The 72,089-nt window shown below is 40.8% G+C and overlaps 1 protein-coding gene and 1 pseudogene across 10 annotated transcripts; both read left to right on the plus strand.

Moving 5' to 3' along the window:
* Nucleotides 1–5,151: 5,151 nt before the first annotated feature.
* Nucleotides 5,152–45,565, plus strand: ZNF721 (zinc finger protein 721). 9 transcript variants are annotated; one of them, XM_050791454.1, is made up of 4 exons: nt 5,152–5,373; nt 13,012–13,138; nt 38,310–41,406; nt 42,079–45,565. In XM_050791454.1, the coding sequence occupies exons 1-4, from the start codon at nt 5,329–5,331 to the stop codon at nt 43,565–43,567; spliced, it is 4,758 nt and encodes a 1,585-aa protein (XP_050647411.1). In that variant the 5' UTR covers nt 5,152–5,328; the 3' UTR covers nt 43,568–45,565. The 9 variants fall into 9 exon arrangements, with proteins under 9 accessions (XP_050647411.1, XP_050647415.1, XP_050647413.1 ...); XM_050791458.1 differs by having other exon boundaries at nt 43,003–45,565; XM_050791456.1 differs by having other exon boundaries at nt 38,310–40,660; nt 41,417–45,565.
* Nucleotides 45,566–52,356: 6,791 nt separating this feature from the next.
* Nucleotides 52,357–56,461, plus strand: LOC126955026 (ATP-binding cassette sub-family A member 10-like; annotated as a pseudogene). Its single transcript, XR_007725789.1, has one exon. The product of XR_007725789.1 is annotated as an ATP-binding cassette sub-family A member 10-like (transcript).
* The last annotated feature ends 15,628 nt before the right edge of the window (nt 56,462–72,089 follow it).

Raw genomic sequence — 72,089 nt, forward strand, 5'->3', positions numbered from 1 at the left:
ATCCCAGCACTTTGGGAGAGCGAGGCAGGCAGATCATGAAGTCAGGAGATCAAGACCATCCAGGCTAACACGGTGAAACCTGGTCACTACTAAAAATACAGAAAATTAGCCGGGAGTGGTGGTGGATGCTTGTAGTCCCAGCTACTCGGGAGGCTGAGGCAGGAGAATGGCGTGAACCTGGGAGGTGGAGCTTGCAGGGAGCCGAGATCGTGCCACTGCACTGCAGCCTGGTCGACAGAGTGAAAGTCTGTCTCAAAAAAAAGAAAAAAGAAATCACACGCAACCAATGCATTCTTCACCCTGAATCAATGCTTCTCACCCTTGGATGCATATTAGAATAGCCTGCTGTGCGTGTGGGTGGTGGCTCCTCACCCTGAATGCTTCTCCCCCTTGGATGCATATTAGAGTAGCCTGCTGTGCGTGTGGTGGTGGTATTTAAAGTTCTCAAATCTAAGTTGCAAGGGAATAATTAAGCCAGAATCTTTTTTTTTTTTTTTTTTTTTCCAGAGTCTTGCTCTGTTGCCAGGCTGGAGTGCAGTGGCACGATCTCAGCTCACTGCAACCTCCACCTGCCAGGTTGAAACGATTCCGCTGCCTCAGGTTCCCAAGTAGCTGGGACTACAGGCACGCACCACCATGCCCTGCTAGTTTTTGTATTTTTAGTAGAGACAGGGTTTCACCATGTTGGCCAGGATGGTCTCGATCTCTTGACCTCATTATTTGCCCGCCTCGGCCTCCCAAAGTGCTGGGACTACAGGCGTGAGCCACCGTGCCCAGCCAATTAAGCCAGAATCTTTAGAGTGAGACCCAGACAATGGTGACTTTAGGCTCTCCAGGTGATTACAATATGCAACCAAACTCCCAAATGTCTGCTGTAAACCAACATCTTTCAGAGGACCAGTCGAAAATATTTCTCAAATTAATGTAAAAAGTGTTTGCTGTTGAGTTGTGGCTTTTCAGTCCTACCTGTATTATCTACATTCTATCCTTTGCAAAACTCACTTCTACTACTTGTTTTGCTCCTGATTTAAACCAATTCCACACACACTAAGCCCACGGTGCTAGATGGCCTGGCTGTGGTGAGTATTATTGTGGAGGAAGGACTTTGCTGCAAGAAAATGCTTTCCCCAAAACTAAAACCATGCTACTTACACAAATGAGGTAAAAAATGAAAGGCTGGCCGGGCGCAGTGGCTCACGTCTGTAATACCAGCACTTTGGGAGGCCGAGGCAGGCGGATCACAAGTTCAGGAGATCGAGACCATCCTGGCTAACACAGTGGAACCCTGTCTCAACTGAAAAAATACAAAATGAAATGGAGCGAGACTCCATTTCAAAAACATTGCTATTATTCTGAAATATTAATTTAGGATTAAATATGTAATATTTCAATTTTTATTGATGTATAACATGCATACAGAAATACATCTGCAATAGAGTATTAATGTAATGCTCAATAAATTAGCTCAACAAAGCTAATACATTTATGTAACTATAGAACTACCCTTGTTTTTGCCCACAAACTACTTCCTCTTCTCTTTTCCTCCTCCCCAAATGTAACCACAATCTTAAGAGCTAATTTTTTTTTTTTTTTGAGATGGAGACTTGCACTGTCACCTGGGCTGGAGTGCAGTGGCGCAATCTTGGCTCACTGCAACCTCTGCCTCCCAGGTTCAAGCGATTCTCCTGCCTCAGCCTCCCAAGTAGCTGGGATTACAAGCACTCGCCACCCTGCCCAGCTAAATTTTTTTTTGTATTTTTAGTAGAGACGGGGTTTCACCATATTGGCCAGGCTAGTCATGAACTCCTGACCTCAGGTGATCCACCTGCCTCAGCCTCCCAAAGTGCTGGGATTACAGGTGTGAGCCACCACCCCCAGCCAAGAGCCAATGTTATAGATGGTTTGTCTTTTTATACAAGTGTTTTATTAGAGAATATTTTTAACTTATACACAGTAACCAAAATAGTATAATAGGCTGATGCGCCGCCTGAACATCTACTAATTATGTCTCATTTCTGTTTAGTTTCTACTTCAACTCCTTTCCCATCCCCACTTTATTATTGTTTTTATTTTCTGTAAGAGGTATAGGCATTGAAACATACAATCCTTACTGTACCTTTCTGACAAATCAATACATCCATATAAACTTTCCCTTTCAATTACAGAATTACTACCAGTTAACGATTATTAATGAACATGTGAATCACCTGGAAATATTTGAAATACAGATTTTGATACAATATGTTTGGGTTTTGCCTGAAAATGTGTATTTCTAACAAAGTACAGATCCATAGAACACATGGTAACTACAAGGTCTCTCTAAAGTGTGTAAAACTTGATGAATAAGGCCAAGCGCGGTGGCTCACGCCTGTAATCCCAGCACTTTGGGAGGCCAAGGCGGGTAGATCCTGAGGTCAAGAGATCGAGACCAGCCAGACCAACATGGTGAAACCCCGTATCTACTGAAAATACCAAAATTAGCTGGGCGTGGTGGCACATGCCTGTAATCCCACCTACTCGGGAGGCTGAGGCAGGAGAATCACATGAACCAGGGAGGCAGAGGTTGCAGTGAGCCGAGATCATGCCACTTTATTCCAGCCTGGGTAACAGAGTGAGATTCCATCTCAAAAAAAATCAAAAACAGAAACAAAAACAACTTGATGAATAAAATTAAGAAAAAGTGGGCCTGGCACGGTGGCTCATACCTGTAATCCCAGTACTTTGGGAGGCTAACCTGAAGGTGGGCGGATCACCTGAGGTCAGGAGTTTGAGACTAGCCTGACCTGCATGGAGAAACCTCGTCTCCACTAAAAATACAAAAAAATTAGCCAGGTGTGGTTGCGCACTCCTGTAATCCTAGCTGCTCCGGAGGTTGAGGGAGGATAATCGTTTGAACCTGGAAGGTGGAGGTTGCAGGGAGCCGAGATGGCGCCATTGCACTCCAGCCAGGGCAGCAAGACCAAACCTCCATCTCAAAAAAAAAAAAAAAAAAGAAAAAGAAAAATTGACCTCAGATAAAATAACAAATCAAAACTCATGTGCAATATGTGACCTGTAGGAGCATTACATCAACAATGTCTCACAGTCATATGTAACCTTTATTGAATCAGGCAAAGTTCAGTCATTTACACACCAAGTGCACATAAATTTCATGGTTTCCTATTAAAATTATATTTAATGCCTTTGCAAAATCTAACTCAGTTTTCTTACAAAATTAAGTAACAACATTTTATATGACATTTTAAGTTCCATTTATAATAAACTCAAACTTACATAATTTTGTTCAGCAGTATATGTGTGTCTACCACCGAATATTCTTTTGAGTTCCAGCATTTGCACAGGCACCACAGCTGAGAAGCACAGATTCTAGGTCTTCGTCTGTGAGACTGAGCCAAAAGTGGACGTTGTGTTCAACTGTTGAAAGGCATTTTTATTGCCTTCCTGACTTGACAATGATACATTTAAAAAGATAATGGAATGGATGTTAACTCTTGTCAAATAGATCACTGGCAATTTCTTCCTTATGCAGAGGTTGCAATGAGCCGAGATTGTGCCACTAGACTCCAGCCTTGGCGGCAGAGAGAGACTGTCTCAAAAGAAAAAAAAAAAAAAAAAAAAAAAAAGAAAAGAACAAGGATGTGTTTTCTGAAACACAACAGCCAAAAGTGAATAACTTGATTTTTAATAAATAGACCAAGGTCTTCTGTTGCAGGAAGTCAGGCACCCCAAAGGGAGGGACCGGCTGAAGCCCCGGCAGAAGAACATAAATTGTGAAGATTTCATGGACATTTATTAGTTCCCCAAATTTATATGAGCTATCTCAAGTAGTCAAACTTACAGAAACAGAAATTAGACTGATGTATTTCATAAGCTGGAGAGAGAGTAAAAGGGGCAGTTAATGCTTCAGGGGTATTGAGTTTCAGCTTTGGAAGATGTGAAAATTGTAGAGGTTTGTTGCAGAGCAATGTAAATAATTAGCACTACTAACCCGTACACATTAAAAAATAAAAGATGGTCAATGTTGTTTTTCTGACAATTAAAAATTTGTGAAAAAGTACTTAAGAGATTCAGCATAATAAAGTGCTCCTAAATTATCTTCAAATTACAAAAGTGTTTTGCTCCCACAAAATCACTTAGATTCTGTAATCCCGGCCAACATTTTATTTATTTATTTTTGGATATGGAGTCTCACTCTGTCGCCCAGGCTGAAGTTCAGTGGCGCGATTTCTGCTCACTGAAACCTCCACTCCCCCGGTTCAAGCAATTCTCCTGCCTCAGCCTCATGAGTAGCTGGGATTACAGGCGCCCGCCACCATGCCTGGCTAATTTTTATATTTTTAGTAGAGACAGGTTTCACCATCTTGGCCAGGCTGGTCTGGAACTCCTCACCCCATGATCCCCCCACCTCGGCCTCCCAAAGCTTTGGGATTACAGGCCTGCTAACATTTTATTTTTCAGAGGTTTGCTTTTCTCTTCAAATCTCAGGTGTCCTACTCAAAACACCACAGGCCAGAAAGGTTATGAAATGTAAAATATTAAAATAGTTGTCATTATATTGTTTCCATTTGTGAACAAGTGTGTGTCTGTGTGTGTGTGCGCGCGCACAATTTATAAACTGATGTAACCTTACACACCAGAAGGTTAAAATGAACCCCCGGCCGGGCGCGGTGGCTCAAGCCTGTAATCCCAGCACTTTGGGAGGCCGAGACGGGCGGATCACGAGGTCAGAAGATCGAGACCATCCTGGCTAACACGGTGAAACCCCGTCTCTACTAAAAATACAAAAAACTAGCCGGGCGAGGTGGCGGGCGCCTGTAGTCCCAGCTACTCAGGAGGCTGAGGCAGGAGAATGGCGTAAACCTGGGAGGTGGAGCTTGCAGTGAGCTGAGATCCGACCACTGCACTCCAACCTGGGCGACAGAGCGAGACTCCGTCTCAAAAAAAAAAAAAAAAAAAAAAAAAAAAAAAATTGAACCCCCAAGAAAGCCCGGCCTAGCACTGAGATTAGGCCCCGCCTGAAAGTGCCTGGAGGCACTAGTCTGTCACTCTTGCCTCATTCAGTGCACTGTATGGTCGCAATTTCTGTCATTCAAAGCCTGAGGGCGTGAAGCCTGGAGCCATATCCAATCAGAGCGCTGGAGTGAGAACTGCCCAATCAGGCGAGCAGCCAGAGAGGAGGGGCGGCATCCGGGAATCTAGCGCGGCCTTGGCCTCTTGTTTCAGCCAGAACCGGGTTAGGGCGTCAGGTCCTGCTTCCCCCTCTCAGGGAGGCCTTGGTGATTCCTCCACAGCCTCAGCCTCCATCGCTCTGTGACCAGCGGGTTTTGGATGATTCTAGCTAAGACTTCGCGACACCCTCGAAACCCTGAAATGGTGAGTGTGCTGGGCAGGGTGTCCCGAGGCTGGGGGGGCCTCGTCGGCAGCGGCGGGAAATGGCGGCGGCGGGACCGAGTCTGCGAACTGAGTCCCCGCTGCCGCGGCTGAGCCCTCCGTCTTCAGTCCCCTCCGGTGACAGACCCGGGCTCCTGTGCCTGCAGCCCTCCTCGTGCAGCTCTGCGCCCGCAGCCCCGCACCTTCCCCGGGCTGTGGGGTGAGGACCTCTCCGGAAGACGCCGGCGCGGCGTGCGCGGGCACGTGTGGGAGGAGCTGTGGTCCGGGGTCCTGCCCCTACTTTACCCTTTTCAGAATGAGATGGAGGCCCCGTCAAAACACAGAGTTCATGTGAGGAAACGGGGACTCATTAGTGGGACAGCGCCCCCGCGCTCGCGGTTTGGGGGCTGCCAGCGGGTCTTGAAGGAAAGGCTTTTGTGAGGTGTGTGAGGAAGGGAAGCCATTCACCCGCCCGCCCCAACTTTCCCACCAGTCCCCTTGCCCTGAGCGCCTCCTCCGCGTGGCTGTTCCTGAGCGGCATCTTTTAGAATACGCTGGTGTCGTGCGCACAGCGCTTCGCTGGGTTCTGTGAGTGGTTCTGCCACATTATGGAACTTGAGGAGGGTGTGGGCGCCCCTGGTTTGTTGCAGACGTTCAGAAATGAAGACGGGTGTCCAGAGGCAGGGACTGGCGTCTGCAGGGGGGCAGTTGAGGGAAGAGCGCGGAGCTTGTGGGTCTGCGCTGACTCTGGGTGGGGTCGTTAGTGAGTTGCTGGACACCCCGTTGGGGTTGGAGCATTGACGGGTGTTGAGGAAACTCCTTAGGTTTTCTGTCAGAAGAAAGACATGGCTGAGCCTGGGCTGGAGGGAGCCTGGTGTCTGCGGGAGGCGCGCCTGGGTTCTGGACATGCGCTGTCCCGCTGGGCACTGTCCTGTTCCTCCAGGTCTCCTCCTGGGGAGAGGGGACTGAGAACTCAGAGGAAAGGAGTTCTGACAAACATCCCTTCCCTGCACCCTGCTGCCAGCCCCCACCCAATGCTAACCCACTCCTGAGCGCGCCCACCGGGTATTCGCATGGCCTCACTCCTCCCAGTACAGGGTTCCACCCTCAGGAATTGTACCTATGGAAGCTTTGCTCCTAGGTTGTTCTGCCAAGAACCCACACAGTGCCCAGAAGACTCCTGGCTCATTTGAATCCCAGACACTGGATCTGTAGCAGGAACCTGTTTCCTTCCCCAATTCAGGCTTCTGGACCACCTAATCCTAATCTCTGCCTTTATAGACACAGCAGTCAGTCAGATGGTAACCCTGCCTCGGCCTGCACTTGTAGCACAAACCAGTCTTTTAGTGAGTCCTGCCCTGCCCCCTCCCATGACTCTTAATAGCACCTTTCTCTCTTCTGCTATTTTCTTTATTTTTGAGACGGAGTTTCGCTCTTGTTGCCCATGCTGGAGTTCAACTGCACGATCTTGGCTCACTGCAACCTCCGCTTCCCAGGTTCAAGCGATTCTTCTGCCTCAGGCTCCCGAGTAGCTGGAATTACAGGCATGTGCCACCACGCCTGGCTAATTTTGTATTTTTAGTAGAGACGGGTTTCCTACGTATTGATCATGCTGGTCTCGAAATCCCGACCTCAGGTAATACGCCTGCCTGGGCCTCCCAAAGTGCTGGGATTATAGGCGTGAACCATCGCGCCTGGCCCTCTGTTTTTTTTTTGAGACGAAGTCTCACTCTGTCACCCAGGCTGGAGTGGAGGGATGGACTTGGGCACACTATGTGCACAGGAAAGAGAATTTGAGGAAGAAAATAGCAGAAGAGGGGCCGGGCGCGGTGGCTCATGCTTGTAATCCCAGCACTTTGGGAGGCCAAGGCGGGCGGATCATGAGGTCAGGAGTTCGAGACCAGCCTGGCCAATACCAGCCTGGCCTACAAAGGGCTGCAGGCGCCTGTAGTCCCAGCTACTCAGGAGGCTGAGGCCGGAGAATGGCGTTAACCTGGGAGGCGGAGCTTGCAGTGACCTGAGATCACGCGGTTGCATTCCAGCCTGGGCAACAAGACGGAAACTCAGTCTCTAAATAAATAAATAAATAAAGAGGTAAGAATTTTTGCTCTTCTCCCTTTTCCTAAAGCTGTTTGAAAACTTTTTTTTTTTTTGAAACAGAGTCTGGCTCAGTCTCCTGGGCTGGAGTGCAGTGGCACGATCTCAGCTCACTGCAAGCGCTGCCTCCGGGGTTCACGCCATTCTCCTGCCTCAGCCTCCCGAGTAGCTGGGACTACAGGTGCCCGCCACTACGCCCAGCTAATTTTTTTTGTATTTTTAGTAGAGACGGGTTTTCACCATGTTGGCCAGGATGGTCTCGATCTCCTGATCTCGTGATCCGCCCGCCTCGGCCTCCCAGCGTGCTGGAATTACAGGTGTGAGCCACCGCGCCCGGCCTGTTTCTTTCTTTTTTTTTTTTTTGAGACGGAGTCTCTGTTGCCCCAGCTGGAGTGTAGTGCCCTTATCTTGGCTCACTGCAACCTCTGCCTCCTGGGTTCAAGCAATTCTCGTGCCTCAGGCTCCCAAGTAGCTGGGATTGCAGGCCCGCACCACCACGTCCAGCTAATTTTGGTATTTTTAGTAGAGACGGGGTTTCACCATGTTGGCCAGGGTGGTCTCGAACTCCTGACCTCAAGTGATCCCTCCACCTGGACCTCCCAAAGTGCTGGGATTTTAGGCGTGAGCCACTGTGCCCGTCTTGAAAACGTTTATATTTAAGTATTTTATCTGCTTCTTTAAAATATATATAAATAAATTTCATCAATTAAATAGGACATTTGTCTTTTTTGAGTCAAACTTGCCGTTAGGACCTGGAAACTATTGGTGTGAAATGTAAATAGCAAGAACATACACCCTATCCCACAGTCTCTGTAGGCACCTAGGAGGCTGCCTTCAGCAGGTATTTAGCTCCACACTAGAAATTTAACTCCTGTCATGAAGATGTTGGAAGTTTATTTTTCCTATGAATATTACCAATTAGAAAATCCAGATGACTTCTCAAATTACTAGGTGAAATTACAATAAGCTGTATATGACAAATGGTGCTGTCATGTCTTCTGCTTGAGAATTAATTATGGTGAGTTTCTGTGTTTGCAGTCTCTTAGATTGCCTGTGATGCACACCACATTTTGGTTTATTATGTACTAAAACATTTTCTTTTCTATTGTTGTGGACAGTTTTTTAGGATTGGAGATGATTTTGCTTTTAGTTATGTTTTCCACACACCGTCTGGAATCATCAGACATTATACACAAGTGCTATCTCTGCTTCACTTTAGAGAAAAACCTGTCTCAGGATTCCACTCACAACCCACAATTTGGTGGCAAAGTGCAGCAAAGTGCTCGCCAAATCTGGAAATAGAATGGTCTCTCCTATTTGAGATCTGCAGTCCCTTCTATAACAATTATACTAGATTTCTACAAAAATAACTTTTTAGTACTGCAATCAGTTATTCCTCCTTTGTCAGTGTGCCTGGCATCTTCAAATCTGACACTGATTCCGTGATCATGGGGCCCATAATCCCAATCAGGATCCCACATGTGCATTGATTAAACCTGAGAACTTCAACTGCCTTCTCCCTTTGCCCAAATGCCCACAAATGTGCATAGCTCACCAGCCCTCCACATCTTAAATGTGCAGTTCCAAATTCTGAATTTATGTCTTGGGGTTTGAGAGAAGGATAGAACTTTTATCTGAGAAATATAAGTTATTTTAATCAGATACAGTGATGTGTTAAAATGAGACCACAGTCATGTACTGTTCCCCTCTTTGAACTATTTGTCTTTTGAAATTGTGTTCTATTGCCACAAATGGCTGTAAATTAACCTAATAATGTCATAGTGGACACTATAACCCACACCTTATAAATTAACAATGTATATAGCCAGTCACTAACCACTTACTTCCATAAGGCAATAAGAATTTCTGATGACTTTCTATCCGTTCTCTCTCTACCTTCCTTTTTGCCTTTAAAAATATACTCATAACTTCTTCTAGTTGGAGTGTATATTCAGGGCAGCTTTATATTCCAGCATTGCTTCTTCAAGCTTTGGCCCAAATAAACTCTCTACTTATGGTTTACCCCAGGATTTTCCTTTTAGGTCAAAATATTCTTCAGAATGTGTTGGGCCTGGCATGGTGGCTCACGCCTGTAATCCCAGCACTTTGGGAGGCTGAGGCAGGCAGATCACAAGGTCAGGGGATTGAAACCATCCTGGGCAACATAGAGAAACCCTGTCTCTACTAAAATACAAAAAATTAGCCAGGTGTGGTGGTGCGCGCCTGTAATCCCAGCCACTTAGGAGGCTGAGGCAGGGGAATTGCTTGAACTTGGGAGGTGGGGGTTGCAGTGAGCTGAGATGGCACCATTGCACTCCAGCCTGGCGACAAAGCAAGACTCCATCTCAAAAAACAAACAAACAAACCAGAATGTGTTGAAGGTGCCTTTATGAACAATCTTTCCTCCGGTTGTACTCCACTTGCTGTAACCCCCAAGAATGCTGAGGCAAGACTCCATCTCAAAAAACAAACAAACCAACCAGAATGTGTTGAAGGTGCCTTTATGAACAATCTTTCCTCCGGTTGTACTCCACTTGCTGTAACCCCCAAGAATGCTGAGGCACATTGATCCTACCTAGAATCTGCACATAAAAGCTGACCTCTGCCTAGGATTCATAAGACAGGGCTAGACTTTGGGTTGAAGACATACAGAAAACTCAGAAGACGTTTTCTGCATCATGAGAGGTCAACGTAGACATCTTAATCCCCACTTTCAGAGTGGAGCCCTTTGAGTTTTCCAGATCTTGTCCAGTGACTTGCTGTAGTTGTGTGGGAGGCTTCTGGTATGAACACAATCCCGTGGCAGAATCTGTTAAGTGTAAACAATCACTTTAGCAGTGGGGGGTCAGGGCCACAAAATAACCAGAGCCATAGCCACAACTATGCCTCCCTGTAAACTGTGTTATTGGAGTAGAGTACTTTTGTCCTTCGCCTTGCCTCAGAGTTACCTGATCAGGGACAGGGGCTTTCACATCTGGATCTAGGATCTGCAGCTTCACCAGGGCTGTTCCATTTTCTGTTTGCATCCCACAAATTGAGCCTGAATCTCTCCTGCCTGGATCACTATGGGGACATCAGCCCAGGGTCACTGGGGACACTCACCAGCATCTGTATTTGAGACATCTGAGGATATCCTGTGCAGACTGGGTCAGTCTGATGGCAAGGTCTAATTCTGCTCCCATTTTAGAGGAAGAGAAATGACTCACCCAGGGTTTGTTCCTCCCTTCACAGAAAGAATCTCCTTGGTTTATACCCAGATAAGAGTTGCTCCAGTTCTCCAGTTTTTTGGTGAAAAATGAGATCTGGATTCTCAAACTGATTAATAAGCTAATTGTTTCTATTTCATGTGGTCATTAGAAAAAGAGATGAAGCAGTCATGGTCCCTACCCTCAAGCAACTTGCAGTCTGGAGCACATGAATAATGGTTGAATTCAGCATCATGTGTTCAGTACAAAGACGGACACTGTACAGGAGACTTAAACTTCATTTGGGTTACTTTCCTTTTATTGTTTTGTGAGTTTTAATGCCACCACCTGAAGAGAGTATTCACTGACAGAAGAGAAGTTGTTATTGTTAGTATTGTTTTTACCTTGCTAAGAGTAAGTGTTTGGCTTCTAACATAATTGGTCTAGAAAAACAAGGGTTTTGGTTAAATTCCTTGTTGTATGTTATGAAAGACACAGGGAAGTGGCTAAAATAGATTAAAATTTCACAAACTCTGGGAATCAAATTTCTCTAGGGCAGCCTTAGAAAAGACAGCTGAAAATACTTAGCGGCATAGAGAACAGAAGCCTGGGGCCCACTCTCTGTCCTAACCCTGCTCAGATCCACTCTCTGCTGAACCTTGTCCAGGTCTGGCCCCACACTGAAATCTCTCACAGAACTGCTTTGAGGAGATCAGTGTTTGGAGTGGCTGCTCCTACCACCTCTCCAGAGCTGGTGCTCCCAATTTCCTGAAACACAAAAGCAGATAAATTGGGAAAAGATACATACTTTTGGGCCTGAAATTCTTTTTTATAAAATTAAAACCAGTGTTTCTAGAGACATCTCATCCAGCAACCTGTTCTCCATGCCTGTAGTTTGTTTTTTTTTTTACAAGTCTTAAAGTAAATACACAAAAATTCCCCTGAATTTCACTTAAAACTTCCTTTCTGTTTCTTTGCCATCTATTTATATTGAGCTATTCTTCTATACATTTAAAAAAAAAAAAAATCAGTAGTACAAAAACAAAGGAAATGGAAATTCTGGGCCCTGCATTTAAATCCTGGGAAGTATTGGATACTTAGTACCCACCTCCCAGGATGTTACAAGAATTAACACATAATATGAATGTCCCAGCACAGTGCTCTGTGACATACTCCTGAGCACATAGTACATGCTCCATAAATATCACATTAATGCAGGTGCACATGTTTTTCTTTTCTTTCCTTTTTTTTTTTTTTTTTTTTTTTTTTTTTTTTTTTTTTTTTGAGATGGAGTCTTACTCTGTTTCGCAGGCCGGACTGCAGTGGCATGATCTCGGCTCACTGCAACCTCTACCTCCTGAGTTAAAGCGATTCTTCTGCCTCAGCCTCCTGAGTAGCTGAGATTACAGGCGCATGTCACCAAGTCTGGCTATTTTTTATATTTTTAGTAAAGACAGGGTTTCACCATATTGGCCAGGTTGGTCTCGAACTCCTGACCTTGTGATTCTCCGCCTCGGCCTCCCATAGTGCTGGGATAACTGCGTGAGCCACCACTCCCGGCCCACATGTTTTTCCAATGCAGAGTTAGACATTGACACCATCTCCAGCCTTTGTAACCATTAAAGGGCCTGCAGAGAATGCTATGCTTCAGGATGATTGGTGGTCTTGTCTTGGAATGAAAAGTATTCGTGTTGGGGTAAGGGACTCTGTGCTGTGCCTGCTTTCTCTAGCCGAGTAGTGCTATAATGGATCCAGGTGGAGGAACATCAGCATTAACAGGAGACTTGATAAAAGTCGCTAATTCATGGACTGTTTTCAAAGCTGCAAAATTTTGGTACAGTGAGGCCTAGGACATTAAATAATTTATATGCACATTGAAGCTTGAGAGACAGTGCTTAGCTAAGTGACTCTCAGCCCAGTCTTCCCCTAGGGTCACAATTTGAAGTTAAATCATCACGTATGCCCTCCCATCACATCCTGTCTATTGTTCTGGGTGGAAACGTTTCTGTTTTTTAAATTAAGTTACTCACATATTATAGCAAGGCCAAGGTCAAGCATGAGGACTTCCAGATACTTTCATGAGAGGTGAGTTCAACCTGTTTTCCAGGAGGTCACAGGGCCTACTCTGCTTGGTTTTGGTAGGGGCAGGTCAATGTAGCCCATTATTTTTATTGCAGCAACAGAAACTGTTGGAATGCCTTCCTTTTTCCTCAGAGCTATAGAATACTTTAGAGAATATTACTGTGTTGAAAGTTATTTTATCAGATAATCCCAGTCACATGTCAGAACTAGTTCTCTTAACACATTTCACCTGTAGTCAAATTAAGACCTCTCTCACTTGATACATATGTATTTTCAGGAACCCTTAACATTCAGGGATGTGGCCATAGAATTCTCTCCAGAAGAGTGGAAATGCCTAGACCCTGCCCAACAGAATCTGTATAGAGATGTGATGTTGGAGAACTACAGAAACCTGGTCTCCCTGGGTGAGGATAATTTTAATACATAATTCCTAATACTCCCTCAGTGTTTTATTTTCTATTTTTGTAGAATGTCTTTTGAGATATATCTGTATCTATATAAAAATGTGTGTGTCGCCGGGCGCGGTGGCTCAAGCCTGTAATCCCAGCACTTTGGGAGGCCGAGACGGGTGGATCACAAGGTCAGGAGATCGAGACCATCCTGGCTAATCCGGTGAAACCCCGTCTCTACTAAAAAATACAAAAAACTAGCCGGGCGAGGTGGCGGGCGCCTGTAGTCCCAGCTACTCCGGAGGCTGAGGCAGGAGAATGGCGTAAACCCGGGAGGCGGAGCTTGCAGTGAGCTGAGATCTGGCCACTGCACTCCAGCCTGGGCGACAGAGCGAGACTCCGTCTCAAAAAAAAAAAAAAATGTGTGTGTCTCACACACATATATAAGTTGTATATGTATATAGTAAATTCTTAACATTGGTGATAGAGTCTCAGAAACTGTAAGTGAAGCAACATATCATTTAAGAAAATGAATTTTAGGGCTGGGCACGGTGGCTTACGCCTGAAATCCCAGCACTTTGGGAGGCTGAGGTGGGTGGATCATGAGGTCAGGAGTTTGAGACCAGCCTGGCCAACATGACAAAACCCCGTCTCTACTAAAAATACAAAAAACTAGCTGGACGTGGTGGCAGGTGCTTGTAATCCAGCTACTCGGGAGGGTTAGTTGGGAGAATCACTTGAACCTGGGAGGTGGAGGATGCAGTGAGCCGAGATTGCACCATTGAACTTCTGTCTGGGTGATAAGAGCAAAACTCAGTCTCAAAAAAACCCAAAAAACAACAACAAAAAAAGAAAACTAATTTTAGCAAAGTTTAATTGATACAAACAAGAGTTATGTTTGGTATATAGCAACATTGCTTCCTTTAAAGTTGCAGTTTTCAAGAACCTGTTTTGAACATTAAGTGAGGACTTACTGTATAGCTGTGTTTGTGTGACATGGAGTTTTCTGATAAATAAAAATTGTTTGAGGCCGGGCGCGGTGGCTCAAGCCTGTAATCCCAGCACTTTGGGAGGCCGAGACGGGCGGATCACGAGGTCAGGAGATCGAGACCATCCTGGCTAACACAGTGAAACCCCGTCTCTACTAAAAATACAAAAACTTAGCCGGGCGAGGTGGCAGGCGCCTGTAGTCCCAGCTACTCGGGAGGCTGAGGCAGGAGAATGGCGTGAACCCGGGAGGCGGAGCTTGCAGTGAGCTGAGATCCGGCCACTGCACTCCAGCCTGGGTGACAGAGCGAGACTCCGTCTCAAAAAAAAAAAAAAAAAAAAAAAAAAAAATTGTTTGAGTATCTTTAATGTGTACAATGTAATGATTTGATAAGTATATATTTTGTGATATATGCATATTTTATTGCAAAAATATAGTCAAGTTGATCAACACATCTATTACCTCAGATAATGATTTTTTTTTGGTAATAAGAACACTTAAGGCCTAGTGTCGTAGCAAATTGTAAGCATACATTACAGTATTACTAATTATAAACAGAATACTATTATGCTAATCTAATGCTAATGTACATTAGGTTACTCAGACTTATTCAACTTATAACTAAAAATTTGTACTCTTTGAACAACATCTCCTCATGTTCCCACCCTTAGGCTCTAACAACCGCCATTCTACTTTCTGCTTCTATGAGTTTACATTTTTAAGATTTACCCATCTATGTGACAAGAAGCAGTTTCTTTGTCCCTCTGTGTTTGGCTAATTTCATTTAGCATCATGTCCTCCGGGTCTATCCATGTTGTAAATGGCTAGATTTCCTTTTCTCTTATGGCTGAGTAGTATTCTACTATGTATATATATACACTCCATATTTTGGCTATTATAAATATACAATGAATATGGGGCTGAAGATATTTCTTCAAGGTGTTAATTTAATTTCCTTTGGTAGTATGGCCAGAAATGGTATTGCTGGATTATATGATATGTCCATTTTTATTTTTTACTGGTTTTTATGATGACTTTTTCAATTTACATCTCACCAACAGAATACAGCATATATGTTGTATGTATGTCTTTGGGGAAAAAAATCTAACCTTTTGCCTGTTTTTGAATGGGTTATCGTTATTATTGTTTTGCTTTGAATTGCAGAAGTTTCTTAAATATTTTGAATGTGGATACTAACTTTTTTTTTTTTTTTTTGAGACAGTCTTCCTCTGTCACCAGGCTGGAGTGCAGTAGCACGATCTTGGCTCACTGTGATCTCTGCCTCCTGGGTTCAAGTGATTCTTCTGCCTTAGCCTCCCAAGTAGTTGGGATTACAGGCATGCGCCACCACTCTTGGCTTATTTTGTATTTTTAGTAGAGATGGGATTTCACCATGTTGGTCAGGCTGGTCTCAGTCTCCTGACCTCAAGTGATCCTCCCGCCTTGTTCTCCCAAAATTAACTTGTTATCAGATATATCACTTGCAAATATTTCTATCCCGTAGGGTTTTTAGAAATTTTGTTTTCCTTTGCTGTGAAGAAGCAGTTTACTTTGATACAATCCCACTTGTTTGTATTTTTGTTGTTGTTGCCGTGCTTTTGATGGCATATCAAAAAATTATTGCCAAGACCAGTATCAAGGTTTTTCCATGTTTTCTTCAGGAGTTCTAAGGTTTTTGGTCTTATATGTGTTTCATTTTGAGTTAATTTTGGGGTATGGTATAAGAAAATGGTCTACCTTTGCCAGGCGTGGAGGCTCACGCCTGTAATCCCAGCACTTTGAGAGGCCGAGGTCAGGAGATCGAGACCATCCCAGCTAACACAGTGAAACTCCGTCTCTACTAAAAATACAAAAAATTAGCTGGGCGTGGTGGTGGGTGCCTGTAGTCCCAGCTACTCGGAGGCTGAGGCAGGAGAATGGTGTGAACCTGGGAGGCAGAGCTTGCAGTGAGCCGAGATCGTGCCACTGCACTCCAGCCTGGGCAACAGAGTGAGACTCCGTCTCAAAAAAAAAAAAAAAAAAAAAAAAAGTACTTTTATTCTTTTGCTTGTGGCTCCTCAGTTTTTCTGACACCATGTATTGACAAGCCTATAATTTCTGTATTGTATATTCATGATCCCCATCCCAAAATTCGTGGACCTTGTATGCATGGATTTGTTTCTGGGCGCTATTCTGTTCATTGGTTTTTGTATGTGTATTTATGCACATGCCATATTCTTTTGCTTACAATAACCTTTAAATAAAGTTTAAAATTAAGAAGTATGATGCCCCAGCTTTGTTCTTTCTCACGATGGCTCAGGTTATTTAAAGTTGTTTAAGGTTACACTTAAATTTTACAATTGTGTTTTCTATTACTGTGAAAAATAACACTAAAATTTTGATAGGGATCCCATTTGAATCTACAGATCACTTTCGATAATATACTTCGACAATATTAGTGATCCTAATGAAATATGTGTTTGTGTCTGCTTCAATTTCTGTCATTATTGTATTTAGTATATACATTTATTGTTATACATTAGATTTTGTGGCTTATTGTATTTAGCGTATAAATTTTTTATTTCATTGGTTAAATTTATTTTGAATTTCTTATTTTTATAGTGTTGTAAATTGAATTTTTTTCTTGGAAATTTTGTTGTTACTTTATGGAAATGAAACAAATATTTGTATGTTGTGGCAGGTGTAGTGGTTCATTTTTGTAATCCCAGCACTTTCAGAAGCCAAGGCATGTGGATCACTTGAGCACAGGAGTTTGAGATGAGCCTTGGCCTCAGAGTGAGACTCTGTCTCAAAAACATGCACAAAAAAACCCCGCAAGTATTTACATGTTGATTATGTATCCTAATACCTTAATAAATGCATTTATTAGTTCAGTTTTTGTTATTCTACTCTAGGATTTCATATATATGCATGATCATATTATCTACAAACAGTAAAATTTTTTCTTATTTTGCAAGCAGGAGAGCTTTGTTCTTTTCCTTGGCTAATTGTTCTGATACAAACTTTCGGTAATATGTTAAGATAGAAGCTGTGGTCCTGGAGGCATGCTTGCAGATCTTGGCTTCAGCTGTGGTCCCTGAAGCAGCCCTGTGTCTATATATTTTAAGGAGTTAACAGTGATTTACAGTTTTCTATAATCTGTTTTTTGGCAGGTAAACATCTCCTTTTGTTGGGTCCCCAGGCTGATGAGATTACCTCTGGGGTTGCAGAGAAGAAGGGTTGTAGCTGGGTCACAAGGGTGATGCTGGGTCTGCTGTGGGGTCTGCTTTTGATGGTTGTGTTACCAGAGATTTGGACAGTCATAGATTCTTTCTGGGCCCTGGAAAGATTAGATTTCCTTGAGGACATTAATCTATATGGCAGGCAGTAGAATTGGGTTTTGAAGTTTGTCTGCATATTATAGCCCAAATACCAGGTATATAAATGGGTTTGGCTTTTACTGACTACCTGGGAACAGTTTTTTTTTTTTTTTTTTTTTTTTTGGTGTCGGAGTCCTATTTTGTCCCCCAGGCTGGAGTGCAGTGGCGTGAACTTGACTCACTGCAACCTCTGCCTCCTGGATTCAAGCGATTCTCCTGCCTCAGCCTCCTGAGTAGCTGGGACTACAGGTGCAAACCACCATGCCTGGCTAATTTTTTTTTTTCTTTTGAGATGGAGTCTCACTCTGTCACCCAGGCTGCAGTGCAGTGGCGCAGTATCAGCTCACTGCAAGCTCTGCCTCCCGGGTTCATGCCTTTCTGTCTCAGCCTCCGGGGTAGCTGGGACTACAGGCACCCGCCACCGCGCCGGGCTGCTTTTTTGTATTTTTAGTAGAGACAGGATTTCACTGTGGTCTCGATCTCCTGATCTCGTGATCCACCTGCCTTGACCTCCCAAAGTTCTGGGATTACAGGTGTGAGCCACTGCGCCTGGTACGCCTGGCTAATTTTTTGTATTTTTTGTAGAGACGGGGTTTCACCATGTTAGCCAGGCTGGTCTTGATCTCCTGACCTCCTGATCCACCCACCTCAGCCTCGCAAAGTGCTGGGATTACAGGCTTGAGCCACCGTACGCGGTCCCTGGAAACAGTTTTTGCAGGTCTCTGTGGGCCTCTGAGTGTGTATGAGTGGCCACGGACTGTGACTACAAATGACTTGAAGTGAGTCATAGGGCTGCTTCAAGCAGCACAACTGAGGCCAGGATCTGCAGGCCTGTCTCTAGGGCCATGACTGGGTGTGTCTTCCTGCAAGTCTCTTGACAGGAAGGACCACTTCTGGGCTATAGCTGAGATGGAATTTGAGAGAAGTTACGGAACTGCTTCATAATCCTCAGTAAGGCCAACCTCCATGCACCATTTTCTTGTCTGTAGCCATGTCTGTGGGCTGTGGAGTTGGCCACCTGGGTGAGGGCCTGCTTTTTCCAAATAACCCTTCCTTGGTCTTTAACTCCACTGAGGTCTCGCAACCCTAACTATAGGCAAGCACCATTGTACTTATGTTTTGTAGGAATTTACTACCTAAAATATCTTATGTAAGTGGAATCATACACTGTCACTTTGTTAGTGTCTTATTAAATAATGGTGTCTAATTAAATACTGTCTTATTAAAATAATGGCTTTAAGATCTATCCTTATTGTATGATCTGAAAAGATATTTTCATTTAAGTCTAAAGAAGTTTTCATTGTATGTGTAAGCCACGTAAGCCACATCCTTTTATTTTTTTTGAGACGGAATCTCGCTCTGTCGCCCAGGCTGGAGTGCAGTGGCTCGATCTCGGCTCACTGCAAGCTCCACCTCCTGGGTTCACGACATTCTCCTGCCTCAGGCTCCAGCTGGGACTACAGGCACCTGCCACCACACCTGGCTAATTTTTTTTTTTTTTTTTGTATTTTTAGTAGAGTCAGGGTTTCACCGTGTTAACGAGGAAGATCTCGATCTCCTGACCTCATGGTCCGCCCGCCTCGGCCTCCCAAAGTGCTGGGATTACAGGCATAAGCTACCATGCCCAGCCAAACCACATCCTTTTAAATTATTCGTCTCCTGAAGGATGTTTGAGGTTTTTCACTTTTTGGCTTTTGTAAGTAATATGGTTTGGATCTGTGGCCTCCTCATTCAAATCTCACATTAAATGGTAAGCCCTAATGTTGTAGGTGGGGCCTGGAGGGATGTGATTGGATTATATGGTTGGCTTCTCATGAATCGTTTCGCACCATCCCCTTTGGTACTGTCTTTGCCATAATGAGTGATTTCTCCTGAGATCTCATTTTCTTTCTTTCTTTTTTTTTTCTGATATTCATCGCAGTTTAATCTAAAAATGAAATTTCTACAGAAACAGGAATTATTTTAACAAAGAAAAAAAATCCCTCATTCAAACTTCTTTGTAGGGGTAATGGCTGCAGAAAACTACACTATCAACAAGCATTGCTTTATTAACTCAGATGTACAAAATCTAGAAAGCAGATGAAAGTGAATTATTTCTTCAACATTTTAGTAAAACTTCTGATAATGAGTTCAAAGCAAATACAGCACGTGACAACTCAAGCATAAATCAAGACGGAGAGCCTGGGGAGTTTGATGTCTTAAATTTTCCATAAAGGTATCATTGCAACATATAGGATTTCCCCCCATATTTTAACCTTCCCAGTTTCAAAGGAAAGTAAAGGGAGTGGATTACATGTAGACAGCATGTGTGCAAGTGCCCACACATGCAAGGTGGCAGGTAAAGTATCTAATTCCTTCTTCCCACCACCCAAGTCTCACTTCACAGAAATCATTAGGTAAAGGAAAACCAATGAGGAGTACTGCAGTTTTAATAACTGAGGCTGAGGCAGAAGAATTGCTTCAACCCTGGAGGCGGAGGTTGCAGTGAGCCAAGATCGTGCCACTGCATTCCAGCCTGAGCGACAGAGTGAGACTCCATCTCAAAAAAAAAAAAAAAAAAAAACAACAAAATAGATAAAAGAGAAATAACATATGACTACCATTTTGTTCATTGTTTTCTGAACATTTAGTAGTTTCCGTTTTTCTTTCATGCTGTCTTCGCTTGTGTAGTGTTTTTGTTTTGTTTTTATTGTTATATGCTTTGGTTCCCTGTTTTGTGTATCTACTACAGTTTTTTTTTTTTTTTTTTTTTTTTTTTGTAATTTCCAAGAGATATATAATATCTCATAAAAGTGTAGCTTGGCCAGGTGCGGTGGCTCATGCCTGTAATCCCAGCACTTTGGGAGGCTGATCACGAGGTCAGGAGATCAAGACCATCCTGGCTAACACGGTGAAACCCCGTCTCTACTAAAAATACAAAAAAATTAGCCGGGCGTGGTGGCGGGCCCTTGTAGTCCCAGCTACTTGGGAGGCTGGGGCAGGAGAATGGCGTGAACCTGGGAGGCAGAGCTTGCAGTAAGCTGAGATCGTGCCACTGCACTCCAGCCTGGGTTACAGAGCGAGACTCCGTCTCAAAAAAAAAAAAAATAAATTAAAAAAAAATTTAAAAGCCTAGCTTAACATTCTAACTTCTTTTTTATCCACATAGGGTCTTGCTTTGTTTCCCAGGCTCTAGTGCACTGGTGCATTCACAGCTCAGTTCAGCCTCAAACTCTCCAATATCAAACAATTTTCCCATCTCAGCCTGCCGAGTAGCTGGGATTACAAGTACATGCCACCAGATCCAGCTAATTTTTTTGGTATTTTTTTTGTAGAAACAGGGTTTTGCCTTGTTACTCAGGCTGGTCTTGAATTCCTGGGCTGAAGAAATCCACCTGCCTTGGCCTATGACTATATGGGCTATTTTTGGTTCCATATGATATATAAAGTAGTTTTCTCCAATTCTGTGAAGAGTCAATGGTAGCTTGATAGGAATAGCACTGAATCTATAAATTACTTTTTTTTTTTTGAGACGGAGTCTCACGCTGTTGCCCAGGCTGGAGTGCAGTGGCGCGATCTCGGCTCACTGCAAGCTCCGCCTCCTGGGTTCACGCCATTCTCCTGCCTCAGCCTCCTGAGTAGCTAGGACTACAGGCGCCCGCCACCGCGCCCGGCTAATTTTTTGTATTTTTAGTAGAGACGGGGTTTCACTGTGGTCTCGATCTCCTGACCTTGTGATCCGCCCGCCTCGGCCTCCCAAAGTGCTGGGATTACAGGCTTGAGCCACCGCGCCCGGCCTTTTTTTTTTTTTTTTTGAGACGGAGTCTCGCCGTGTCACCCAGGCTTGGAGTGCAGTGGCGCGATCGCGGCTCACTGCAAGCTCCGCCTCCCGGGTTTACGCCATTCTCTTGCCTCAGCCTCCGAGTAGCTGGGACTACAGGCGCCCGCCACCACACCCGGCTAGTTTTTTGTATTTTTAGTAGAGACGGGGTTTCACCATGTTAGCCAGGATGGTCTCGATCTCCTGACCTCGTGATCCACCCGCCTCGGCCTCCCAAAGTGCTGGGATTACAGGCTTGAGCCACTGCGCCCAGCCTGAATCTATAAATTACTTTGGGCATTATGGCCATTTCATGATAACCGATTCTTCCTATCCATGAGCATGGAATGTTTTTCCATTTGTTTGTGTCCTGTCTTATTTCCTTGAGCAGTGGTTTGTAGTTCTCCTTGAAGAGGTCTCTTACATCCCCTCTAAGTTGTATTCCTAGGTATTTTATTCTTTTTGTAGCAGCTGTGAATGGGAGTTCACTCATGATTTGGCTGTCTATTGTCTATTATTGGTATATAGGAATGCTGTGACTTTTACAAATTGATTTTGTATCCTAAGACTTTGCTGAAGTTGCATGTCAGATTAAGGAGATTTTGGGGTGAGACAACTGGGTTTTCTAAATATACAATCATGTCGTCTGCAGACAGAGACAACTTGACTTCCTCTCTTCCTATTTGAATACCCTTTATTTCTTTCTCTTGCCTGATTGTCCTGGCCAGAACTTCCAATACTATTTTGAATAGGAGTGGTAAGAGAGGGCATCCTTGTCTTATCGCGGTTTTCAAAGGGAATACTTCCAGGTTTTGCCTATTCAGTATATTGGCTGTGTTTGTCATAAATAGCTTATTATTTTGGGATACATTCCATCAATATCTAGTTGATTGAGAGTTTTTAGCTTGAAGGGGTGTTGAATTTTATCGAAGGCCTTTTCTGCATCTGTTGCGGTAATCATGTGGTTTTTGTCATTGGTTCTGTTTATGTGATGGATTATGTTTATTGATTGGCATATGTTGAACCAGTGTTTCATCCTAGGGATGAAGCCAAGTTGATCATGGCAGATAAGCTTTTTGATGTGCTGCTGGATTCATTCGGTTTGCCAGTATTTTATTGAGGATTTTCATATCGATGTTCATCAGAGATAATGGCCTGAATTTTTTTCTTTTGTTGTTTCTCTGCCAGGCTTTGTTATCAGGATGATGCTGGCTTCATAAAATGAGTTAAGGAGGAGTCCCTCTTTTTCTAATGTTTGGAATAGTTTCAGAAGGAATGGTACCAACTCCCCTTTTTTTGGTAGAGTTTGGCTGTGAATCCGTCTGGTCCTGGCTTTTTTTGGTTGGTAGGCTATTACTGCTTCAATTTCAGAACTTGTTACTGGTCTATTCAGGGATTCGACTTCTTCCTGGTTAAGTCTTGGGAGGGTGTGTGTGTCCAGGAATGTATCCATTTCTTCTAGATTTTCTAGTTTATTTGCGTAGAGGTGTTTATAGTATTCTCTGATGGTAGTTTGTTTCTGTGGGATCATTGTTGATATATCTCTTATCATTTTTTATTGTGTCTATTTGATTCTTCTCTCTTTTCTTCTTTATTAGTGTTTCTAGCGGTCTATTTTGTTGATCTTTAAAAAAAAAAACTAGCTCCTGGATTCACTAGATTTTTTAAAAATTTTCTCCAGTTCTGCTCTGATCATAGTTATTTCTTGTCTTCTGCTAGCTTTTGAATTTGTTTGCTTTTGCTTCTCTAGTTCTTTTAATTGTGATGATAGGGTGTCGATTTTAGGTCTTTCCTGCCTTCTCTTGTGGGCATTTAGTGGTATAAATTTCCCTCTAAAGGCTGCTTTGGCTGTGTCCCAGAGATTCTAGTAGGTTGTGTCTTTGTTCTCATTGGTTTCAAATAACTTATTTATTTCTACCTTAATTTCATTATTTACCCAGTAGTCATTCAGGAGCAGGTTGTTCAGTTTCCATATAGTTGTATGGTTTTGAGTTTCTTAATCCTGAGTCCTAATTTGATTGCACTGTTTTCTGAGAGACTGTTATAATTTTCGTTCTTTCGCATTTGCTGAAGTGTGTTTTACTTCAGTTATGTGTTCAACTTTAGAATAAGTGCAATGTGGTGCTGAGAATAACGTATATTCTGTTGATTTGGGGTGGAGAGTTCTGTTGATGTCTGTTAGGTCTGCTTGGTCCAGAGGTGAGTTGAAGTCCTGAATATCCTTGTTAATTTTCTGTCTTGTTGATCTAATATTGACAGTGGGGTGTTAAAGTCTCCCATTATTATTGTGCGAGAGTCATCTCTCTTTGTAGGTCTCTAAGAACTTGCTTTATGAATCTGGGTACTCCTGTATTGGGTGCATATATATTTAGGATAGTTATCTCTTCTTGTTGCATTGATCCCTTTACCATTATGTAATGCCCTTCTTCTTTTTCTTTTTTTTTTTTTTTGAGACGGAGTCTCACTGTGTCGCCCAGGCTAAAGTGTAGAGGCATGATCTCGGCTCACTGGAAGCTCTGCCTCCCGGGTTCACACCATTCTGCCTCAGCCTTCTGAGTAGCTGGGACTGCAGGCGCCCACCACCACGCCTGGCTAATTTTTTCTATTTTTGTAGAGATTGGGTTTCACTGTGTTAGCCACGATGGTCTTGATCTCCTGACCTCGTGATCCATCTGCCTCTGACTCTCAAAGTGCTGGGAGTTACAGGCATGAGCCACTGCGCCTGACCCCTTCTGTTTTTGATCTTTGTTCATTTGAAGTCTGTTTTATCAGAGACTAGGATTGCAACCCCGGCTTTTTTTTGCTTTCCATTTGCTTGGTAAATACTCCTCCTCCATCCCTTTATTTTGAGCCTGTGTTTGTCTCTGCACATGAGATGGATCTCCTCAGTATGGCACACTGATGGGTCTTGACTCTTTTTTTTTTTTTTTTTTTTTTTTGAGACAGAGTCTCGCTCTGCCGCCCAGGCTGGAGTGCAGTGGCCGGATCTCAGCTCACTGCAAGCTCCGCCTCCCGGGTTTACGCCATTCTCCTGCCTCAGCCTCCCGAGTAGCTGGGACTACAGGCGCCCGCCACCTCGCCCAGCTAGTTTTTTGTATTTTTTAGTAGAGACGGGGTTTCACTGTGTTAGCCAGGATGGTCTCGATCTCCTGACCTCATGATCCGCCCATCTCGGCCTCCCAAAGTGCTGGGATTACAGGCTTGAGCCACCGCGCCCGGCCTCTTGACTCTTTATCTAACTTTCCAGTCTGTGTCTTAATTGGGGCATTTAGCCCATTTACATTTAAGATTAATATTGTTATGTGTAAATTTGATCCTGTCATTACGATGCTAGCTGGTTATTTTGCCCATTAGCTGGTGCAGTTTCTTCATAGTGTCGATGGTCTTTACAGGTTGGTATGTTTTTGCAGTGGGTGGTACCGGTTTTTCTTTTTCATGTGTCCTTCAAGAGCTCTTCTAAGTCAGACCTGGTGGTGACAAAATTTCTCAGCATTTGCTTGTTTGTATTATTTTTCCTTCGCTTATGAAGCTTAGTTTGGCTGGATGTGAAATTCCGGGTTGAAAATTATTTTGTTTAAGAATGTTGAATATTGGCCCCCACTTTCTTCTGGTTTGTGGGGTTTCTGCAGAGAAATCTGCTGTTAGTCTGATGGGCATAACCTGACTTTTCTCTCTGGCTGCTCTGAACATTTTCTGTTAGCTATTTTTTAGTTTTTTTTTTTTTTTTTCTTGAGACAGAGTCTTGCTCTGTCACCCGAGGCTGGAGTGCAGTGGCACAATCTTGGCTCACTGCAGCCTCTGCCCCCTGGGTTCCAGCGATTCTCCTGCCTCAGCCTCCTGGGTGGCTGGGATTACAGGCACGTGCCACCATGCCCTGCTAATTTTTGTATTTTTAGTAGAGATGGGGTTTTGCCATGTTGGCCAGGTTGGTCTTGAACTCCTGACCTCAGGTGATACACCCGCCTTGGCTCCCCAGAGTGTTGGGATTACAGGCGTGAGCCACCACACCTGGCTTGGATCTGTGTTTTATTGTTAATGGTTCCTGGAGCATTTTTAGTTTCCTTTAGTGCTGTTATGTTTGCCTGATCTTTCATAATTTGTGAAGCCTTGTTTTGACGTCATTGCATCTGAAGGAGTAAATACACCATTCTGTCTTTATAGACTAGTTTTGGGAGGTAAATGTCTTCTCCTATTGGATTTCTGGACTGATGAGATTTCCACTGAGATTGCAATAAAGTGCTTCGGATTCAGGTCACACAACTACTACTGGGTCTGCAGTGAAATTCATGCTTGGCAGACCTGTTATCTGGGCATCAGACAGTTGTGGATTCTGTGTATTTTCTGAGAAGACTGAACTTTCTTCAAGATGTTGACCAGTATGACTGGCACTGAGGAAGAAAACCCTCCAGTTATATCTGCAGATTAAGGTGCTGATACAATCAATGGAGCAGGTGTGGCTCCTCCTGTGTCGCTCTTGAGAGGTGTTTGGAAATGTCTAACCTAGTCATTGGACAAGTTCCTAGATGAGCAGTACTGACCCTTGATCACAGCTGAGAGGGTGTGGAACGATTCACAAGGCTGCTTCAGGATACATAGCTGACAACAAAGTCTTCAGGTCTGTTTTGGGGTTCATGGCATTTCTCCCTCCAGATTTCTGGGTGGGCAGGACGTCTTTCAGACTCTAAGTGACAGAGACCAGAGCGTGGTTATGTGACTGCTTCACGATTCACAGTGGGAATGAAGTCAGCCAACATGCCTACAGGGGCACATATAGGTGTGCTTTTTGGCAGGTCCCAGGTTAGGAAAAACTTCTTCTGGACTTTGGTTGCGTGGACTTGGAGCCAGGTTATAGTGCCACGTGAAGACCCACTGTCAAATAAATACTGGCAAGCCTACATCCAGGGGCACAGATAGATGTTTCTCTCTGTGGGTGTCTGGGCAGGATTTCTTCCACACCATGACTGACATGTGCAAAGGGTGGATTTGGGGCTAATTCGGAGACCACAGATAGAACCAACTTCTAAAGGCCTTTCACCTGAGGCATAGGTGTCTTGGTTTAGGTGTCTTTGCAGATGGTTCTAGTGGCAGGAACAAAACCAAATGGTCTACAGCTAAGCCTACAATGAAAATTGGACATATTTTATTTTGTAGCTGTGACCGTGATGGGCAAGCATGCCACTCAAACAAGGGCATGTCTTTTCAATACGGCCCTCCTCAGTCTTGGGTTCACAACCCTTGACATGGATTCCAAGGCTCCCATAAAGTTCCCTTTTTCAGGACATAAGTGCTGCATTTTTGTAACTGTAGAAGTTGTGCATAGAGAACCTCCTGCCATCTTACTATGTTTTCAGTTTCTGATATATTCTATGTCAAATTTATCAGATTTCAAATTCACATTTCTGAAATAAAATGCTCACATTTACACATTGTAACAAATAAATGTACTGAAAAGGCTCATTCTTATTAGAGCATTTTTTAATTGAGATGCATCCTTTTTGTTTTTGAGACAGAGTCTCGCTCTGTCGCCCAGGCTGGAGTGCAGTGGCTCTGTCTTGGCTCACTGCAAGCTCCGCCTCCCGGGTCCACGCCATTCTCCTGCCTCAGCCTCCCAAGTAGCTAGGACTACAGGCGCCCACCACCACGCCCGGCTTGCGTTTTGTATTTTTAGTAGAGACAGGTTTTCACCGTGTTAGCCAGGATGGTCTCAATCTCCTGACCTTGTGATCTGCCCGCCTCGGCCTCCAAAAGTGCTGGGATTACAGGCGTGAGCCACTGTGCCTGGCCGAGATCCCTTTTTTTTTTTAACTGCTGTACACTGCATGTAAGGATTCAAAACACCAGATCTTCGTAAGTACACAGTCACAGTTGAAAACTGTAGTTATTTAAAGGATTGTTTTTATGGTACATCTATATTATATTCAGTCTTTTATAGGTCAGAATTTTTTATTTTTATTTTCAACTCTGTTTTACTGGGGAGTGTTTTTTCATGTAGGTTCTCCTTATTTATTTATGATGGAGTCTGGCTCTGTTGCTGGGCTGGAGTGCAGTGGCATGATCTTGGCTCACTGCAACCTTCGCCTCCCAGGTTCAAGCGATTCTTCTGCCTCAGGCTCCTGAGTAGCTGGGACTACAGGCGCCCACCACCATGCCTGGCTAATTTTTGTATTTTTAGTAGAGAGCTTTGTCTACATGTATGCTTAATATTTTAATTGCTGCCGAAGCAGGATTGTACCAGTGGCAGGGGAGAATACTGTAGTAGAATATCACCACCAGGGAGTCCAGCACATTTGTATGGTGAATGGAATTAATGGCCACCCCCAAGTGTATCTCTGTGTCCATTGTAGGGGCAGGTGTCACGACCCGTAGGATCCACATATCCAGAGGGCCCCCCAGGGGACTGCAATATAGTTACTGTAATCATAGTGTACTAATGTGTAAGTAGGAAAGAGATTGTGTTTCATTAGGGACAATATTGTTGATTTGGAGTATATATTGACAATTATCTGGTGGGAGAAACCCAGAGTAACATTAGAGGAGCCATTTACAGCCTCCAGACAAAGTGGGGGAGTGGGGTGCTATACAGAATCCAGCCTTCAGCACAGCGGGTTCCCAGTATATACCTTTCCAGGCATGTTGGTCAGGATACCAAGGCGTTTGATGCAAGGTGAAGGTGGAGTTCACTTTTCACCTGACTTGGGCATAAATCGATTGCTTGGTTTGGTCAGAGGAAGTCCAGGTTGGATTGCAGTTGTTGTTGTTGTGGCCCCATTGGCAGTGATAGAGCCATTCGGAAATGTTGGCAGGGACGATTCTCCAAGGTAGCTCATTCCTGGTGGCCTCTGGCAACTCTACTCATAGCCAACATTGATTGTGGTTGGCTTCTTCTACAGTGGTGGCTGCCCAGCTGATGAACTTATTCTTGGCCTCAGGCACAAAGACACAGGTGCTGACTGTTAGTAGATAGGTTATTACATTATAATGCCTCTCACCGCAAGGCTTGAACATGTTGTAATCCATTCATTCACATTCAAGTTTTCAGTTGTGGTGGAAATTTTGGCTGGTTGATCTGCCTGCTGATTAAATAGTCTGTCAAGAGAAAACAGAGACACGTGAGCATCAACATGGAAAACAGTGATAATGGTAGTGTACACCAGGATTCAGGTATCTTCCCAGTATTTTTTTCCCCAAACCTCTTTATTCACAATTAACCGTTTGTTTTGTTGCCATTGGTGCAACCAGGTAGTAAGACCATTTGCTCCTGACCAAGAGTTGGTATACAAGTGACAGATCCCTCTGGCCTCCTCCTAAATAACTCAGAGGACCACTACTGGTTCAACCAGCTAGCTGCTTCCACCTTTTCCTTCATCAGAAATGCTTATGTTTTCTAACAGGATTGTAAGCCACAGCCTTCTAGCATCAAGTGCTACCAGTGTATTTTGTGGGACCATTAGTAAACCAGGCATGTTTCTGGTCCTCTGGGCTTAGTTTTTTAAAGCATTTGCCCCATTGGATGGGGGAGGTTTTCTTATCTGAAGGGCTTTCTTGGTGGTTTTCTGAGCTGGCAAGTTTTGTACATCCTTATGCAAAAGCAGTATCCCCTTTCGTCCTGGCTTAGTCCTATCTTGTGTATACCATTTCCATTTTATAATGCTGCTTTCCTGAGTGTGCCCTATCTGGTGAGTTTTGGGGGAATTCATGACCCAAGTCATAATAGGAATTTCAGGCCTCATAAAGACCTCATGGTTGAAGCAAAGGTCCTCTGTTTCCAGCAAAGCCCAATAAAAAGCTAACAATTGCTTCTTGGAAGGGGTATAAGCTTTGCCAGCCTATGGCAGTTTCCGGGTCAAAAACCCCCAAGGTGTACCCTCTTCCCACCTTGTTTCTGCCTAAGGCTCTGATTAGCATGTTGATCTAGGACAGCTACTTGCAGTTCTCGTGGCCTATTTCGTATGGGCCGTAGGTCCAGGGTCAGCTGCAACGCTTGTTTAGCTTGTTCAAAAGCCACACTCTCTCTTTCTGTCCCCAGTGAAAGTCATAGCATTTTCTAGTGACTGCATTGCAGAGGTTGTAATATGTTACCTATGTGGGGCATATGATGTCTCCACAATCCCAGCAAACCAATAAATTTCTAGGCCTCCTTTTTAGTGGCAGGGGTTGAAAATTCTAGTATTTTAGCCTTAGCCTTTTGTAAAATGGACTATTACCGTGTATTTCATAGGATGCCAAGGAATTTTACAGTTTGTGCAGGTTCTTGAATTTTCCTAGGGTTGATTTCCCATCTTTGAGATAGGAGCTGGGTTTTTACCTGCTCCAAGCCCCAGCTGACTAGTTCTTCAGTTTTACCCTGACCGGGCCATTTGGACAGCTGCTTTTTTCAGCAATAGGCTGATAGCTTTGAGCCTGATCAGTCAAGACATAGGCCTGGCCAGGGCCAGTCAGGAAGTCAGATTAGCATTTTTTTTTTCAGCTTACATTTCTCGTGTAGCAACCAGTCCCTGTCTTGACACGTTAACTTATAAGCAGTAAGCAAGCACTATCCACGCCGGGCAATTCCCTCAGCATTCCCTTTATCAACTGGGATTCCCTGCAGCACCTCACGCACAGCCAACGGTTCAAAATGCACTAATTTAGATTCCCTATTTTCAAAAAGACCAGTTCCCTTGGATCACTCAATGGCCAAAGGAGAGAACTGCGGGAGTTCCCATCCCAGGATATGGGAAGCCCCCAAGCTCCCAGCCCATTCCTTGTGGCTGAAAAATGGCACGTTTTCGCTTTCGGATCCTGTTCCTGACACCCAAAACGATCTGTGCGGGAAATGTGTTAGGGGGAGAAAACACACAATACCTTTAAGGGTAAACAACCTTTATCTCACATAAATGGGAGTGCAGATATAATAAGCAAATGATGTAATAACCAAATTGCAATGGGAAGGGGAGAAGGGAAAAGAGGTATATATATTTACATTCACCAGACTGTGGAGGATTCACCACCAGACTGGGAAGCAACAGCCCGGGCTCCAGAGTCGGCCACCCATCCGTGCACAGACGAGGAGGGGTCTCATGAAGGTTCGTCATGCTATGGGACCCTAGCTGTTTTTTTTTTTTTTTTTTTTTTTTTTTTTTTTTTTTTGAGACGGAGTCTCGCTCTGTCTCCCAGGCTGGAGTGCAGTGGCGTGATCTCCACTCACTGCAAGCTCCGCCTCCCGGGTTCACGCCATTCTCCTGCCTCAGCCTCCTGTGGCTGGGACTACAGGCGCCCGCCACCGCGCCCGGCTAATTTTTGTATTTTTAGTAGAGACGGAGTTTCACCATGTTAGTCAGGATGGTCTCGATCTCCTGACCTCGTGATCCGCCCATCTCGGCCTCCCAAAGTGCTGGGATTACAGGCGTGAGCCACCGCGCCCGGCCCCTAGCTGTTTTTATAATGAGTTGTTTGGCATGAGGTCCTATCACTAGGGCCTTTCGTGAACTGGGCTCCAGGAACACAAAAAGGTCAACTTGTTTTTGTGATTGTCTATTCTTTTTCAATAACTAATATATAGGAATAGATTGAAATAGAGATTTCTTCATAATAGTGCTGGCTGAAGACCTCAAGGGACTCACAACCTGTTCTGGGACTTGGTGACCACTGTTTGTGTCCATGTTCAATTGAGTTCAAATTTAATATTTAACTTTTCCTCCACAAATATATGTCAGAATATCTTTGTTTTAAAATAAAATATTGTATGTATATGTCACATTTTAAAAATCTGATATTGATCTCTAAAGGGACATTTGTGTTTCCAGGAATTGTCTTTTGTAAATAATAATGAATGAATATGCATGTGTAAACATGTATTTAAAGCCCTGCCTTGAATATTTTTGGGATTATGTTATGTTATATTATGTTATGTTATTTTTTTGAGACAGAGTATCCCTCTGTTGCCCAGGCTGGAGTGCAGTGGTGCAATCTCGGCTCACTGCAAGCTCTGCCTCCCAGGTTCACGCCATTCTCCTTCCTCAGCCTCCCGAGTAGCTGGGACTACAGGCACCCGCCACCATGCCCGGCTAATTTTGTTGTATTTTTAGTAAAGAGGGGATTTCACTGTGTTAGCCAGGATGGTCTTGATCTCCTGAACTTGTGATCTGCCCACCTTGGCCTCCCAGAGTGCTGGGATTATAGGCATAAGACACCGTGCCCAGCTTTTTTGGGATATTTTAAATACATGTGTAAACCTTTGATGTTATATTCAAAAACTGATTGCCAAGGCTAGTTGCATATAGCCTTCATCATAAATGTTTATATTAGATTTCACATATGTGTAAGATCATGTGGTGTTTGTCTCAGTGTATCTGTTTTATTTCACTTAACGTAATGGCCTCCAGATTCATCTGTGTTGTGGCAAATACCAAAATTGAATTCTCTTTTGTAGATGAATAGTATTTTATTGTGTATATATACTACATTTTCTTTATTCATCCAAGTTTTGGACACTTGGATTGATTCCATATATCTTGGCCATTGTAAATAGTGCTGTAGTAAACACGAGAGTGTAGATTTCTCTTTGACATACTGGTTTTGTTTTCTGTAGCTACAATGAAAATAGAACTTACATATGTTCCAGCAATCCCATTTAATTAAAAAATTAAAAATAGAACGTGATCCAGCAATTTGAATTATTTTGTGTGTGTGTGTGTGTGTGTGTGTGTATCTGGTCATCCACAGTTTATTGTGTAGGCGAGGAGTCAAAGAAACAGTGTTAAAATACCATTTGTTGATGGTTTAAATATATGTTATCCTGTGATACTTATTTTTTTCTATAATGGCTCTACTAACTTATAATTTTTCCAACTGTATGTGTTTCCTTTTCTATTCATTCTCACCAACTTTTTTTTTGTCTTTCTAATTACAGTCATTCTAATTGAAGTGAAGTGGTATCTTGTTTTGATTTGCATTTCTCTGACAATTAGTGATGTTGAGCATCTTTGCATGTACTTTTTGGCTATTTGTATTTCTTTTGAAAAACGTCTCTTAAAGTCTCTTGCCTATGTTCAAATTGTGTTATTTTTGTTAAGTTTGTTATATATTCTGTAAATTTATCTTTTGTCATATGTCTATTTCGCAAATATTTTCTTTCATTCTGTAGGTTATCTCTTCACTCTGTTGTTGTCTTTGCTGTGCAAAGCATTTTTACTTTGTTGTAATCCCATTTGCATATTTTTGCTTCTTTTGCCTGTGCTTTTGAGATTCCTTGCTCTGTAATATGTGGCAAAGCATTCCTGTATGTTTACTTCAAATAGCTTTATTTGGGTTTCCCATTGAAATCTTTATTTGTGATTGAGTTTTTTTATATCATGAAAGGTAGGAGCCTAGTTTTATTTTTTTTATTATCTTGCAGATAATTTTCCTAGCACCATTTATTGAAAACACTGTCTTTTTCCAAATGTGTGTTATTGACATTTTTGTTTGAAAATCACTTGTTTCTAGGTTCAGGAATTTATTACTGGGCTCACTGGATAGTTTGATCTGTTTGTTTTTATGCCAGTATCGTGCTATTTTGCTTATTATAGCTTTGTAGTATATTTTGGAGTCAGGTAGTGTGATGCTTCCAGCTGTTTTTTTTTTTTTTTTGGCTCAGGATTACTTTTGCTATTTGGGGGGTCTTTGATGGTTCCGTATAAAGTTTAAGTTTGTTTTCTCCATTTCTGTGAAAAAAGTCATTGGTATTTTGATAGAGATTGCATTGATTTGATAGAGATTGAACTTTCATAATTTTTAATTTTATGAGCAATACTTTCAATTTTTCTTGACTTTTTTCAGTTTTTAATGATTTATAAATTTCAGTGTAGAGTGTTCACCTTTTAAATTACATTTGTTATTAGACAGCTTTATTTTTTATTGTGAATGCAGAAGCATTTGGCAAAACTGAACATGTCTTTGTGATTTAAGAAACTCAAATTAGGTATAGATCGTATACCTATACACAATAAAGACTATATATGACAGACTAATGGCCGAAATTATACTGAACAGGAAAGAGTAGAAAACCTGTTGTCTGAGACCTGGAACATGAGAAGGATGTTTTTATTTAATGTTGTTATTGTGTATGAAAGCACTCAGCTGTGTACACTGTCTACTTTAAGAGTCTCTGTGTTTATCTGTCTGCATACTCTTTCCCTATTGTTTGTAAGTTGTATACTTGTTTTATTTGTGCATACCATGGTGATTTTACCCTGCCTAGGTGAGTAGTCATTGAAATTCTCCTAATTTTACCCTCTATTTGTTTGTAAATCTTTATTTTTGTGTGTGTGTGAGAAACACTTTTGTGATTTGAAGATAATTTCCAAAAGTGGCATACCTCTCTTAGATATTATTTTTAATTGTTTTCAAAAATGCATAAACTTTACAATCATATATTTGTTAAATATTCGGCTTAGTCATATTAACATTGTTATGCATTCTATCTTTAGAATATGTTTATCTTGCAAAGCTAACACTCAATACACGTTAAACAACTACCTACTTTTTCTATTTTCTGGCCCTTTACAAACACAATTCTGTTGTTTTAAAGTCAAACTGCTTTAGATATCTGATGTAAGTTGATTTATACAGTTTCTCTTTGTGACTTATTTTATATTAATGTCATCAAGATTTATCTTTACTTGTTTGATTTTTGCTTTTTATAAACAGTAATATTTCATAATTTTAATATTTCCAATTTATCAGTTTGGTGAGAGAAATCTGTGTTGCATTTATTTGCTTTCAGTAACAATGCTGCAATAATTATGAATGTCTAAATTATTCTTGTGACTGTGTGTGTTTATATTTTTGCTAGATTTTATTTTATTGATCTAGCTGTTCAGCTTTATACCCATCCCAAATTGTTTTAATTCTTTAGCTTTTTATGTGTTTTGAAATCAGGAACTGTGAAGCCTCTGAGATTGCTTCTGTTTTTGACAACTGTTGGGTACTTCACTGTTTCTTAATTTCGTATAATATGGGGGTTGCTGTTTCTATTACTACAGTAATTTAATTACAAATTTGACAGGGATTGCATTTAATCTGTAGATTACATTGAGCAGTCTAGACATCTTTATTATTTCAATCTTTAGTTTGTGTTGTTTAATTTCTGTAAGTATGTACATTTTTTTGGGGGGGGGGGGGGATACAGAGTCTTGCTCTGTCGCCCAGGCTGGAGTGCAGTGGCGCACTCTCAGCTTACTACAAGCTCCGCCTCCTGGGTTCACGCCATCCTCCTCCCTCAGCCTGTCCAGTAGCTGGGACTACAGTTGCCTGCCACCACGCCTGGCTAATTTTTTGTAGTTTTAGTGTAGACAGGGTTTATAGTTTTCTTTATTAATTTCTACTCTCATTCCAGTTTGGTCATTAAAAGTAATCTGTAAAATTTCAATTTTAAAAACTTCTGTTAAGACTTTTTTTGTGTCCTAATATGTCGTTTATCCTGGAGAATATTGTATGAGCTATTGAGGAAGGTGTGTATTCTCTTGTTGTTGAGCAATGTTCTCTACAATTCTGTTAGGCATAATTGTTTAATACTGCTTTCAAGTCTCCTGTTGTGAATATTTTATCTTGTTTCATTATTCTTTACAGAAATTGAGGTATTTAAATATCCTAGTATAATTATATTGCTTTTTTTGTCTTGCTTTAGTTCTGTCAGTATTGGCTTTGTACATTTGGAACTCAATGTGGGACACACATAAACACACAGACACATTAACATATGTATACACACATTTGTCATGAGTTCCCAGTAAAGGAACTTTATTATTGTTTAATGTCCTTCTTTCTTACGAACTTTTAGTTAAAGTATATTTTATGAAATAGGACAGTTTTGACTTAAGATGTACTTTGTGTTGTATAATTTGGACCTCTTATTTGGTTATTTGCATGAAATGTCTTCTTTCATTTTACCCTTTTCAGTCTTTTTTAATCATTACATCTCAAGTGACTCCTGTAGAAAAGCAAGCTGGATCATGTTAAGTTTTGCAATCAATCCCTTTATTTGGTGAATGTATTTTGAATGGAAACCTTTACTTCGTAAGTTTTATTGTTTTGCTGGATTATTTCATTTTTGCCCCTTATTTTCTTTTTCTGTCATCTTATTTTTTGGTGTATCTATAGAGATACCTTTTTCTGGTATCTTGGGAAGTACATAAAATTTCTTAAAATAATATATTTTTATTTTGTCTTATTTTTTTGAGACAGAGCCTTCTTCAGTGGCCCAGGCTGGAGTGCAGTGGCGCAATCTGGGCTCACTGCAAGCTCTGCTTTCCGGGTTCTCGCCATTCTCCTGCCTCAGCATCTCGAGTAGCTGGGACTACAGGCGCCCGCCACCATGCCCGGCTAAAGCTTTTTGTATTTTTAGTAGAGAGGGGGTTTCACCATGTTAGCCAGGATGGTCTCGATCTCCTGACCTCGTGATCCACCCTCCTTGGCCTCCCAGAGTGCTGGGATTACAGAATTGAGCCACCGTGCCCGGCAAAATAATATATTTAAAACTGGTAAAAACCTGAGTTGCATTTGAAAATTCTTCCTTGGCTGGGCGCTCACACGTGTAATCCCAGCACTTTGAGAGGCCGAGGCAGGCAGTTCACGAAAAGAGATCGAGACCATCCTGGTCAACATGTTGAAACCCCATCTTCACCAGAAATACAAAAATTAGCTGCCTGTGGTGCCCCGCGCCTGTAGTCCCAGCTACTTGGGAGGCTAAGGCAGGAGAATTGCTTGAACCTAGGAGGTGGAAGTTGCAGTGAGCCAAGATTGCACGGCTGCACTCCAGCCTGGCAACAGAGTGAGGCTCTGTCTCAAAAAAAAAAAAAAAAAGGGCTGGGCGCGGTCGCTCATGCCTGTAATCCCAGCACTTTGGGAGGCCGAGGCAGGCACATCATGAGGTTAGGAGTTTGAGACCAGCCTGGCCAGCATGGTGAAACCCCGTCTCTATTAAAAATACAAAAAATTAGAAGGGCATGGTGGTATGTACCTGTAGTCCTAGGAGGGTGAGGCAGGAGAATCACCTGAACTGGGCAGACAGAGATTGCCGTGAGCCAAGATCATGCCACTGCACTCCGGTCTGGGTGACAGAGTGAGACAGGAAGAAAAGAAAACTTCCTCATTACATCTGTCCTCAAGTTCGTTACTGATGTCAGTAATCATTTTTTATGTTGTATATTATTACTGGATAATGATCAACACTTTATGATCATTTTTATGCTTTTAACTTTAAAATTTTAGAGAATAATTAAAATGTTTTCTGCACTATTATGATAGTAGTACAGGATTTTGTGTATGTGCATATCTTTTTCAGAAAGTTACGTATTTTCATATGATTATGTTTGGTTTTCTTGCATTATGTTATTTTCACTGGAAGACGCTTCAGTATTTTTTTGGTAAGACAGGTGTTGTGCTAATATACTTTTTCAGCGTTTGCTTATCTTGAAAGGTCTTTACTTTTTCTTCAGTTTTGGGACAGTTTTGCTGGTTATATTATTCCCATGTATAATTTTTTTTTTTTTTCTCCAGCACCTTAGTTATATTGCAATTCCTTCTGGTGTGAAATACTTTTGTTGACAGATTCACTGGTAATCTTATAAGACCACACTTATAAATGACACATCACTTTTATTTTGCAGTTCCTGAGACGCCCTTCTTGTGTTTGATTTTTGAAACTTTGCTTATATATGCGCCTTGCCATAAATCTGTGTGTGTGTATCCTAGTTGAAGTTTGTTGAGCTGCTTCATTTATTGCATCCTTTTTTTAACGTTTGAAAATTTCTGAGTCATTTCGTATTTGTCACCTCCATGATTTTTTTTTGTTTTTAATGTTTTCACTAATGTTCTAATTTTTCTGATTACATTTAGTTGTATGTGTTTTCAGTTAACTGATTCAGCATTATTCAGATTACATTTTAAAAATTTGTACATCTTTGTTTTTTATGGTTCTCTGAAAAATTTAAAATTATTTTGTATACATTGTAATATTTGCTTGTTATTCGAGCATTAACAAAAAGCTGTTTGTCACAACGTTTATTATGTTCGTTTGTCATGACGTAGTCTGAAGCCAATTATCTTTGATAGAGATTATGGGAACTTGTCATACATGTTGGAAGCATGTCTCTTGTCTGGAATTTCGTGTTTATTTTTTAGTTAAAAGGGTTTCTTCATGTTTCCTCTTAAAAGTCTCTAATTGGCCAGGCGTGGTGGCTCACGCCTGTAATCCCAGCACTTTGGGAGGCTAAGGCAGGCAGATCATGAGGTCAGGAGATCGAGACCAGCCTGGCTAACACAGTGAAACCCCATCTCTACTAAAAACACAAAAATTAGCCAGGCGTGGTGGCAGGCGCCTGTAGTCCCAGCTACTGGGGAGGCTGAGGCAGGAGAATGGCATGAACCCAGGAGGTGGGGCTTGCAGTGAGCCAAGATCACACCAGTGCACTCCAGCCTGGGTGAGAGAGTGAGACTCCATTTCAAAAAAAAAAAAAAAGTCTCTAATCACTTGCTCTACCTGTTGCCTGTATTTAGCACTTCAGTCTGCTCTTGAAATATTTGTAATTTGTCTTCACATACCCAAGTTGTTCTTCCAAAGTATCACCATTTCTTTCAGCACTGTTTTACGGGAGGCAGAAATCAGTTTTTGTAAAGACCCCAAAAGGCAGAAGTAAGGATATGTGTGTCAGTATTTTTTTTTCGCTTTTAAGGAAAAAGACAGTTGAGAGTTTTCTCCTAATGGCATAGTGCTATATTGGGGAGGAGGAGGAACTGTTGGTAGGTGAATGTAGCCAACATTCTTTCCTGTTCTATGTGGCTCTTGGCATTGTGCTTACCTGAGGCATTGCATACAATTAACACATTTATAGATTTCACACAAAGGCATTTTGATCACTATATGTTTGTTACATGTATATGTCTGTGAAGAAGTTATGACTTGTGGTATTTTTGTTATGCCATCTTACTAGCGTACTTTGTATAATTTTATAAGATTTGTAAAGTATATTCATATGAATCTAGTAACTGGGATAATTTGTTATTTTTTATTTCTTTCAGCTGTGTGTTCTTATTTCACCCAAGACTTTTTGCCAGTGCAGGGGATAGAAGATTCATTCCACAAATGTATACTGAGAAGATATGAAAAATGTGGGCATGAGAATTTACAATTAAGGAATGGCTGTAAAAGTATGAATGTGTGTAAAGTGCAGAAAGGAGGTTATAATGGAATTAATCAATGCTTGCCAAATACCCAGAGCAAAATATTTCAATGTAATGCAGGTGTCAAAGTTTTTAGTAAATTTGCAAATTCAAACAAAGACAAGACAAGACATACTGGAGAGAAACACTTCAAATGTAACCAATACGGCAAGTCATTTCAGAAGTTCTCAGACATAACTCAACATAAAGGAATTCATGCTGGAGAGAAACCCTACACATGTGAAGAATGTGGCAAAGACTTTGGATGGTCCATAGCTCTGAATCAACACAAGAAAATTCATACTGGAGAGAAACCTTACAAATGTGAAGAGTGTGGCAAAGCCTTTGGACGGTCCACAGCCCTGAATCAACACAAGAAAATTCATACTGGAGAGAAACCTTACAAATGTGAAGAGAGTGGCAAAGCCTTTAGTACCTCAAGAAACCTTGCTGCACATAAGAGAATTTACACTGGAGAGAAACCCTACACATGTGAAGATCCTGGCAGAGCCTTTGGATGGTCCACAAACCTGAATGAATATAAGAAAATTCATACTGGAGATAAACCGTACAAATACAAAGAATGTGGGGAAGTGTTTAAACAGTCCTCACACCTGAATACACATGAGAAAATTCATACTAGAAAGAAACCCGTCAAATGTAAGGAATGTGGCAAAGTCATTACCTCATCCTCAAGCTTTGCTCAACATAAGAGGATACATACAGGTGAGAAACCCTTCAAATGTTTAGAATGTGGTAAAGCCTTTAATAGTTCCACAATCCTTACTAAACATAGGAGAATTCATACTGGAGAGAAACCCTACACATGTGAAGAATGCGGCAAAGCCTTTAGACAGTCTGCAATCCTTTATGTACATAGGAGAATTCATACTGGAGAGAAACCCTACACATGTGAAGAATGTGGCAAAACCTTTAGACAGTCTGCAAACCTTTCTGCACATAGGAGAATTCATACTGGAGAGAAACCTTACAAATGTGAAGAGTGTGGCAAAGCCTTTGGACAGTACACAGACCTGAATCGACATAAGAACATTCATACTCGAGAGAAACCTTACAAATGTGAAGAGTGTGGCAAAGCCTTTGGACAGTACACAGACCTGAATCGACATAAGAACATTCATACTCGAGAGAAACCTTACAAATGTGAAGAGTGTGGCCAACACTTTGCATGGCGCACAGCCCTGAATCGACACAAGAAAATTCATACTGGAGAGAAACCTTACAAATGTGAAGAAAGTGGCAAAGCCTATGCCCCACCAACAGACCTGAATCAACACAAGAAAATTCTTACTGGAGAGAAACCTTACAAATGTGAAGAGTGTGGCAAAGCCTTTGGTCGGTCCACAGCCCTGAATCAACACAAGAAAATTCATGCTGGAGAGAAACCTTACAAATGTGAAGAGAGTGGCAAAGCCTTTAGTAGGTCAAGAAACCTTGCTGCACATAAGAGAATTTACACCAGAGAGAAACCCTACACATGTGAAGGTCGTGGCAGAGCCTTCGGATGGTCCACAAACCTGAATGAATATAAGAAAATTCATACTGGAGATAAACCGTACAAATATAAAGAATGTGGGGAAGTGTTTAAACAGTCCTCACACCTGAATACACATGAGAAAATTCATACTAGAAAGAAACCCGTCAAATGTAAGGAATGTGGCAAAGTTATTACCTCATCCTCAAGCTTTGCTCAACATAAGAGGATACATACAGGTGAGAAACCCTTTAAATGTTTAGAATGTGGTAAAGCCTTTAATCGTTCCGCAGTCCTTACTAAACATAGGAGAATTCATACTGGAGAGAAACCCTACACATGTGAAGAATGTGGCAAAGCCTTTAGACAGTCTGCAATCCTTTATGTACATAGGAGAATTCATACTGGAGAGAAACCCTATACATGTGAAGAATGCGGCAAAGCCTTTAGACAGTCTGCAAACCTTTCTGCACATAGGAGAATTCATACTGGAGAGAAACCTTACAAATGTGAAGAGTGTGGCAAAGCCTTTGGACAGTACACAGACCTGAATCGACATAAGAACATTCATACTCGAGAGAAACCTTACAAATGTGAAGAGTGTGGCCAACACTTTGCATGGCGCACAGCCCTGAATCAACACAAGAAAATTCATACTGGAGAGAAACCTTACAAATATGAAGAAAGTGGCAAAGCCTTTAGTAGGTCAAGAAACCTTGCTGCACATAAGAGAATTTACACCGGAGAGAAACCCTACACATGTGAAGATCCTGGCAGAGCCTTCGGATGGTCCACAAACCTGAATGAATATAAGAAAATTCATACTGGAGATAAACCCTACAAATGTAAAGAATGTGGGAAAGTGTTTAAACAGTCCTCACACCTGAATAGACATGAGAAAATTCATACTGGAAAGAAACCCTTCAAATGTAAGGAATATGTCAAAGTCATTACCTCATCCTCAAGCTTTGCTCAACATAAGAGGATACATACAGGTGAGAAACCCTTCAAATGTTTAGAATGTGGTAAAGCCTTTAATCGTTCCACAATCCTTACTAAACATAGGAGAATTCATACTGGAGAGAAACCCTACACATGTGAAGAATGTGGCAAAGCCTTTAGACAGTCTGCAATCCTTTATGTACATAGGAGAGTTCATACTGGAGAGAAACCCTACACATGTGAAGAATGTGGCAAAGCCTTTAGTCAGTCTGCAAACCTTTCTGCACATAGGAGAATTCATACTGGAGAGAAACCTTACAAATGTGAAGTGTGTGGCAAAGCCTTTGGACGCTACACAGACCTGAATCGACATAAGAACATTCATACTCGAGAGAAACCTTACAAATGTGAAGAGTGTGGCAAACACTTTGCATGGCGCACAGACCTGAATCGACACAAGAAAATTCATACTGGAGAGAAACCTTACAAATGTGAAGAGAGTGGCAAAGCCTTTAGTAGGTTAAGAAACCTTGCTGCATATAAGAGAATTTACACCAGAGAGAAACCCTACACATGTGAAGATCCTGGCAGAGCCTTCGGATGGTCCACAAACCTGAATGAATATAAGAAAATTCATACTGGAGATAAACTCTACAAATGTAAAGAATGTGGGAAAGTGTTTAAACAGTCCTCACACCTGAATAGACATGAGAAAATTCATACTGGAAAGAAACCCTTCAAATGTAAGGAATATGTCAAAGTCATTACCTCATCCTCAAGCTTTGCTCAACATAAGAGGATTCATACAGGTGAGAAACCCTTCAAATGTTTAGAATGTGGTAAAGCCTTTAATCGTTCCACAATCCTTACTAAACATAGGAGAATTCATACTGGAGAGAAACCCTACACATGTGAAGAATGTGGCAAAGCCTTTAGGCAGTCCGCAATCCTTTATGTACATAGGAGAATTCATACTGGAGAGAAACCCTACACATGTGAAGAATGTGGCAAAGCCTTTAGTCAGTCTGCAAACCTTTCTGCACATAGGAGAATTCATACTGGAGAGAAACCTTACAAATGTGAAGAGTGTGGCAAAGCCTTTGGACGCTACACAGACCTGAATCGACACAAGAAAATTCATACTGGAGAGAAAACTTACAAATGTGAAGAGAGTGGCAAAGCCTTTAGTAGCTCAAGAAACCTTGCTGCACGTAAGAGAATTTACACTGGAGAGAAACCCTACACATGTGAAAATCGTGGCAGAGCCTTCAGATGGTCCACAAACCTGAATGAATATAAGAAAATTCATACTGGAGATAAACCCTACAAATGTAAAGAACGGGGGGAAGTGTTTAAACAGTCCTCACACCTGAATAGACAAGAGAAAATTCACACTGGAAAGAAACCCTACAAATGTAAGGAATGTGACAAAGTCATTACCTCATCCTCAAGCTTTGCTAAACATAAGAGGATACATACAGGTGAGAAACCCTTTAAATGTTTAGAATGTGGTAAAGCCTTTAATAGTTCCACAGTCCTTACTAAACATAGGAGAATTCATACTGGAGAGAAACCCTACACATGTGAAGAATGTGGCAAAGCCTTTAGACAGTCTGCAATCCTTTATGTACATAGGAGAATTCATACTGGAGAGAAACCCTACACATGTGAAGAATGTGGCAAAACCTTTAGACAGTCTGCAAACCTATATGCACATAGGAGAATTCATACTGGAGAGAAACCTTACAAATGTGAAGAGTGTGGCAAAGCCTTTGGACGCTACACAGACCTGAATCGACATAAGAACATTCATACTCGAGAGAAACCTTATAAATGTGAAGAGTGTGGCAAACACCTTGCATGGCACACAGACCTCAATCAACACAACAAAACTTATACTGGGGAGAAACCTTCCAAATGTGAAGAGTGTGGCAAAGCCTATGCCCTATCAACAGACCTGAATCAACACAAGAAAATTCTTATTGGAGAGAAACATTACAAATGTGAAGAATGTGGCAAAGCCTTTGGACGGTCCACAGCCCTGAATCAACACAAGAAAATTCATACTGGAGAGAAACCTTACAAATATGAAGAAGGTGACAAAGCCTTTAGTAGGTCAAGAAACCTTGCTGCACATAAGAGAATTTACACCAGAGAGAAACCCTACACATGTGAAGATCGTGGCAGAGCCTTCAGATGGTCCACAAACGTGAATGAATATAAAAAAATTCATACTGGAGATAAACCCTACAAATGTAAAGAACGGGGGGAAGTGTTTAAACAGTCCTCACACCTGAATAGACAAGAGAAAATTCACACTGGGAAGAAACCCTACAAGTGTGAGGAATGTGGCAAAGTCATTACCTCATCCTCAAGCTTTGCTAAACATAAGAGGATACATACAGGTGAGAAACCCTTCAAATGTTTAGAATGTGGTAAAGCCTTTAATAGTTCCACAGTCCTTACTAAACATAGGAGAATTCATACTGGAGAGAAACCCTACACATGTGAAGAATGTGGCAAAGCCTTTAGACAGTCTGCAATCCTTTATGTACATAGGAGAATTCATACTGGAGAGAAACCCTACACATGTGAAGAATGTGGCAAAACCTTTAGACAGTCTGCAAATCTTTATGCACATAAGAAAATTCATACTGGAGATAAAACTATACAAGTGTAAAGGATATGGCAAAGCCTTTAAGCTGTACTCCAGCTTTCTTAAACATCAGAGAACTCATACCAGGGGAATGTCTTATGAAGGTCGCAGTCTTTAAATACTCCTCTATCCTTTCTAATTTTAAGATAATTCATGATGGAGAGAAACTCTACAAATATGAAAAATGTGAGAAAGTTTTTAACCACACCTCAATCTGTTGTAAACAGTAAGTAATTATATTGATGAGAAGCCAAATTAACATTTAAAATGTGACAAAGACTTCAAATTCTTGTCACTTCCTAGTGTAATTCCTACTGAAGAACACATCTAGATACACAAAAAATGTGGCAGAACTTTTAACCAATGCTTAATATCTTTGCAGATGATAGTATTTATATGTGAGGATACTTGTACAAATATAAAAATATACAAAAGCTATTAATGTCTACTCTAAATTTATAGTTAATAAAAGTATTATGTAATTTCTGTTGAAAGACCTTTTATAAAATACAGGCTATTAAAGTTAAGAAGAGTAGTCTTTTTTTTTTTTTTTTTTTTTGAGACGGAGTCTCGCTGTGTCGCCCAGGCTGGGGTGCAGTGGCGCAATCTCGGCTCACTGCAAGCTCCGCCTCCTGGGTTCACGCCATTCTCCTGCCTCAGCCTCCGAGTAGCTGGGACTACAGGCGCCCGCCACCATGCCCGGCTAGTTTTTTGTATTTTTAGTAGAGATGGGGTTTCACCATGTTAGCCAGGGATGGTCTTGATCTCCTGACCTCGTGATCCACCCACCTCGGCCTCCCAAAGTGCTGAGATTACAGGCGTGAGCCACCGCGCCCGGCCAAGAAGAGTAGTCTTAAGACAGAGAATACAAAGATAAAGAGGGCTCTAGTGCCTGTACTTGTATCCCAGAACTTACTGTATACATTTTGTACTAGAGGAAAACTCTGAAGCAGTTGCTCAAACTTTGTTCAACATCAGAGAATTTATAATGGAGAGAAATCCTACGACTGTAGTAAATGTGGAAAAACATCTGTTCAGAAGCTGCAGCTTAAGAAACACCAGAGGCCGGGCACAGTGGCTTACACCTATATTCCCAATACTTTGGGAGCCAAGGAGGGTGGATCACTTGAAGTCGAGAGTTCAAGGACAGCCTGACCAACATGGAGAAACCCTGTCTCTACTAAAAATACAGAAATTAGCAGGGCGTGGTGGTCCATGGCTGTAATCCCAGCTACTTGGGAGGCTGAGACAGGATAATCGCTTGAACCCAGGAGGTGGAGGTTGTGTGAGCCAAGATCATGCCATTCCACTCCAGCCTGGGTAAGAAGAGTGAAACTCTCAAAAAAAAAAAAAAAAAAAAAAAAAAAAAAAAAAAAACCCAGAGAGTTTCTAATGGAACGTAATTTGTAGATGCACCAAATGTGAAGAAATATTTAGGCTAAAATTAAGACTGTACATCAGAGGATTTACAGTAAAAAAACTAAGGAACTAATACTTCAGACTTTAAAATAAATCAGAGTATTAAGTATAACAGAAGTTGAACCTGTTAGAAAATTTCTTTGCATATAAGTTAAAAGTAGGTTTTTGAAGAGATTATATTCAAAGTATATTTTTTCACTTAAAAGTATAAATTTTTTGAAAAGCAAATAATTGAACTCTGAAATTATGCTATTTCAAATTTCATTTATGTGAAAGCATGTGATGAACTGTCGCTGCACTGGAGATTGGGAAATTCCTTTGCATCAGGTGGGCATTATTCATGAACTTACATGAAAGAGAAGAAAAATGAAAGAAGCGTGAGGAAAATCTTAGCAGAGAGGCTTTTAGTTGTTGACTTATTGAGTGATGCATGAAGTAGGTGTTCAGAGTAATACTTTGCATTATAGTGAGAGAAAATCTGAATTTTAGTAGTAAATTGTTTTACCAAATGTACATTTATGTTATAAATGTAATAAAATGCAGTAAATTTTGAAGATCATGTGTGAACTTAATTTTTTAAACAAAATTGTTATTGTGTTAAAATTTTTGTGCGTTGAATGAAGCGTTTTATTATGCCACCAACTTTCACCTATCCCACCTTACTCAAGGGTGTACCTTAAAGATGGTAACAATGTACTATCTGGTAATATAGTTGAATGACATCTCTAGTCTCTTTTTCCAGTGGCTTTCAGCAGCAAATAAATTGAAGAATATTGTTTCCATGTTACATTTTTATTCTTACTGAAGTTTAAAAGTTTTTGTGGGTACATAGTAGATGTATATATTCATGGTATATATGGGTTATTTTGATACAGGCATACAATATGTCATAATCACATCAGAGTAAATGAGTTATTCATCACCTCAAGCATTTGTCCTTCGTATTACACACAATCCAATTACACCGTTTAATTATTTTTAAATGTAAGTTATTTTTTACTAAGGGTCATTTTATGATTGTAATAAATCATACATTCCTGAGTCTTGAATGGTTTTCAGAAATGTTTCATATTTATCTTTGAACATGTGGCATGTCCTGCAAACACAGCCTTTTAATTTTAATTTGCATGGAGTTAAATATATAAATGTTGTGCTCTAAAGATAAACCTTGGGTGTAAGGAAATTATGGAGCAAGCAATTGTGTTTGCATGAGAGTTTGTACCTATTTTCCAAAGAAAATAGCAATATTGGAACAAAGAAGGTTCTGTTAATACTGTGGATAGGTAATTTACTAGAAATCTACAAACCTAAAACATTTTGAAATCACACTTATGTTTTCTTTTTATTTAATTACTGCACAATCTAATGGATCATTGTTGAGAATTGCCCCATGCCAACCAATTCTGTGTTTATGTGGTCCTCATGCTAGAGCTATAATTTTGTTTCTCATTTTTTTGTTTTCACTTCATAAAGTATTTGAGCTTGTCAGAAATTAATCGTTTTTATAAAATTTAGTGCACAAAAATTTTTAGATGAAATTTCACAATGTATTAAGTAATCTTTAATTAGAACATTTCATTAATTGGATAACCTTATATAAGCTGTTTTCTTTAGTTATTCCTTTCACTTTTTATAATTGATATTTTTAAGTTTATTGGGCCAATTTGTTCAGACAAGTAGTGGGAAAACAAGTATTGGGGATGTTTTGATAAATAATTGTAGTGAACAATCACAAAGTGCTGGGTGTGTAATAGATGCTCCATAACTGGCCACAAATATTGCTGGAGTTAGTTCGTAGCTCCAAGTAAAAGATTGAAAATATCTATGGTGAAGAAATGGCACTAATTGTGCATGTGGAGAGGACATCTGTTCCTAGGCTGCAAAACTGACTCATTCTGAATTTAAAGAGGATTTCTGTTTTTATTTTCTAATTATCTTTAGTTCTGTGATGTCTTCAAGTGTTTATCCCCAGCTGTGGATGCCTCAGAGGTCTTCATGTGTTTATCCCCAACTCTGTATGCCTCCTCAGAGGTCTTCTTTTCCTTTGTGTTATGAGTAGTTTCCTCACTGTTCTCTTCATGCCATGTAATTTCACATAGACTTTCAAGGTTCAGATGAGAAGTTTATAATTTTTAATGTAAATTATTGTTTTTAACTGGGTTGAGATTATTTATAACTTATCAATGTAACATTCAGATCACTTAATTGAGATCAGAGTAATTCAGTGTCCACAGGTAAGAGGATTAAGTCAGCATTGTTTCTCTGTATTGGTAAAGGAAAAATTGTATGAGATTCTAACAAAATGTGTGTTAAACATAAGTTAGAATAGGTTTATAAGTGGGTTGCATATTGTAAGCACCATATGAAGAAACTCATCAGAATTTTGAAATCTCAAAATATATCTTAGAAATTATTTTTTGTGTGTTTTTTTGTTTTTTTTATTGGAGACAGAATCTTGCTCTGTCACCTAGACTAACGTGCAGTGGCACGATCTAAGCTCACTGCAACCTCTGCCTCACGGGTTCACGACATTCACCTGCCTAAGCCTCCCAAGTAGCCAGGACTACAGGCACCCACCACCCCGCCCGGCTAATTTTTTGTATTTTTAGTAGAGACAGGGTTTCACTGTATTAACCAGGATGGTCTCAATCTCCCGACCTCATGGTCTGCCCACCTCAACCTCCCAAAGTGCTGGGATTACAGGCGTGAGCCACCGTACCCGGCCCTCTTAAAATTTTTAAGAGACTTAATGCTATGAAGAATTTTACATATAATTTTCTATGACATAGCAAAACTTTTTTATGCTGAACCTTCTGAGTGTAAGAAAGTGTTGGAAAAATAGAATGATCTGTGTAGATTCAAGATTCAAAATCTGCAATGATCTGTTTTGTTGAGATTCATGTTATCACCTTGAATTTGTTATGATTTTTTTTGTTTTAGTGGATGCAGTTCATGGGGTATAGTTTTCATTTTTAGTCACTTTATCCAAGTCCTTTGTTACCTTCTCTGGAAAATCAGATTATGGCAGCTATTGAATTCAAATGTTCATTAATCACATTAATGTAATTCAGCATATAAATAATAAATACTAACCATAACCCTGTATAGGTGTTAATTTTCACAGGAAACTCAATGCATAGGTATTATTATTATCCTTATTTTACAGAGGAAGGAACAGAGACGCAGAGAAAAATGACTTGCTCACAACAGAAGAGCCAGTAGTAAAACAGGCAACTTTGACTTCAGAGATAACACTCAACTACTACAGTAAACACTCTCTTCAAACAGAAAATACACATTATCTTCAACACCCATTCTTAATAAAAAATTAACAAACATTGGGCCGGGCGTGGTGGCTTACGCCTGTAATCTCAGCACTTTGGGAGGCAAAGGCGGGGGGATCACGAGGTCAGGATATCAAGACCATCCTGGCTAACACATGAAACTCTGTCTCTACTAAAAACACAAAAAAATCATCTGGGTGCCTGTAGTCCCAGCTACTCGGGACGCTGAGGCAGAAGAATGTCGTGAACCCCGAAGGCAGTAAGCTGAGATTGCACCACGCACTCTAGCCTGGGCGACAGAGCAAGACTCTGTCTCCAAAAAAAAAAAAAAAAGATACATGTCTATGTATGCGTAAATGTGCACATTATAATACAGAAAAGAAAAATACTTCAATTTAAACCATATAAACTCTAGAAATTGCTCTTTGATACTGGTATGTACTTGGGAACAGCTTTCAACTGTGCTTTCCCACCCCTCCAGCAATTAATACAGCTTTTTTCTTTTACCTAAACCTGTAGCCAGCAAATGCTGTATTGTTATTACATACTATTTACGGCTGGGCGTGATGGCTCACATCTGTAATCCCAGCACTTTGGGAGGCCAACACGAGTGGATCACGAGGTCAGATTGGGACCATCCTGGCTAATGTGGTGAAACTCCATCTCTACTAAAATACAAAAAAAAAATTAACCAGGCATGACAGCGTGCGCCTATAGTCCCCGCTGCTGCGGACGCTGAGGCAGGAGAATCACTTGAACTGGGAGGCAGGGGTTGCAGTGAGCTGATAATGCGCCACTGCACTCCAGACTGGGCAACGGAGCAAGAATCCATCTCAAAAAAAACTTTTTTTTAAAATTTACTAGAAACATAATACACTGATTTTCTTACCTTTTAAAATACAGTTGTATTGAGTCACATAATTATTTCACTCTGTATTAGTTTCCTTTGTGCCTGTTTTTCAGTTTTGCCTAAACGCTACCAATTATCTTACAGTTGCTCCCCAAATAGTTTGTTTATAAAACTTTTAATTATCTCTGGGAACCTCAGCTCAGCAGTCAAAACTCAGAGCCCTAGAACTAAGAAAGGACCAAAAAGTTACTATTAATATAGACTTCAAATATGCCTTTTAGTACTCCATGCATATGCAGCCATCTGGAAAGAGGATCTTTGATAGCAAAGGATACCCCTATTAAATCAGCAGGAAGTAGCCAGAAAGAGTCGTTCTCCAAAGCCCCCTAACCGCGGTTAGGGTGACTCCTCCACAGGGGTAAATGTTGTAGGAGTTATTAAGAAACTTTTTATTACTTTTTTTTTTGAGATGGAGTCTCAGGCTAGAGTGCAGTGGCGTGGTCTCAGCTCACTGCAAGCCTCCCGGGTTCAAGCTCTTCTCCTGCCTCAGCCTCCCTAGTAGCTGGGACTACAGGTGCGCACCACCACAGCCAGCTAATTTTTGTATTTTTTTTAGTAGAGACAGGGTTTCACCATGTTAGCCAGGATGGTCCCTAGGGCTTTTGCCACTGCTTGGGTAGTTTGTAAAATAAAATATGGATCATTGTTACTTTGTGAAGACCATGGAAATCCAAAGAGATAATTTCTTTCAGAATGATCTTGGCAAGTACCTGAATCTTTTCTAGTATGAGAGGTTTCAACCCAGGCAAGTAAGGGGGTCCCCCAAAATCAGAAGGTATTTGTAGCCTATGTAGGTTTCTTGTTGCTGAACTGGCTGAATTAAGGGGAGTGGCTTAGGCCTGGAGGATTATTATAGACACAGATGGACAGTTTACAGACTTCTCAGAGAGTTTTGGTTTTGTTTGTTTATAGCTGATAGAGATGGTCTCTCCCAAAGAGACAAGAATTATGGAGTGCTCTTTTTTGCTTTCTGCTGCAGGACCTGGAGAAAATTTAAAAACCTCTCTCAATTTACACAATCTTTCAGGTTGTAGGGTATACTCACATTTGATACCCCATTTCTTTTTCTCTTGAGCATATTGCGGGGGAGCAGGTTGTTAGGCAAATTTGTGATAAGGGCCATAAGGAGTTCCCCAGGAAGGGTGGTGCCCCCAGCTGCTTGGCCAACCTGCCTGTTTCTCTAGGTAATCTCATCTTGGCATTTCTGGTAGCCCCAGCAATGATCCACCTGCCTCAGCCTCCCAAAGTGCTGGGATTACAGGCTGGGATAATGAGCCACCACGCCCGGCCATGCTCCACAGTCTTAAGAGTGTCCACAGCTGAATATTGTAATACACAATTATAATGTAAGATGATTATAATGTAAAATCCTTGTCTGAGAGCTCAGATAAAAAGTGCTCTGCTCTTTCCTGTTTAGGATGATATCAGTCATGGATTTGTCATACATGGCCTTTATTGTGTTGAGGTACATACCATCTATAACTAATTTGTTGAGTTTCTTAAACCACAGAGGCATGTTGAATTTTGCCAAATACTCCTGCATACACAATAAAAAGAAAGGTGTCTAGATCTAGCAGCGAACTTAATTAAAAACATAAACACTCTCTACGCTGAGAATTATATAACATTGATAAAAAACTGAAAAAGACATGAAAAATTGATATTTTTTGCTCATGAACTGAAATAATATAAAAGTGGCTATACTACCGAAGGTGATCTACAGGTTCAATGCAATCTCTATCAAAATGCGAATGACTCTTTTCCTAGAAATGGAAAAAACAAGCTTAAAATTTATAGGAAACCACCAAAAGACCCATGAACGGCACAAGTAATCCTGAGCAAAAAGAACAAAGCTAGGAACATCACACTTCCTGGCTCCAAAACATACTATAAAGCTATAATGAGCAAAACAGGATGATACTGACATAAAAACAGATAAACACGTCAAAGTATCCAGTTGAGCCCGGTAATAAATTCATGAACTTGGAGCCAAGTGATTTTCAACAAAGATGTCCAGAACACACAGCTGGAAAAAGACAGTCTTTTCAATAAATGGTGCTAGAAAAATTGATTATCTACATGATAATTTAAAAAATGAACCTAGACCCCTACTTTTTACAACATAAAAAACTCAATCACAAGTAAATATTTAAATAGGAAACCCAAATCTCTAAAGCTATTTGAAGTAAACATAGTGGAATACTTTACCACGTATTGCAGAACGAAGAATTTTTAAGACCTCAAAAGACACTCAAAAATACGCAAATGGGATTACAACAAACTAAGAATGTTTTGGACAGCAAAGAAAACAGACTGGAGATAATCTACAAAATGAAAGAAAATATTTGCAAAATATAGATATGACAAGATAAACTTACAGAATATATAACAAACTTAACAAACATATAATACATAACTTGAAAATAGGCAGGAGACCTTAAGATACATTTTTTTTTCTTTTTTTTTTGAGACAGGGTCTCACTCTCACCCAGGCTGGAGTTCAGTGGCCCGATTTCAGTTCACTGCAACCTCCGCCTCCCGGGCTTATGCAATTCTTCCACCTCATCCTCCTGAGTAGCTGGGATTATGGGTGTGTGCCACCACACCCGGCTAATTTTTGTACTTTTAGTAGAGATGGGGTTTCACCATGTTGGCTAAACTTCTGACCTCAGGTGATCCACCCGCCTTGGCCTCCCAAACCACTGCACCCAGCTAAGATACATTTTTCAAAAAAGAAATACAAATGGCCAAAAAGAATATGCAAAGATGCTCAGGATCACTATCAGAGATATGCAAATCAAAGCCACAACAAGATGTGACTTCACTGCAGTTAAAATAATTGTAATTAGAAAGACAAAAAAATTATGAGAAGGTATAGAAAAGTTAACATATTCAGTTGGTAAGACTAAGTTAGTACAGCCATTACAGAAAAAAAAAAGTATCACAAGGTGACATATTTAAACAACATTGTAATTTAAGATGGCTCTTTTGATTCTAAGACAACAAACATTTATGACCATGCAAGAAAAAATAGAAATTGCTGGATCATATGTTACAGAAAGAAACAAGATACACTGAGACAAATACCACATGATCTTATACATATGTGGAATCTAATAAAAACAGATGGTGAAGACTTCATGCAACTGGTCTTAGCAATCACTTTTTGGATATAACATCAAAGGCTCGGGAAATAAAAATACGGACATGTAGTACTACATCACTGTATCCAAACTATTCCAAGAACATTTAAAGCAGGACTTTAGGCCAGGCGCAGTGGCTCACGCCTGTAATCCCAGCACTTTGGGAAGCCGAGGTGGGCGGATCATGATGTCAGGAGATTGAGACCATCCTGGCTAACACTGTGAAACCCCGTCTCTACTAAAAATACAAAAGGAAAAAAGAAAAAAACAAAAAAAAGCTGGGTGTGGTGGTAGGCGCCTGTAGTCCCAGGTACCGGGAGGCTAAGGCAGGAGAATGGCATGAACCCAGGAGGCAAAGGTTGCAGTGAGCCGAGATCGTGCCACTGCACTCCAGCCTGAGTAACAGAGCAAGACTCCATCTTAAAAAAAAAAAAAGAGGACTTTAAATAGATATTTACACATGCATGTTCTTCATTATTATTTACAAAAGATGATTCCTGGAAAGAATACAAATGTTCCTTTAGAGATCAGTATCAAATTTTTAAAATGTGACATATACATATAATAGAATATTATTTCATTTTAAAACAAATGAAAACAAGAATATTATGTTACATATAATAGTCAAAAAGAAACAGACATTATATAATTACACCGATAAGAATATGGAAACCAGTCAAAATTATAGAAACAGTAAGTAAAATGGTATTCTTCAGGAGCTGAAGAAAAAGGAAAAAAGGGCAGTTTATTGTTTATAAGGTACTTTTCTAAGATAAAATTAGAGATCCATTGCAAAATAAAGTAAAAGTACTTAATACCACTAGACTGTACACTTGAAAATATTTAAGATGGCAATTACACGTTTTTCATCAACTAAATATGTACATCTATCTAAAAAGGTTACATTCTTTAAAAATCACCTTCAAATAAGAAGTGTTTCTCTCACAGAGCAACATAATCAAACATAAATAGATGGTAATTTTATACTGTTTCTCTGACTACTCACCTATACAAGAAAACAATGAACACTCACTCAAAATTTATGAACACCTAGGGCAATATTTATATAGGCAAATACCACATAGATAACTTTCTTGCCAAGATAAATGTCTGATTTATATATATATATATATTAATTTGCTCCAATTGAAACCCCATGACGTTTATGTGAATTAAATACCACATGGTCATAAAAGGTACAGGTTAAAATTACCAGACAAATATGAAGACTAGGCCAGGTACAGTGGCTGATACCTGTAATCCCAGCACTTTGAGAGGCCAAGGCAGGTGGATCACATGAGGTTGGGACTTCGAGACCAGACTGACGAATATGGAGAAACCCCAGCTCTACTAAAAATTCAAAAAATTAGCCGGGCATGGTGGCGCATGCCTGTAATCCCAGCTACTCGGGAGGCTGAAGTAGCAGAATTGCCTTCCTATGAGGCAGAGGTTGTGGTGAGCCAAAATCGTGCCATTGCTCTCCAGCCTGGGCAACAAGAGCAAAACTCTGTCTCAAAATAAAAAAAAATAAAAATAACATTTGAAGATTAAAAACCACTAAAATGGAGTTGAAAACTAGAATAAAAAATTCTGACCTACAAAATATTGAATCTAATATAGATGTATCAAAGACAATCTTATAAATAACTACAGTTTTCAACTGTGTGTACATACAAAGAGCTGGCATTTTGAATCTTTGGCATTCAAAGTACAGCAGTAAAAGAAAACTCAATAAAATGCTCTGATGAGAATGAGGCATTTCAATACATTTATTCTACAATTGGAAAATTTGAGCATTTTATTTCAGACATTTTGAATTCAAAATAAAAAATATTTGACATAGAACATATCAGAAAGTAAAATATACAAGGGGAATGACACAGCAAGATGGCAGAATAGGAGGTTCTCTACCCACATCTTCTACAGTTATAAAAAAATGTGGCGAGAAAATGGCTTCACTGGGGGCTGAGAGTGCCCACAGAGTTGTTCCCACTGCTTCCTCTACCCCTATATTTCGCTTGGCTTTCTATTCATCTTTGCTCCAGGATCAAATATTGAAGACTTCGTGCATTCACTGAAGCGTCAGAATATAGTTTTGGAAATGGATGACTTCAGAAACAGAAATGGCTCAGATGATCACTCCTACAATGGAGGCATCATAGTGTCTGATAACCAGAAGGATTAGATTTTCAGTTGCATGTAATACCAAGAAATTGAATTGTTTTCCTATTCTTATGGGAATTGTTACCAAAGCCCTTATTGAAATTTTTAACTTCACGGAGCTTATTCAAATGAAGAGCACCTCATTTTCTCGTGATGACATAGTGCTGGAACTTGGTTTTATAGATGGGTCTATATTTTTGTTGTTGATCACAAACTGCATTTCTCCTTATATCAGCATAAGCAGTATCAGTGATTATAAAAAAAAGTTGAATCCCAGTTATGGATTTCAGCCTCTGGCCTTCAGGATACTGGTGTGGACAGGCTCTGGTGGACATTCCATTATACTCCTTGATTCTCCTTTCAATACATTTAATTTACTACTTCGTATTTCTGGGATTCCAGCTTCCATGGGAACTCATGTTTGTTTTGGCGGTATAATTCGTTGTGCGGCTTCTCTTATATTCCTCACGTATGTGCTTTCATTCATCTTTCACAAGTGGTGAAAAAATAATGGCTTTTGGTCTTTTGGCTTTTTTATTATCTTAATATGTGTATTCACAATTCCAGTATCAACTAAGTATGAAAAACCCAACTTAATTTTGTGCATGATTTTCATACCTTCCTTCACTTTGCTGGGATATGTCATGTTATTGATCCAGCTCAACTTTATGTATATGAGAAACTTGGACAGTCTGGACAATAGAATAAATGAAGTCAATAAAACCATTCTTTTAACAACCTTAATACCATACCTTCAGAGTGTTATTTTCCTTTTTGACATAAGGTGTCTGGACATGAAGTATGAAATTGAAATAATGAATAAAGACCCAGTTTTCAGAGTCTCTCCACGATGTAGAGAAACTCATCCCTATCCAGAAGAGCCTGAAGAAGAAGATGTTCAAGCTGAAAGAGTCCAAGCAGCAAATGCACTCACTACTCCAAACTTGGAGGAGGAGCCAGTCATAACTGCAAGCTGTTTACACAAGGAATATTATGAGGCAAAGAAAAGTTGCTTTTCAACAAGAAAGAAGAAAATAGCCATCAGAAATGTTTCCTTTTGTGTTAAAAAGGTGAAGTTTTGGGATTAGTAGGACACAGTGGATCTGGTAAAAGTACTTCCATTAAAATGACAACTGGGTTCACAAAGCCAACTGCAGAAGCGGTGGTGTTACAAGGCAACAGAGCATCAGTAAAGCAACAGCGTGACAACAGCCTCAAGTTCTTGGGGTACTGCCCTCAGGGAGAACTCACTGTGGCCCAAGCTTACAATGAAAGAGCACCTGGAGTTGTATGCAGCTGTGAAAGGACTGGGCAAAGAATATGCTGCTCTTAGTATTTCATGATTGGTGGAAGCTCTTAAGCTCCAGGAGCAACTTAAGGCTCCCGTGAAAACTCTATCAGAGAGATAAAAGAGAAAGCTATGCCTTGTGCTGAGCATCCTGGGGAACCCATCAGTGGTGCTTCTAGATGAGCTGTTCACCAGGATGTACCCCGAGGGGCAGCAGCAAATGTGGCAGATACTTCAGGCTACCATTAAAAACAAGGAGAGGGGCGCCCTCTTGACCACCCATTACATGTCAGAGGCTAAGGCTGTGTGTGGCCATAATGGTGTCAGGAACGCTAGGTTGTATTGGTTCCATTCAACATCTGAAAAACAAGTTTGGTAAAGATTTTTACTAGAAATAAAAAAATGAAAGAACCTACTCAGGTGGAAGCTCTCCACACAGAGATTTTGAAGCTTTTCCCACAGGCTGCTCAGCAGGAAAGACGTTCCTCTTTAATGGCGTATAAGTTACCTGTGGAGGATGTCCACCCTCTGTCTCAGGCCTTTTTCAAAGTAGAGGCAGTGAAACAGACCTTCAATGTGGAGGAATACAGCCTCTCTCAGGGCACCTTGGAGCAGGTATTCTTAGAACTCCGTACAGAGCAGGCGCTGGGAAATGTTGATGATAGAAGTACAGCAGTTTGATGGAAACTTCTCCCACAGGAAGCCTCTTAAAACGAAGAACCTCCTAACATTCAATTTTAAGTCCTACTACATTGTTTCCATAATTCTACAAGAATGTTTCCTTTTACTTCAGTTAACAACAACAACAAAAAAAATTCAGTAGTTTAAACATTCAATAATGATTAAAGTTTTCATTTTTAAAAATTTTAGGATGAAGGAAACAAGGAAATACAGGGAAAAGTAGTAGACAAAATTAACAAAATCAGACATGTTATTCATCCCCAACATGGGTCTATTTTGTGCTTAAAAATAATTTTAAAAATCATATAATATTAGGTTGGTTTTTGGTTATTATCAATAGTTAACACTGAGCACATTTTACAAATAAAAAAAATTTTTAGCCTAAATTTCAAATGTATCAGCTATTTTTAAACATTACTCAGATTATAATTTAATGTGATATAATTTAATGTGATTATAATGTAATGTGACACATTATAATTTAATGTGACTATAAGAAGATCTGATGAAATGGCACAACATAACATTTAATTATAATGACATATTCTGATTATAAAATAAATACATGTGAATATTAGTACATATTGAAATTATATGGAAGAAGATAACCATAATCTGTAAGAAAGTACCACAGTTAATACTTTATTTAGCCAACTTATATTCAATGTATTTTTTATGGGTCCTTTTTCAAAGGTAGCATCAGTAGGCACAGTCATTTTCTACATCTTTTCACCTCACAATTCATGAACATTTCCCAGGTCATTATAACACTTTTGTGTTATATAATTGCTGCATTAATGTTATAGCTGTATTGATGTAATACCAGAGTTGTTATATTTGGGTTATATGCAAATGTATTTCTTAGAAATAAAACTTTGATAGACTTAAAAAAATGTGGCAAGCCAGGTATGGTGGCTCACGCCTGTGATCACAGCACTTTGGGAGGCTGAGGCGGGTGGAACACCTGAGGTCAGGAGTTCGAGACCAGCTTGGCCAATATGGTGAAACTCCATCAACACTAAAAATACAAAAATTGGCTGGGCATGGTGGTGGGCACCTGTAATCCCAGTTACTCCAGAGGCTGAGGCAGGGGAATTGCTTGAGCCTGGGAGGCGGAGGTTGCAATGAGCTAAGATGGCGTCACTGCACGCCAGCCTGGGTGACAAGAGTGAGATTCCATCTCAAAAAAAAGAGCAGTTATGCCCTGGCAAAAGAAACTTTATGGGAACTTTGGAATCCATGTCAAAGGGTGTAAACCCAAGACTGAGGAGGGCTGTATTGAGAGGGCATGACCTTGCTTGAGTGGCATGCTTGCCCATCACAGTCCCAGCTACAAAATAAAATATGACTAATTCTCACTGTAAATACAGCTGTAGACCATTTGGTTTTGTTTATGCCACTAGCACCATCTGCCAAGACACCAAGTGTCCTGTGTCTCAGGTGAAAGGACTTTAGATGTTGATCCTCTCTGTGATCTCTGAATTAGCCCCTTGCACACATCTATCATGGTGTGGAAGAAATCTTGCACATGCAGGAACCCACAGACAGAAACATCCATCTGTGCCCCTGGATGTAGGCTTGCCAACATTTATTTAATGGTGGATCTTGATGTGGCACTATAATCTGGCTCCAAGTCCATAAAACCAAAGTCCAGAAACAGTTTTTCCTAACCTGGGACCTGCCAAAAAGCACACTATATGTGCCCCTCTAGGCATGCTGGCTGACTTTATTCCCACTGTGAATCTTGAAGCAGTCCTAAAACTTACCTCCAGTCCCTGTCAGCTAAAGTCTGGTAAGAGTCCTGTTCACCCAGGAACCTAGAGGGAGAAATGTCATGAACCCGGAAACAAACCTGAAGACTTTGGTCTCAGCTGTGTATGCCGAAGCAGCCCTATGAATCAGTTCCACACCCTCTCAGCTGTGATCAAGGGTCAGTACTGCTCATCTAGGAACCTGTCCAATGACGGGGTTAGAGGATTTCCAAAAACCCAGCAAGAGCCACACAGCAGAAGCCACGCCTGCTCACATGGATTGTATCAGCTCTGTCATCTGCATATATAACTGGAGACTTTTTTTCCCCAGCACCAGTCTTATTGATCAAGATCCTGAAGAAAGTTCAGTCTTCCCAGAAAATAGAATCCACAACGGTCTGATGCCCTAATAACAGGTCTACCAAGCATGAACTTCACTGTGATCCAGATCCAATGCACCTTACTGCAATCTCATCAGCACAGAGATCCAATAGGAGAAAATATTTACCTCCCCAAACTAATCTATAATGACTGAAAGAGGTATTTACTCCTTCAGATACAGGGACATCAAAACAAGGTATCACAGATCATGAAGGATCAGGCAAACATAACATCACCAAAGGAAATTAAAAATGCTCCAGTAACCACTTACAATAAAACACAGATCTAAAAAAAAATTCAAATAATTATCTTAAAGAATCTCAATGAGATGCAAAAAGTCACACATTACTAAATTTTTTTACAACAATGTATGAACAAAATCACAATTATAATAAAGAAAGAGAACCTATTAAAAGAGAACCAAATAGATATGCTGGAGCTGAAGTACACAATAGGAGATCTAAAATATTAAAGAGAAAGCTTTAACAGGAGACTTCGTTACACAGGGGGGTAAAAAAAAAAAAAAGCAAACATAAAAGTAAGTCATTTGAAAGTTTCTAATTAGAATTTTAAAAAAGAATGTAAGAATAAAGCATTTGGGCCCCATACTGCATAATAAACAGTAAGAATGTACATATTTTATGAGGTTCATGAGAGAGAAAATTTTTTTTAAATTGTTGAAAGATATAATGTCTTAAATTTTTCCCAATCTTGGAAGAAATATGGATATTAAATTAAAAAGCTCAAAATGTCTATAGCAAGAAGAATCTAACAAAAATTGTCCATAACACATTATAATTAAGACAAAATTCAAAGACAAGGAGAGATTCTTAAAAGAAGCAAGAGAAAGAGATTCTTCACATACAAGGGAACTCCTATAAGGTTATCAGCAGACTGCCCAACAAAAACCATGCAAGCCACATGGAAGTGAAACCATATATTTGAAGTGCAAATGAAGAGAGAAAAAGAAAAAACCTTGACAATTAAGAAGACTATCCCTGACAAAGCTGTTCTTTAGAAATGATGTATCAATCAAAATCTCAGATTTAAAAAAAGTTGAGGAAATTTTTCATCACTAGACCTGACTTACAAAAAATGTTAATGAGAATTTTTCAAGTTGTAATGGAATCCTAACTTACAACAAAAATATAACTATTATTGAAAATCATATACACCTGGTCAAATTTAGAAGGCTTATAAAACTGTAATTATGGTCAGAAATCACTTTTAATGCTGGTGTAAAAGCTACAAGAAAAAAATTATTAAATATAGCTTCAATAAATTGTTAATGGGTATACGATATAAAAAGATGTAGAGTGTGACATAAATACTGTGTTGAAGGGAGTAAGACTGTTTAATTTTTCAGTATATAGAAGCTAACTTTTGCTTGAGGCCAGGAGTTCAAAACCAGTCTGGTCAATATGGCAGGACCCTGTCTCTTAAATAAGTACATAACTAAAATTAAAGGTCTCAGAAAGCTGTTTATTCTTTTTAAACAAGCAGCAGCTGAGCCTGATGGCTCATGCCTGTAATCCTAGCATTTAGGGAGGCCAAGGCAGGTGGATTGCTTGAGCCCAGGAGTTCAAGACCAGCCTAAGCAACATGGCAAAACCCTATCTCTACAAAAAATAGTAAAAAAATAGCCAGACATGGCAGCATGTTCTTGTAGTCCCAGCTACTCGAGAGGCTGAGGCAGGAGAACTGCATAAACTTGGGAGGCTACATAAACTTGGGAGTGCTACAGATGCTGGCCCAGGCAGGACAGCTCTGACTTATAAATGTGTGCGTGCAGGGAGATAAAATGGTCAGGTGATCCAGAAGCCTAGGCTACTGCAGGAAAGAGGTTACTGGTGCAGATTCAAGATCTGGGAGGTAAAAAGAAGCCATGAATCTTCTGGACACTTACGTGTCCTATTATTGGAAAACTCTAGAAGCAGAGGTGTTCTCAGCACAATTCCTGAGTGAAGCTTTGTCATGAGAGAAGCATGGCCGTACCACTGCTTAGCATGCATGTGTGTGAATGTGCAGAAATCACATTGTAGCAGCAGGGTGGAGAGAAAAGTCTGCCCTCAGAACTCTTTCCCTTGAAGTCCTCAGTCCCCTTCGACCCCTGGAGGAGACCTAGAATCACAGGACAATTCACTGTGTGACAGCTTGTGTGTAAACAACAACAACAACAAAACAAAAAAACCTCTCCATTCTACAACAGACCCAGTGTCTCCCAACCAAGGCTGCTATGATATCTTAATTTTTTTGAGAAAGGGTCTCACTTCGTCACATAGGTTGGAATGCAGTGGTGTGCTCTTGGCTCTTGGCAGCATCGACCACCCAGGGTTCAAGTGATCCTCCTGCCTCAGCACACCCCCAGGTAGCTGGGAATACAGGTGTGTGCCACCATGCCCAACTAATTTTTTTGGATTTTTGGCAGAGATGGGATTTCACCATTTGCCCAGGCTGGTGTTGAACTCCTGAGCTCAAGCAATCTGCCCTCCTTGGCCTCCCAAAGTGCTAGGTTTACAGGCATGAGCCACTGTACCCAGCCTAATATATATATATATATATTTTTTTTTTGAGTCTGAGACTCGCTCTGTCACCCAGGCTGGAGTGCAGTGGCGCAATCTTGGCTCACTGCACAGTCCGCCTCCTGGATTCATGCCATTCTCCTGCCTCAGCCTCCCGTGTAGCTGGGACTACAGGCACCCACCACCACGCCCAGCTAATTTTTTGTATTTTTAGTAGAGACGGGGTTTCATTGTGTTAGCCAGGATGGTTTCGATCTCCTGACCTCGTGATCCACCCGCCTCGGCCTCTCAAAGTGCTGGGATAACAGGCATGAGCCACCGCGCCCGGCCATATCTTTATTCTAACACCAAATATATGGAGTTTGCTGAACACCAACCAATCCTCTAACACAAACTGGGTGTCCAACAGCTCAATTCTGAAAACACCAGGGTCATCATAGACCCCACCGGCTCAGGGCTCAGTCCCACAATACTGCTTCCACTCCACGTGCCAGTCACAAGCCCCAGGGACCCATCTATACTTCTAAGGAACTGTCTATAAATTATGGGCTTCCATAACTCCCTCCCTCAAGTTAAAGGATTTGATAAAACTACTCACAGAACTTGGCAAAAACACTTTACCTATGTTTACCAGGTTATTATATTGGATACAACTCAGTAAAAGCCAAGAGAAAAAAATGTATAGGACAAAGGAAAGCAGGAGAAACATGAGGTGGGCCGTGAATCATGGTAGTTATGACTAACATCTCTCAAATCCTTTGTGTTCTGCAAGAAAAGCTTACTGCAAAGAAATACCCTTTTCATTATGACTTTGATGATACTCCCTCTTTAGTTATCACAAATTTACAGACTCTGTGTTCTCATTTTTCCCTCATAAACAATTAAATAATTTTGTCCTCAGTATTCAGAACAGAGTACTTGTTAACCTAACTGCCCAAGTCTCTCTCCTTCCCCCAGACCCCTGGACTATGCTGCACCTTCAGTCTAAGTGAGCATACAACCCTCTTGATGTCCCTCCCAAGAACAGGCTGACTTCAGGGTGAAACATTCTCTAATCTTGAATCTGATTTTGCTGTTCTCCATTCTGCCCTCTCTTTCCCATCTTCTTTCTAATCTTGATTGCTCCTCCATATGAAAAATTGCCCTTATCTGTCTCATTTTGGAGATGCTTGCAGATCTTGTGCTTGGTGTTTTTTCCATTGCAATTCTCCTTAAAATAAAGTCACTTCTTACCTACATCAGAATTTATTTGATTGTATCTAGAAACAACCCGAAGACAATAACAATTACTCCCTCTCAGAGGACATCACAACCCTCCTCCCATCCCAAATCTCACTGCATCTGCCTGTGGATCCTCAGCTTTCCAGGGCTCTGTAGCATCTCAGTATAAAGGCTCCTTTCACGTCTACTTTCAGCCAGGCTAGGACACCTGCAGAAAAGGTTCCCAGGAAGAAACTACTGGGCTACTGATGACCTCCTTTGGCAGGGTCAAGATTGGCCTTACCCTGCAGTTAACAGGCTTAGGTCTCTGATTTCCAGTCAAGATTATTCACTTAGTTTTATATAAAAGAACTCAGTGTTTAAATAATCCAACAAAATTCCTCAAACTCATTGCTTATGTTTATAGGAGGAAAGGAGATTGTAAGGCACTTACATTTTATACTTCAACAAGAAAAGCCAAAATATACGTCAATTTCAGACAATAATAATTTAGGTATTATTTCCTTAATAACAAATAGGTGAACATTAACCAGGAATGTCAAGTCCTATTCCATACAATTTAACATTAAATTCAGACACCCAGATAACAGCATAAAGAGCAGACTTATTCATTATTACAAATTCCCCACCATGCAGAAAAGAAAAACCGATATATTGGCATATCTCTAAATCACCAATTTATCTACCAAAATTTCTTCTAAAAATGTATTCAGTTCTCTGCAGCCATAGAGGAAAAGAAATGTTTCCTACTTTTTTTTTAACTTAGTAATATTCCCATAACTAAGCCCTGAGGTTCCGTTTGAAACCACCCCCAAAATACACAGATCTGAAAAACTTATTACACATGTCAAGGGAAAAATGAAAGAATTTTTAACAAATATATTATCAGACATTTTAAAAATTTACATTTTTATGCTTCTTTGAGAATATTCTCCTATCTTTCAAGCTCTACCAATAGAATGCATTGTACAGTTAATAAAATGGAAGTTGAAATAAGTAAACATTTTTTTCAAGATGACAAACCCAACGAGTAGCAGTACTGGCTGGAATAATGATATGTCTGACTCAAGTGTCAAGTCGGGCTGTCTGTCGTGTGATGTACATCCTCCCACCTTCATCCTTCTCACTGAAGTACTCAATGACCACCCTCCCAAGAGCCTGTGCACTGCATCCCCATGTGTGCCTGGAGTGTTTTGTGTGTGTGTCTATGTATGCAGGTCCATGCACCATCTTGCTAGAATGGACTTTAATTGTCTTTGGGGATACTATCTTTTTCTCCCTTCACAATTCTGAAAAAATCCAGATGGTAGAAATTACTTCTGCCTTTCCCCTCAATATCAGAATTCCATTGGCTGAACAGCAATGTGTCTCCAAAAAATGGAAACTGGACTGGGAGAAAGAAAATCTTAATGCCACAAGGATATGGCTTTTTGAATAGTGTAAACCACAACAGTGCTCTGAGCACCAGGGAACCCAGCTGCTCCTGAGAGGGTTTACCCCACACCTCAGGCCATCCACTATGAGGAGATGATGCAGTAACTTATACCCTAAATACTCTAAGACACATGGCTACTGTGGGCATCTGGGATCTTCCCCAGACAGTTCTGAAGCCTAGGACCAGGAAAGGACAACAGGATGGCTGAGGACAAATTACCTTGTAAAGTTGGGAACCTAAACCCCAAATCATGCTGATAAGGTGTCTGTATCTGAAGAAGACAAAAGAAGAGGCACAAAGAATGCACACTTGTACCACTGTTATTCAGCATAGTACTAGAAGTGCTAGCTAGAGCAATGAGACAAGAGAAAACAATAAAGGCCATCCAAATTGGAAAGGAAGAAGCCAAATTATCTTTGTTTGCAGATGATGTGGTCTTATATTTGGAGAAACCAAATTCACTAAAATATGACTAGAATTGATGAATTTAGTGAAGATGTAAGATTTAAAAAATTAGTAGTGTTTCTACACACTAACAGTGAACAATGTAAAAAAGAAATCAAGAGTAATCCCATTTCCAATAGCCACAAATTAAAAGTAAATACCTAGAAATTAAAGAAATGAAAAGTCTCTACAATGAGTACTATAAAACACTGATGCAAGAAATTTAAAAAGACAAAAAACTGAATAATATTTTATGTTCATGAATAGGAAGAATCAACATTTTTTAAATGTCCATACTACCCAAAGCAATCTACAGATTTAATACAACCTCTAGAAAAACATCAATGACATTCTTGCCAGAAATAGAAAAAACAATCCTACAGTGTACACAGAACCATAAAAGAATCAGAATAGCCAAAGCCATTAAGAAAAATGAAACGGGAGGAATCATAGTATTTGACTTTAAATGATACTACAGAGCTACGGTAATTAAAACAGCATGAAACTGATCAGTGAAACAGTAGAGAGAATGCAGAGGCATATCCATATATCTACAAACTTATGTCTGACAAAGGTGTCAAAAATATATACTGGGGAAAAAAGTCTTCAATAAATTGTGCTACAAAAACTGAATATCCATATTCAGAAGAATGAAACTAGACCCCATCTCTTGTCATATAAAAAAAATTAAATCAAAATGGATTAGAGGCAAATCTAAGATCTCAAACTATGAAACTCCTACAAGAAAACATTGCTGAAGCTCTACAGGAAATTAAACTGGGCAAAGTTGTCTTGAATAATACCCGACAAGCACAGGCAACCAAAGCAAAAATGAACTAATGGAATCATATCAAGTTAAAGAGCTTCTAACAAGCAAATGAAACAATTAACAAAGAGACAACACATAAAACGAGAGAAAATGTGTAAACTGCCCATTAGAAAAAAAAATAACGAGAATACATAAAGCGCACACACAGCTCTATAGGATAAAATTGAATAATCTGATTATAAATGGGCAAAAATTTGAATAGACATTTCTCAAAAGGTCATACAAATGACAAAAAGACACGACAAGGTGCTCAAGATCATTTATCTTCAGAGAAATGCAAATCAAAATGACAATGAGATATTATCCTACTCCAATTACAGTGGCTTTTATCCAAGTCAGGCAATAACAAATGCTGATGAGGATGTGGAGAAAAGTGAACTCTAGTGCTCTCTTGGTGGGAATGTAAATTAGTACAACCGCTATGGAGAACAATTTAGAGGTTCCTCAAAAAATGCAAAATAGAGCTACTGTATTATCCAGCAACCCCACTCCTAAGTAGGTACATAAAAGAAAAGAAATCAGGACTTCAGAGAGATATTTGTACCTCCATTTTTACTGCAGCAGTGTTCACATTATACAAGATTTAGAAGCAACCTAAGTGTCTATCAACACGTGAATGGATAAAGCAAATGGGTACATATACACAATGGCATATTTTTCCATCATAAAGAATAAGATCCTGTCATTTGCAACAACATGTATGGAACTAGAGGTTATGTTTACAGATACAATCCAGGCGTATAAAGGTTAACTCTGCATGTTCTCACGCATTTGCTGGAACTAAAAGTTAAATTAATTTCATGAAACTAAAAGGATTGTTACCAGAGGCTGGAGAGTATACTACAGGTCTGGGAGGAAGTGAGGAAAATTAATGGTTTCAAAAAAAATTAGAGTAAGATTTAGTAGTTGCTAATACAACAGAGTGACTATAGTCACTATAACTATACTACACAAGTAACTACACAACTGTAACTACACAAGTAACTATAGTTAATTGTACATTTTCAAATAACTAAAAGAATGAAATCAGATTGTTTGTAAAACAAAGGAAAAATACTTGAGATAATGAGTACCTATACCTTGATGTGATTTTTATGCATTTCTTGCCTACATTAAAATTCTCATGTAACCCATAGATATATACCTACTGTGTACTCACAAAAATTAAAAATTAAAGTAATAAATAAAAACATCAATTTAAATTGCAAGAACAGAAACCACTGTTCCTCATTTCTTCATAGATATATGACCTCAGCACCCATATTGATTACATTGCCTTTGTGGGAATTCCAAAACCTAGTTAAGAATATGTACTACTTCACTTTAGCAAAATGCCAAAAACATGTAGAAGAGAAGAAAAATGTTATTACACATGCTAGAACACCCTTACCTCCTCCCAATACAGTACGGTGAAAACAAGGAGAAACTCCCAACTCTATGCTTCTTAGGAGAGAAAGAGAAATGTAGAGTATGTGTCCACATGTTTGGTTTTTGGGGGGCTGTCAAAGATGGGTTCCCCTGACACAGAGTGCTGAAGAAAAAGGTGGTATACTTTGGATGACAGCAGCTATGCATTTTTGCATTACTATAAGAAGCAATCCTAGAGTTATATGAGAACTAAGGAGGCCAGAAGTGCTCAAAAATTGTCAAAAAGAGGAACAACATCAGAAGCATCATATATCCTGATTTTAGAAACCTATTATAAAGTTATAGTTATTGAAATACTTTATAACTGGATCAAAAAAGACAATACCAGTGAAACAGAATAGAACACATAAATAATCCTTTGTATATATTATCAAATGAAGAGTAATTTACACATCCATATTCATTGTAGCATCGTCTACAAAAGCAAGTATGTGGAAAGAACCAAGTTTTCTTAATAAATGAATAAAGACAATTTGTAATGTATAAATAATTAAATATTATTTAGCTTCTTAAAAGCAGAAAATTTTGTTAGCTCCCCAATAAGGATACATTTTAAAGACTATGTGCAAGAAGCCAGGCACACACACAAAAAAACTATATACTTCCAATTATGCAAGATACCTAAAGTAGTTAAACTCCTAGAAACAGAAAGTAAACTAAACTGTGTCTGGGGCTAATTGGAGAAGAAAATGAGTAGTTGTTGTTTCACAGACAACCTGTTAGAACACAAAATAACTCTTTTTTTAGACGGAGTCTCGCTCTATCGCCCAAGCTGGAGTGCAGTGGTGTGATCTGGCCTCACTGCAAGCTCTGCCTCCTGGGTTCACGCCATTCTCCCGCCTCAGCTTCCCTAGTAGGTGGACTACAGGCACCTGATAAGTCTTATTTTTAAAACTTTATTTTAAGATCTGGGTATATGTGCAGGATTGTTATATAGGTAAACTTGTGTCAATGAGGGTTTTTTGTGCAGATTATTTTGTCATCAAGGTATTAAGCCTGATGCACATTAAATATTGAATTACACAATGCATCCTTTCATACCACATGAAATAAAACAAGATATCAACAGCAGAAGCAAAATTGCCAAATCCAAAAATTTGTGAAACTTAACAGACTCTTCAACATACTATTCTTTATGTCAGAAGATTTAATATTTTAAAATAACAATACTACCCACAGTGATATTCAAATTCATTGTAATCCTGGTAAAAATCCAAATGATACTTGATACTTTTTTTTTTTAAGACAAAGTCTCGCTCTGTTGCCCAGGGTGAAGGGCAGTGGCGCAATCTTGGCTTACTGCAACCTCCACCTCCTGGGTTCAAGCAATTCCCTGTGCTTCAGCCTCCCAAGTAGCTGGGGTTACAGGTGCCCACACTCAGCTAATTTTTGTATTTTTAGTAGAGACAGGGTTTCACCATTTGGCCAGGCTGGTCTTGAACTCCTGGCCTTGTGATCCACCTGCCTCGGCCTTCCAGACTGCTGGGATTACAGGCAAGAGTCACTGCGCCCAGCGCCAAGTGATACTTTTTAAAGAAATCTTTTTTAAAATTCTTACATTTACATGAAATATCAAAGGACCACTGATAGGCCGAACATTCTTAGAAAACGAGAACAAAGTTAGAGGCACAATGCTTCCTTTGTTTAGAACAGATTACAAAGCTACATAAATAAAAACAGTGTGGTATTTGCAAGAAGACAAATAGTGATGGAACAGAACCCAGAAGTTAAAACCAAACCATGTTTGTGTATATGCTCAAATGATCTTCAACAAGGTTGCTATGACTGTACAACAAGAAAGTCTCTTCAATAAATGGTGTTGGAAAACTCTGTATCCACATGGGAAAAACTGAGATTGGGTCCTTCCTCTGAACCATATACAAAAACTGTCTTAAATGAGTTAAATATTTAAATGTCAGAATTATACCTATACAATCTCTAAAAGAAAATACAGTAAGATTATGACCTTTGTCTCAGCAAGGTTTTTTTTTTTTTTTTTTTTTTTTTTTTTGAGACAGAGTCTTGCTCTGTCACCCAGTCTGGAGTGCAGTGGCACGATCTCAGCTCACTGTAACCTCTGCCTCCTGGGTTCACGCAATTCTCATGCCTTGGCCTCCCGAGTAGCTGGGATTACAGGCACAGGCCACCAGGCTAGAGTGCAGTGGTGCGATCTTGGTTCACTGCAAGCTCCGCCTCCCGGGTTCACACCATTCTCCTGCCTCAGCCTCCTGAGTAGCTGGGACTACAGGCGCCTGCCACCATGCCCAGCTAATTTTCTTTTTGTACTTTTAGTAGAGACGGGGTTTCACCAGCCAGGATGGTCTCGATCTCCTGACCTCGTGATCCGCCCACATCGGCCTCCCAAAGTGCTGGGATTACAGACATGACCCACCATGCCCAGTCTTTTATTTTTTTTTTTATTTATTTTTTTTTTTTTGAGACGAAGTTCACGCTGTTGCCCAGGCTGGAGTGCAGTGGCGCGATCTCGGCTCACTGCAAGCTCCGCCTCCCGGGTTCCCGCCATTCTCCTGCCTCAGCCTCCTGAGTAGCTGGGACTACACGCCCGCCACCGCGCCCGGCTAATTTTTTGTATTTTTTAGTAGAGACATGGTCTCGATCTCCTGACCTTGTGATCTGTGGGATTACAGGCTTGAGCCACCGCGCCCGGCCCTTTTATTTTTTTTGACATAGTCTTGCTGTGTCACCCAGGCTGGAGTGCAGTGGTGCGATCTCAACTCACTGCAACCTCTGCCTCCTGGGTTCAAGCAATTCTTGTGCCTCAGCCTCCCCAAAGCTGGGATTACAGTTGCACGCCACCACACATGGCTAATTTTTGTATTTTTAGTAGAGACAAGGTTTCACCATGTTGGCCAGGCTGGTCTTGAACTCCTGACATCAAGTGATCCACCCACCTAGGTCTCCCAAAGTGCTGGGGTTACAGGTGTGAGCCACCTTGCCTGGCCCCACTTCTGAGCATCTACTCAAAATATGCAAAGTGTATCTGAATGAAATGTTTCCACATCCAGGTTTACTGCAGCAATATTCACTGTATTTTAGTTTATTCTTGCATTGTTATAAAGAAATATCTGAGACTGGGTAATTTATTTATTTATTTATTTATTTTATTATTATTATTTTTTAATTTTTTTATTTTTTGAGATGGAGTCTTGCTCTGTCACCCAGGCTGGAATGCAGTGGCGCAATCTCGGCTCACTGCCTGGCTAATTTTTGTATTTTTAGTAGAGACGGGGTTTCACCATGTTGGCCAGGATGGTCTCGATCTCCTGACCTTGTGATCCGCCCACCTCGGCCTCCCAAAGTGCTGGGATTACAGGCGTGAGCTACTGTGCCCGGCGAATTTATTTTAAAAAAGAGGTTTAATTGGGTCATGGTTCTACAGCCTGTACAGAAAGCACAGCCACTTCTGCTTCTGGGGAGACCTCAAAAAGCCTCCAATCATAGCAGAAAGCAAAGGGACAGTGAATCATCTTACACGGTGGGAGCAGGAGTGAGAGAGTGAGAGAAGAGGTGTCATATACTTGTGAAAAATGAGATCTCAGAAGAACTCACTCGCTATGGCAAAGACAGTACCAAAGGGGCGAAGCTAAACCATTCATCAGAAGCCAACCCTATGACCCAACCACCTCCCACCAAGCCCACCTCCAACACTAAGGATGGCAATTTGACATGAGATTTGAATGAAAACGCAGATCCAAACCATATCATTTACAAAAGTGAAAAAAAACCCATCCATGGATGATTTTAAAAGATGTGGTTTATATATACAATAAAATATTGTTTAGCCCCCAACGAAAATATCTTCTCAGATGCTACAATAAGAATAAATCTTAAAGCCATTATTCTAAGTGGAATACGATACCAACAAAGTGACAGTGTATGATTCCACTTTTTTTTTTTTTTTTTTTTTTTTTTTTTTTTGAGGGAGTCTCGCTCTGTCCCCCAGGCTGGAATGCAGTGGCACGATCTTGGCTCACTGCAAGCTCCGCCTCCCGGGTTCACACCATTCTCTTGCCTCAGCCTCCCAAGTAGCGGGACTACAGGTGCCCGCCACCACACCTGACTAATTTTTTGTATTTTTAGTTGAGACGGGGTTCACCTTGTTAGCCAGGATGGTCTCGATCTCCTGACCTCGTGATCTGCCTACCTTGGCCTCCCAAAGTGCTGGGATTACAGGCATGAGCCACCGCGCTCGGCCCATGATTCCACTTTTATACAATATTTTAAGTAGTAAACTAGGAAATAGAAGTAGAAAGATGCTTGCCTATGGTAAGAGTTGTGGAGCCAGAGATCAAGGAGGGTTATTTAGAAAAAGGAAGTCCTCACCCAGGTGGCCAACTCAAAGGCCCATAGACATGGCTACAGACAAGGAAATGGCGCACCGAGCTTGTTCTTACTGAAGATTATGAAGCAGTTCTGCAACCTTTCTCAGATTCCTCTCAGCTACAGTCCACAAGTGGTCCTTCCCATCAAGAGATCTGCAGGGAACCATCCAGCCATAATCCTGGAGACAGGCCTATATATTTTGGCCTCAGCTGTGCTCCCTGAAGCAGCCCTGTGACTCAGTTCTCGCCCTCACAGCCACAGTCCGTGGCCAGTTGTACACACTCTAAGGACCCACACAGAGACTTTGAAAACTGTTCCCAGGTAGTCAGCAGAAGCCAAACCCATTCATACACCTGGTATTTGGCCCATCATATGCAGAAAAACTTCACACCCTACCCTACTGCCTGCCATATAGATTAATGTCCTCAAGGATATTTAATCTTTCCATGGCCCAGAAAGAATCCATGACTGTCCAAATCTCTGGTAACACAGTCATCAAAGGCAGACCCCACAGCACCCTTGCGACCCAGCTACAACCCTTCTTCTCTGCAACCCCAGAGGTAATCTCAGCCTGTAGACCAAACAAATGGGAGATCTTTGTCAGGCCTCTGAGCCCAAGCTAAGCCATCACATCCCCTGTAACCTGCATGTATACATCCAGATGGCCTGAAGCAACTGAAGATCCACAAAAGAAGTGAAAATAGCCTTAACTCATGACATTCCACCATTGTGATTTGTTCCTGCCGCACCCTAACTGATAAATATAGTCTCCCCTGCCCTTAAGAGAAGGTACTTTGTAATATTCTCCCCCTGCCCATAAGAAGGTACTTTGTATGCCTATCCCAAACCTATAAGAAGTAATGATAATCCCACCGCCCTTTGCTGACTCCTTTTTTGGACTCAGCCCATCTGCACCCAGGTGAAATAAACAGCCTTGTTGCTCACACGAAGCCTGTTGCACTCTCTTCACATGGACGCGCGTGACATTTGGTGCCAAAGACCGGGTCAGAGGGACTCCTTCGGGAGACCAGTCCCCTGTCCTTGCCCTCATTCTGTGAGGAGATCCACCTATGACCTCAGGTCCTCAGATCAACCAGTCCAAGGAACATCTCATCAATTTCAAATCGAGTAAGCGGTCTTTTCACTCCTCTCCAGCCTCTCTCGCTACCCTTCAATCTTCCTCTCTCACTACGCTTCAATCTCCCTGTCCTTCCAATTCCAGTTCTTTTTCCTGTCTAGTAGAGAAAAAAGAGACACATTTTATCCATGGACCCAAAACTCCAGCGCCGGTCACGGTCTCAGG

Source organism: Macaca thibetana, chromosome 5, assembly GCF_024542745.1.
Source record: "Macaca thibetana thibetana isolate TM-01 chromosome 5, ASM2454274v1, whole genome shotgun sequence".
NCBI classification, from domain to species: domain Eukaryota; kingdom Metazoa; phylum Chordata; class Mammalia; order Primates; family Cercopithecidae; genus Macaca; species Macaca thibetana.

Excerpts from the sequence above, each read along its gene's own strand:
- ZNF721 (XM_050791453.1), top strand. The coding sequence starts at position 5,329 with ATGATTCTAGCTAAGACTTCGCGACACCCTCGAAACCCTGAAATG. Across the intron at positions 5,374-13,011 it reads ACCCTCGAAACCCTGAAATG|GAACCCTTAACATTCAGGGA; the intron begins GTGAGTGTGCTG and ends ATGTATTTTCAG. Across the intron at positions 13,139-38,309 it reads CAGAAACCTGGTCTCCCTGG|CTGTGTGTTCTTATTTCACC; the intron begins GTGAGGATAATT and ends TATTTCTTTCAG.